The sequence below is a fragment of the Pinus tabuliformis genome, chromosome X (genome assembly GCF_031772625.1).
Source record: "Pinus tabuliformis cultivar Carrire ecotype Pingquan chromosome X, CPIR1, whole genome shotgun sequence".
NCBI classification, from domain to species: Eukaryota; Viridiplantae; Streptophyta; class Pinopsida; order Pinales; family Pinaceae; genus Pinus; species Pinus tabuliformis.
In genome coordinates, this window is record NC_142308.1 from 914,756,746 (window position 1) to 914,828,834 (window position 72,089).

The window sequence follows — 72,089 nt, forward strand, 5'->3', positions numbered from 1 at the left end:
CATTCTTTGTTTCTGAACCTCATCTTTCACAACAAGATACTTCAGTTCCATATGTTTGGCACCTTTAGAGTACTTGTTGTTCTTTGAGAAAAATACTGCTGCAGAGTTATCACAATAAATTTTCAGCGGCTTGCTAATGGTGTCGACAACCGCAAGTCCTGAAATAAAGTTCCGCAACCATAATGCATGAATTGTGGCTTCAAAATATGCCACAAATTCTGCCTCCATAGTGGATGAAGCAACGATAGTCTGTTTCGCACTTTTCCATGATATGGCACCTTGAGCAAACATAAACAGGTAACCAAAAGTCGATTTTCTAGTATCGATGCATCCAGCAAAATCTGAATCGCTATATCCAATCACTTCCGATTCATTGGATGAGCATGTAATCTTTCGTTGAGAGAAATTCCTTAGTCTCATGCAATATACTTAAATTATTTGCAGCAAGCAAGACGTCATCAACATAAAGGACCAGATAAATAAACTTGCTCCCACTGATCTTTCGGTATATACAGTGATCAACCGTATTTTCCTTAAAACCAAAAGATGTAATAATGGTATTGAACTGAATATACCACTGCCAGGATGCTTGTTTAAGTCCATACATTGACTTCTTAAGTTTACACACCAATTGTTCTTTACTTTCTACAGAAAAACCCTCAGGTTGATCCATATAAACATCCTCATCAAGATCTCCATTTAGAAAAGCTGTTTTCACATCCATTTGATGCAACTCCAAATCATAATGAGCTACTAATGTCATTATTATTCTTAGTGAGTCCTTTTTCGAAACAGGAGAAAATGTCTCCTTGTAATCAACACCATCTTTCTGAGTGTAACCCTTAGCAACAAGTCTAGCTTTATACCGTTTGATATTACCACTAGAGTCGTGTTTGGTTTTAAAAACCCATTTGCATCCGACTCTTTTACAGCCATGTGGTAACTCAACGAGATCCCAAACTTCATTCTGTTGCATGGATTTCAGTTCTTCTTTCATGGCATTAATCCATTCCTTTGACTCTTTACTTTCTACAGCATGTGAAAACGAAACTGGATCCTTATTGATTCCAATATCATAATCTGATTCTTGCATATAAACCACATAATCATTAGAAATAGCTGACCTACGATTTCTTTGAGGTCTTCTTAATGCTACTTGTTGTGGTTCATGCATATCAGCATTATGTAAGTCATTTCCTTCAGGAAGTACTTCTTCATTTATATGTTGTTCATTATCATCATGCTGTTATACAACAGCTGGAACAACATTTGGAGTAATAGTAGATGGAGGAACTATTCTAGGTAATGTAACATTTACCCTTGTTTCCTTTATTTCTACTATTTCTCTTCTAGTACTCCCACTGACTTCACCATTCTCAATGAATCTTGCATTACCAGTTTCTAATTGCCTCTCAACTTCATTTACAAACGTCTCAAGGACATTCACAAATATCAGTGTGTATTAGTTCAAGAAGCTGGCTGCTTCTAGTGGCTCCTTTCTTATTATGTTATTATGTTTGGTTTGTTTACCTTTAATACAATCCACACATAATTCTAGATCACTAAAGTCCAAATTTGACAAAATTTCATTACTTACTAATCTCATCATTCTTTCTTTGGATATATGACCTAGTCGTTTATGCCACAAGAAAGCAGAATTTTCATTCAACATGCTACGTTTTCATCCAACATTATTTACTACATTCAACAAGGAATTCGCATAAGTGTCATTCAGTTTCAATTTATATAAACCATCAATTAGAATACCAGAACCAACATTATCAACATTCTTATATAAATCGAAACAACCAGATCCAATCATACATCTAAAACCAGAAATATCCAATTTACTTGCGGAAATAAGGTTTCTAGATAATGAAGGTACATAAAGGGTACTGTATAAGTTTAATACATATCCACTTTCTAGAATTAGACGATAAGTCTCTTTTTATAGATACGACATTGAACACTCTTTAGTTCCTTCTTTTCCTCATCCTGCCCATTCTTAGCAGGTGCCTTTTTCTTCTTGAAATGACTTGATTTTTCTTTCTTTTCTTTACCAGCTTTATTACTCACAAAACTTACTGAGTGATTCACTTGATTTTTCAAACGTCCTTCTTCCTGAACAAGACTACTGGCCAATTCATTAACATTCCACTTATCCTTTATAGTGTTATAGTTAATCTGAAAAGGTCCATATTCAGAAGGTAGCGAGTTCAGAATGAACTGGACAAGAAAAGAATCCTCTACTGTAAGTCCCAGGGAGTTTAACCTTGCTGCAATATTAGTCATCTCTATAATGTGCTCTTGCATAGTTCGCGACCCATCAAACTTCATGGTCGTGAGTTCTGCCATAAGAGTACCAGCGAGTGACTTATCAGCTGAACGAAAACGCTCTTCCACAGACTGCATATATTCCTTAGCACTTTCTGTTTGTGGAATTGTTGACTTGATGTTGTTAGCAACAGTCATCTTAATAAACATAAGGCTCAATCTGTTACTGCGTTCCCATGCTTTATGGTGTGATTTTTCTACCTCAGTACTATCTCTTGTAAGAGCAGCAGGCTTATCCACAAGGAGTGCCAAGTCAAGATCCTGAATACCTAAATGGAAATTGACTTGTTCTTTCCATTCAGAAAAATTAACACCAGTGAACAATGTAACAGATGAAGCATGTGTATTCATGGTAACTCCTGCAAATTAAAATTGAAATCACTATAATCTCATAACTAACGCGATTCAGATGTAGACATAATAGTATAATATAGCACTCCTTTGGGTAGATACTATCTTATACTTAACATAATTAAATACCAAAACATAAGCAGGTAATAAATATATTCAATCAAATAGAACTGACATCTTTGGATGATCAATATTTATTTAATCAAAATATCTATTAAACCTCATCATGTCAACTAGTTATAGAACAAGACTTTCCTTTGGGTAAGTTCTCAGGTTCTATCATTAGTGACGCCAGCTTTAATTTGTATTTTTTATAACTGGCAATTTCTATCAATAATCGTTATGTCAATTATGCACTAAATGATTATTCTGATTTTGACCACTTTGGTGATTAACAAAATCATAAATCTCATGTGCATAAATGATTTATAACACATACTTGATGCGAAACAACATTCTGATTTTGACCACTTTGGTGATCATAAATCTCATGTGCATAAATAATTTATAGCACATACCTTATGCAAAACAATCAGTCATAGAGCAATTACTTTTATGCCCAAATTTCAAATTCAATCGAAACTGTAACTTTCCTACAGGAGTTCTACTCAACTCTGTACAAAAATGATTGCTTTGTTAGTCTTCTTACAGTGCACAAATTTGACTATCTACCAGGATTCAATAACTTATATTCACCGCATATTCATTCCAACATACACAGCGAACACACAATGATGCGGCAATTTTCTAGGTGACCTGGATCCATCATTATATGGCATCTCGAAAATACAAAGAGCATCGAAACCCAAGGACCACTGCGGAGCATAATTCAGAGTTCTAGTCCAAGCAAGAATTTGTGCAATGTATGGAAGCTAAAGGCTCCAACGTTATGGTTATGTGACATGCAATAGGGTTGTGACAACCGAACAATGATACAGTTCCAAGGATGAGTTTTCCTTCGAGGCGATGATTGTCGAATTAAATTGAGCATGCTCCGGGCTATCAAACGAATTACAATGGAGAAGCTCAAGGCAACGACCACCTTAGTGACATGATAAGAGACAGTAACACGCGCATTGATCTATTCAACAGAGCACGGTGTATGGCGACCTCTGTAGCGAACAAATGACTGGCGCAACGGCTGTTCTCAAGCTAATCCTTATTGAACTCGGATGGGAGCTCATAAACAAATACTGCAAGGACTATCCTCATCGAATGGTCATACACGCACTCGTATGCAGAAGATAACTACAAAAATTCAAGTCATTTCCTTGATGGGTGAATGTCGAAACATACATTAGCGATACGCTGATGTTACTAGGCAAGACTCTTTGGGATCGACTTTAGCCGTTACTATGAATGGGAGAATACCGGGTGGACACAAGAAGGCGTGAATTCTCAAAGCCATTTGGAAAACAGAAATGAGGAAGCAACTAGTTGATGAGAAATCCTTTCCTCAAACATGAAAATTCATAGTGTTAAAATCAAACGAAGGAAACCCATTGTTGGGAACAATCAAAAAGCCGTTTAGGGTTTGGCGTGCTCTGGTACATACAGAACAACATTGATACCATTCATGAAACCCCACAATTTCCCGAAGGCTCAATCACATGAGTAAAGCACAAAACAGTTCAATTGCAATCATAGGAAATATTCAGTTATTGATTTGCTCTGATACCAAATGTAAAAGTCTTAACTTACAACCCAAAGATCATCAATACCGAATATTTCACAATCGGAACTTTATATGAGATGACATACCTTGATCAACAGCGGAAGATGTAATGGCTGCCATCTACTTTGATCTAACTCCTGACTGTTCCTCTTCTTCAGAATTCGTTTTCTCTCCTCTTGCCCTCGCTTTCTTTATGTGCTTCTTGATGGAGAAGAATGCAACTCTTGTGTATGGGAGAGAGAGGACCCAATCCTTTATATATTATTTAACTCTAATCTGGTACGTCCATCATATACCAATTCAACGCTTAAGATCTAATGCTTTAGATTAGAAACTGCTTTAGGATAAAATCTAAATGCTTTAAGATTAGATCGGGTCACATTAAGATTAGAAACTGCTTTAACGTTAAAAAGCAATGAGCCTTTTGCTGTTTCTAATAGCAGTTTCTAACATGGACACATCGCTGGCTCTCATTCGCTGCGAGATTGATCCTAATCAAAGTACTATTACAAAGTATCTTGGTGTTCCGGATGCATTTATATATGCTTCCAAAAGAGATCATTCATAAAATTGATTCCCTCAGTGCCACATTCCTATGGGAAAGTTCCACCCAACTAAGGAAGTTTCATCTGGTATGCTTCTCTACATTAGCATGTTCGATCGAGGCAGGAGGGTGGGGCATCTTGGATATAGAAAGATTTAATAGGGAACTGTTGATTAAGAATTTGTGGAGGGCGTTGGTTGGAAATGGTATATGGCAAAATATCCTCAATGGGAATATCTATATTACAAGAATTTGGATCAAAGAAGGTGCGACAGAAAAAAAAAAATGTTCATCTTTCATTTGGTAGAGTACATTGGCTTCTCAGGATTCTAAGGTGGGAAGTTGGTTCCAATTCTCGGATTGAGGTTGGTCTGGACGATATTAAGGGCTTTGCTAGTAATCACTCATTAACAAAGCCACTTCTTCAACTCCCACATGAATGCAGTATTTTCTTTCTTAATCAAATCTCTATTCCTCATTCATGGCTCAAGGAGCATGAGCTGTGTTTTACAGGTCTCTTGGTAGCTGAATGGGAGAATTAAATTTTACAGTTAGTCTAGTGAGAATTTCTCTTTCAAAATAGGATAAAAATCTGACATGGGATGGACAACTTATTGTAGGAAAGGCGAAGGAGACAAAGCATGAATTCACACATAAATCACGAGTTGTTGCTCTTCTATTGATCACTCAAAACATGGTACTTACCATGAACCCAGTGAAGGGTATTTATCCTTTTCCAACTAGCTACTTGCCTAAAATATCTTGACATGCAAGTACATGCAACCACACACTAAAAGTCATTTATCACTTGACTTGACTCAACACTCAAACACTCAACTCTCAATCACTTAGTACTGACTCTCTATGTTTAGCTAACTCCACATGCGAGAGTCATTACAATTTCTAACATTGTCCTTTAATTACGACTGTATGACTCCTGAGTTTACATTGACTCAAGAATTTTACAATTTTTCATTTTCTTTTTCTCTGCTTGGAGATTCGATATCCTCGAAATTGCTTCATTCTGTGTTGAACTTTCTTACTACTGGCTTTATTCACTCACTGCTGCTACAATTTTTCTTTGACTTGTTTTGAACTTGTTTTGAAAAATAGTTGGATCTTGTCTTGTATATGTTCCTCTTCAAATATTCGTTCAACTATGGACTGTTGCCAAAACATTGCATCTTAAAACTGTCTTCTTTTCTTTTCTTCTTGTGCTTTATATTCATGAGCTTGAATCGCTTCAATTTGTCCTATTGGTTTTTGAATCCATTCTGTAATGAGCTTCAAATCTGCATGAAACTTATTAACAACCTTGCTTTCAACTTCTTTTCCCATGCTATTCTGAACACTTGCATATTAAAAAACAATGCTAAAAACATCTTTAATATGACTCTCTTCAGTGAGCATCTTCCTTCTTTTCAATTGCATGGAGGTTGTCTTCCACTGTTATGATGTTAGTGGATATTCTCCTAAAAAACACTTCAATCACTTTATCCTGTTCTTGATCATGAGCTGCTGCTAGATGATCTATTTCATAATTAGTTCCAACTGCTTCATATCTTGCTGCTTCAGTGGCAGCTTCACCCTTCAATGTTTCATCAAACATTGCGCTTACCATATTACCACAATCAATATTTGTTTCAAAAGAGAAACCACTTATATTAAAAGTGACAAAAAATCTTATATTTTCACTTTTGAGGGTAAGAAAGATGTACAATTCATTACTTTACTAATATTTCAAGACAACACTTAAATAGACTATTTAAATAAGACCCATATTAAGTAAAATATTTCAATGTCAACTATGTGTTATGTTATGGAACGTTAAAAGAAAAGTATGTATATATTATATAAAACAATTGAAAACAATAAGTTTTTATGGTTAAAACATTTCAAGTAGTTTCATTATTGTACACTTTGCCATTTTTCAGGGATGGTTTCGTTTTAGGTCATCTAAAATGTAGAAAATATTTTTTGCAATTGTAAGTTTAAGTTGTGTAGTATACATAATCCAAGTGTGTAGGGGGTTTTCTGAAAGTGATAAATCCATTTATAAATTCTAAAATGCAATGTAAAAAATGAAAAATTACAAGAGAGAGAGAGAGAGAGAGAGAGAGAGAGATCCATCTTAACCATTGATCTATGAAGGAGTGAGAGGGATCAAATCTCTCAATGTGTAAATAATTTTTTAGTCAATTATGAGTTGTGTCACTTATGTATCTTTTGTAGTCCTTAGTAGTGGATGAACCTCACCAATCTATAGGCATGGAATAGTGTTGAAGTATGGATGTCCATTTCCCCTCTCGTGTTTTGAATGATTATTGAGGGATTGAGTAGGGAATTTATGGAGGTTAAGAGCTCTTAGTAATTCAAAATAATTAAGATACGGAGGAATTCCTTTCTATCTCATCTCCTTCTTATAGATTATAATTTTTTTTATGTTGAATCAAGAGGAGGTATCATGAAATTCAAGGAGATATTAGACATATATTGTATTTCAATATACATGGAGGTAAATTTGGGTAAGACCATTGTCTCTTTTATGGGGTGAATGATGATGATGTCATATTCTCTTCTAAGATTTTTCTATTTCAACAAAATGACCTAAAGTATGGATTGAAGTACCTAAGATTTTTTTCTTGAACAAAATGATTATGAGATAAAATATTGAAAATGGATAAATAGTAAAATGGGTAGGAGATTATATATTTGGTTCAATACATAGTTTTCCAAGTGGGTTTGGGTGCGGGGGAGAAAAAGGATGAGGGAAGATTATATTAGTTAAATCTATGTATAAGCTATTCTTGTTTATTGGATGTATGGTTTCCTATAAAACATAAAAAAATCAATTTTAGGTTCTAGTGATCTATGAAAAATAGGAAAAGAGAGAAGTCGGGTTCCCTTCAAAAAATGGTAGAAAATTTCTATCCCAAAAGATATGTGTGGATGGGGATTAAAAAAAATTCATTTATCTGGTAAACCTTTGGCTACAAATTGTGTATATAGATTGATTACATGTCATAATATTTATTATAGAATGTTGGCTTAGAAATTCTTAAAAGAATTGTAATAATGCATCAACAATATGGAATATTATTGTTATATATTTTCTTTGAATGGTAGATGACTTGTATGGAAAGTTTGGAATCAACCAAGGGTTGAGATAGGTGAAGATCCTTAGGTTTGTTGTGGAGATTTTTTTTATGTTGTTATACATTTTAATTATTGTTCTACATGAAGGAGTGGCTTTACTTAGCCAAGTCACTAATCAAGAAATTTCTATCATCTATAAGAAAGAATGACAACATGTTGATAAGATTGGATTATAGGGGAAGATGAGATGGTGCAAGAAGAATATATTTATAATATATGGTCCAATCATGTAACTATGGAGGATTTAGACGATAAATTGATTTTTTCAAGGAATCTTGTTTGAGTATTACACACTCCCATGGTGAGATACAATGTTTTATGTGAAGATAAGGGTAGGATGAAGTTATTTGGTGGTGGAAATCAATATGGAAGTTCAAGTGTAGCATAATAAAATATTGAATATTTATGTGGATTACTCTTAAGAAAAATGTATTAACTTGGAATATTTGTGTGGCTTACTCTTAAGAATAATGTATTGACTTGGGATATTTGCAAAATAGAAGCTTGCAGGGTCCATCAAAATACCCTTTATACAAGGAAAATGAAGAAATTATGAATCAATTTTAATGCCATATAATTACTTTACATCATTAAGGAAAGTTTCAAAAGTTTCTTTAGAGGTAAGAGATTTGTGCTAGGGGAACAATAATAAGAAAAGTTTGAAAATTTGGTGTGGTAATAGTGCATTGAAAAGTTTTTTTTTTTTTTTTTTTTTTTTTTTTTTTTTTTTTTTTTCTCGTTAAAACTATTCTATTATGTACATGAACAGAAAACAGTTACATCATTTCAAGACAAAAAGAACCAAGTTGCCTATAATGGCAGCTTGGAGCAGCTGAGACTGTAATGTCCGAGGACTTAACCAGACCAAAAATAAACCAGCCCTTGCAGGGGCACCAACAGAACAACAGATTAATCCCGCGCAGGGGAAACAAACACTTCCTAACCATAGAAAAAGATTCCAGAACCCAAGACCCAAACATGGACAGTTTTCCAACCGAACATAAACATGAAAACCAAAACATAATCATAACAGCGATAGAGGCCGAAAGTCCTAACAGAAGTGCCGCAGAGACCTGGAACGAAGGCGCCATTATTCTTCCGGTTCCTCCTCAACCACCCGGCACCACCCGTATTCCTCCACCTCCGCTGCGGTTGGAGCGGTTTCCATGTTGACATCTTCTCTTTTGCTGATCATCACCTCCTGTGCCAGAGGGCATTTTGAGACATTCTCTGGATCAGCAGTGGGCGTCTTCATGACTTTCTCTGAGCCGTCAGCTGGCTGCTTCCCCCGACTGTCTTGAGTATCGCTGCCATCTGGGGATTCTTCGATGAATAGAACCGACACATGGGCGCTGATTTGGGGGCAATTCAAAGAACTGTTGAAATTGAAAATGGCAGAGCCGAAGGCGGGCGAGGAAGCAGAATCAGGAGTGCTTGAATCCAGGAATTGACTTGACTGAAGGGGGTTGGCTTCACGGGCACGATGGCAATGGCAATGGCAGCAATGGGGAGAAGTATCATCTACAGGAGGGCGCGAAGACCCTCCACGAGAGGTGCCTCAACGGCTGAGCATTCGCTGTTGAGGTCTAACTATGATGGCAGGGGCTGAATGGATAATGCGCAGAGCGAAATTGAGAATCAAACCAGTCCCGGGGAGACCACAAACAGAAGGCGAGTTGGCCTCGACAGAAAGACAGCCGCTTGGAGTTTCTTGCAGCTCTAGAGGTTGCATAAACATACCCTGAGGTTGAACCATGAACAGACCATAAACCGGTGCAGTGAAGCCCAACCCACCATTGCATTTAACATAACTACCTTCACCTCGAAACCCGTCCGCCATTACTGCAACCTCCATGCGAGCTGAAGAGCCGGACTCTGGCTTGCGTACAAGGGTGGATAGAGAATTTAAGCTCCTCTGGTAAATATCAAATATACCACTCCCGCGCGGCTGAAAACAGGCCTGCGCCCATGTGTGTTCCTTGCGACTGCGCATGGCTGGCGTGTGGCCGCATTTAAACGCGCATCCCATGCGTTCTATCACCCGCATCCGGGGAATAGTGCATTGAAAATTTATAAAGCTCTTCTTCTAATAATAGCTTGGGGGGGGATATTGATTGCTCAAGCCTCTTTGAAGACACATTTATCCTTCTTATTAGTCCTTTCCCAAAGGTTTGCAGGAACTATAGTAATCGATTGGACCTTTCCTATTAGTCTTGCAAAAAACCCAATGGCCATTTCATTAACATTTCATTTTAAATGAAAATTTTAAATTCACCATCTTATATGGCCTCTTCCTAAGGAAAGAGATTTAAATATCTTAGGATAAAAACATGTTTTTAGTTTAATTGTTTACCAAGTGATGTAATGCTAAGTAATTTTAGCATTACTTCACTAACATGTGATGTTTGTCATGTAGCACATGTAATATAAAGTTCATAGACAGAAAAGTGGAACAAGTGGTTGTATACTCAATTTCAAAGTGGCTACATGCATGTTTCTTCTCATGACCCTTAATCAATAAAATTAGGAGGAAGCTTAATTGAAGCCTCTTGAACCACTCAAAGCACTGGAAGGATACATAAAGGATGGTGTTTTCGTTTGAATGTTTCTTGCCATGGATGTTCTCTTCTCTATGTAACATCCCTGGTCAAAATTCAAGGTAAATAAATTTAATAAAGGAAACATAATAACCAAGGTAATGGGACATGTATTTCAAGTTGAATGTTGGGTAAAACACCCTAGTGTGGGTGTTCATTTGGTTTATTATGGCTAAAGGAAAATAGAAAAGGAAATGGCAAAGGTTTTGGAAAGGCATGAGGCATTAATTAGCATTTTATTTATGAAAATAATGGAAATTAGGAGAAAAGGAATGTAAAATGTCACAGGTTGCACGTGAGGAGGAAAATGAAGGAAAATAATAGAAAATTGAATAAAATAGAGGCCTCGTTAATATAAAGTCTTCTGAGGATCAGTTCACAACCTTTTGTTAGTTCAACTTTGGAGCTCTCTCTATTCTCTCTCTCTCTCACTTAGAGTTTTCTTGGAGAACTCTAGCATTGGATCAAGAAAGCAAAGGAAGGACCAAAAATGAAAAGATAAAGAGAGGAAGAGCAACATCTAACAACTACAACGAGATTATTTACAGGTATCGAATTGCATGTGTGATTTCCTTGCTAGTTTTGGAATACATGGTACATGCATGTGTGTATTTGGTTCTCTCACTATCATTGGCATGGGTTTTACTAGGTGTGGCAATGTTATTCAACATTGCCTTACCATTTTTGGATAGCCATGGTGTGTTGGGTTATCATTTATCTGGTTAAGCTGGATTGTCAGATGGTTTCGAAACTAAGTGAGGTGGTCTCTGAAAGAAAGAAGACAAGGTCTAGGAATCCCCAAACTGGATTGGGATTGTGGTAAAACTGGATTTTGTGTGCCTCAGTGGGTCTAGGAATCCTTGACCAGTGAATGGCGGGATATATTATAAATCCTAGAGTTGTGTGCCATTGATCAGGCCCAGGAAACCTTGATTGATGAATGGCAGGATATACGGTAAATCCTGGAGGGTGGAATCTTGATCAGGGTTATGAATCCTTGACCATTGTATGATCAGGTATATGGTAAAGCCTATAGACTGGGAGATAGAAAAATTTCTCATGGTATAGGTGGAGAAATATGGTGGGATCCATGCTTGGTTAGGGCCTGGTGGTCCGGTTGGGATTACAGTAAATCTTGAGGAAACCTGGTTTGGTTTAGTTTTGAGTCCCACATTCATGTTTGGAATATGGCACGAGGGTGATTGGATGAAATAAATATTTGTTTAGCTAATCTATGGCTGGGTGGTTTGTGGAAGTCCCATACCTAGTTGGATTTTGTATTCATTAATAATAGTTTATTCTCCTTGGTATTTCATGTGTAAATTTACTAGCTCATATGTGGATTTTATGATTGTTATATGATTGTTATTTTTTTTGGTTATATGTTGGTTATGAGTATGTTTCATGGGAGACTTGATGTATGGCTCTCATCATGTTTTCATTTGTAAATGAATGTACAATGAATACATAAACTAATAAATGACAATGAAACTATTATGATATGGAAACAATATTTCTTTATGAATCTCAGATAAGTATGAGACCCCTATGCTCAGATCTATTGTTAATACCTGTAGATTGCATATTTGTGACATGTTTGACGAAATTCTTGTCATGGATAGTAGGGGTTTATTCAAGTCCTTACTAAAGTGTTTGCATTAATACCTTTTCTTCAGTGTCATTTATAATTTCTGAAGGTTTCATGAAGTTTTGGGTAGTGGCTTGAGTCCTAGCTCGAAAACAGTGGCACAAAATCCGAGGTCACTGGCTCAAAACTGTTTGGAAAAGTCCACAGTCACTGGCATGCTCTTGTTGTGGGAGCGACTAGAAGGCTTTGGTCACATGCATTCCTTGTCATGGGAGTGATTGAGGCTCTAGGACAATGAAAAGTTAAGTTGTCTCAGGGGTTAAGCACCTGGGAGGGTTGGTTACCTCCTAAAGGGTCTCTAGCTTCTAGGAAAGGTCAGTTTGGTTGCGTTTGTCAGTTCCACTTCCTTAAATGTACTTGGGGAGTTGAGTCACATCATAGTAGCCTCTCGTCACATGTTTACCCTAGTGGAATGGTTATTTTTGGTAAACATGGGAGGAGGGTGTTACAAAGGGGTATCAGAGCATGGTCCACCCCTTGCACTAGATGAGATTTTTGTTAGTCATGAATTCATGTCGATTGCATATATGTGTTCTCCATGCTTGTGGTCTATGTACTTGTTGTGTATGCATGGTGGTGGTCATGGCTGCAGCGGTGCCGCCATGTGAAAGTGGATGATGTGTTGTTGGATGTGGTCGTCATGAGTGTATGTCAGTTATGCATTGATTACGCATGTTCATGCTTATATATTGTTATGCATACATTGATATGGATGTGATTGTCATGCATGAGGTCATGGTATAGGGTGAGCCTTGGTATTGCACCAAGAGTGGTGCAACTCCTAAGGGATCATAAACTATACTTATCAACTTGGGGTTTTGTTGTGCTCTACAACAACCCCCCATTTCATACAAATTTTATTTTCATAGCTATAATATGAAATGGGTCCCTTTCAGAATTAAATTGGTATCAACCTAGTATTTTTCAAAAAGTCCAAAAATAAACAAAACATTATAAACCTTTTGATAAATCACATCAGTGGTCTTATAATAAAAAATGAATAATGCTTTATTATTGCGATAAAGCGATCGCAAGATCACATATCGCAATAAAAAAGGATACATAACAAAAGGTCCATTAAGTTTTCCCCAATGCGACAATACATGAATGGTTATCAGATATCGGCAATGGCAAGCTATCATAACAAAAGCCCCTTTTCACTCCGATGTGATGCGATATCACTATCGGCGATCAGAGATGTACCATGCATGCATTTCAAAGCCCTCATTTAAAACTCCCGATGCGACTTGGCGATATCGCTATCGGCAATCGGGGATTTCGAAAGGAACCAATATAACAACTTAAGCTTTCCCCCGATCGCCGATTGTGATAAAGCTAAAAGTGCAGATTTCAAAAAGGATTGGTAAAGTCGGGATGTTTTATGGTTATTTAGTATTAATGGCCTTTGTTTTCCTGATAGCGATTCACTTGCACTCAACCGCCAAAACATCAAAGCCACACTTAAGTGAATCATTTGGCCAATAAACGACATAATGAGCATTTAAAGGATTGACAGGTTTAAATGGCCATTTAATGAAACAGTAACTCTAAAATCTCTTCAGAGATTGCACTCGTGGCCACCTTAATTTAAATCCTCCATTATTAATTGATTGATGTATCTCGTTCTTCTTTGGTTTGTGCTATCAATTCTCCGCATTACGTTCATTTTCACTCCTGTGCAGAGCTCTTCCGAAGCAGTAAATTCAAGCAGAATGGGGAAGAAATCTAAGAAAACCGCAACAGCTTCTGCTTCGCCAGCTACAGGGCAACCCACTACCGATCTAGGAACAAACAGAAAGGGACTGATATCCGACACTACATGTCTAGGACTCGGCAAAACTACTTGGCTAAGCACCTATAATTTGATTGAGGCCGAAGAACCTGAGGTAACAACAGTGCAAGCCACAACAGACACGACTCGGAAATCTGATGCTACTCTAAAGGATTTAGCCGACTCTTTCCTTCATCGGATAGCAGCCTGGGAACAAATTCTCCCATATACAGATGTGGTGAAGTGGGCAATTGAAGAAATCCCAATCACAAACAGAACATTTTGCACCATGGACGGGAGAGTCTTCGGTTCATTTCAACCTGATGATTTGAGGCAAATGTACCATTTTCCTGTACCGGAGAAGAAGTACAGCAAGGCCTTCTTGGAGAAATTTAGAAATGAGAACAAAATTGAATCTGAACCCATTCGGGATTGGAGGCAAAACCCAGCAAAACACAAGCATGAGTCTTCGGGTAAGTACTTTTTCGATTCTTTGTGTTCTCCTTATTGTTATGCCGGGATAATGATGTGTAGATTGTGGGGTTTACATAATTCTGCAAATTTCACTATAGAGATGGTTCCTTTGATGGAAGCAGCATGTAATAGTGAAATAATGGATTGGGCAACTATACTGTCTGATAAGCTAGCAACCGCAGTCCTTGAATTTAGGAACAAATCCCGCATTACTGAAAGGGTCATTCCCCCATTCTACTATAGTGCCTATATCTTGGACACCCTGTGTTTTAATTCTGAATTTCCTGTGCTTGGATGGATATGGACTCCACAAGATCCCATGCCCATTCATATATACCATCAGAAGTTATGGAAAGCCCACTATAAGCACCATTTATATCAAGTTTGCAATGGTTTTATGTTACCCATTCACTATTCCATTTTTGATAAACCCGCTCCTAAGATTTCCTACCAAGTGGAGGTTGACTTGACATCCGTAGGAAGATGGTTTGGAGAAGAAAAATTCACCTATGTAAGAGTTTTCGATAGCCAAGCCAAGCCTCATGTCCTCCCTTTATACATACCAGATAAACTGTTAGCTCGGGAGGTAGCCTATCAGATTACATCCGAAGGAGTTACATAGACTCTAAAGAGCAAAAAGAAGCAGGTTTGGCCTCCTTTTCCTCTAAGATGCGGTGTCTACGGTCTACATGACTTTAAACATGCAGAGAAAGAGGCTGATAAAATCAAGGCACTAAATCTAGCCACTCTTCCTAATAGGCAATTTGATCCAAAGAAAGTCGCCTAGAATGCACTTGAACAGGCAAAATTAACTAAATTTGACCATAAAGAAGATATGTTTGATGACCTGTTCTCCTCAGCCGAGTCAATATTCTAGGTTAAATCACTGGCCAGAATGAAGTATCAGGATGACGACTTAGTTGAATTTAACAGACTTAGAGAACAGAGGTTGCAAACTATGCCTTTAGATCTGTTAGCAATGACCCCAATGATAGAATCAAGCGAGCCTAAGCAACGACTCACTAAGGACCCTCCTGCTACATCAAAAGAGCAGGAGGAAGTGCAGAGAAGAGAGCAAGAGGAAACCCAGGGAAAAGAGCAGGAGCAGAGTAGCACAGAGGTGAATGTAGATGCCCAGATTGACCCGAAATTGCTCCAGGAATGGCAGCAATTCGACTCAATCATAAGCAATCTTGAGAGCTCAAAGGAAGTCGAAACATCAAAAGCAGCTGACACACAGGAGACAACATCTAAACAAGTTCCTAGTGGAACCAGCGGCCTACCCAGTTCTATAGGAATAGAGATAATTCCTAAGGATCCTTCTGATCAGATTGTTTTGCAAGTGGAAGAAATACCTCCATTGGATGTCTTTTACAGTCCAAAGCACAAGGTTGTAGTAAAACGACAACGGAAAAGGAGAAGGAATGATCAACCTCTCCTATTCCCTGAACAAACAGTGACGGGCAACGTGGTTTGGAAGGAGGAGTTTGATCCTTCTGATGACCTAAAAAAACTGTCCCAATATGCTGGAGCCTATTCGGCAGCCACCATAGACAAGGCATCAGAAGTTAGTAATCTATTAAAAGGAAAGGACCAGAAAATCACTTTGCTACAAGCGCAACTATCGGAGGCATAGCAGAAGGCAGAACAACTGGAGCAGCAATTGTACACACAGCAACAAATAAACAATTGCAGGAAGAAAAACAAAGAATTGATTCAAGCGTCGTTCAAAAGCAGAAGGAGTTGTCGGAAGCATTGGCAAAATTCAATGCGATGCATGAACAGATGGGGAAATCTAAAGATGAGCAAATTGCTCAATTATCAGCCCAAATAGAGAAGACCAAGAATCTTCCACAGCCAGCCGAGTTCAGAGCCAAAGCATTACAGATTAATAAAGCATTGGTGACACAAATAAGGCTGTTATGTCAACGAATCTTCCAAGTAGAACCCCTATGTGACACAACAACATCAATAAGTGATAAATCAGCTGATGCTAGAACAGATTTGGAGCAGGCCGATGAGACCTTGACTAATTTTCTTGAGTGGCAAGACACTGATGAGGGACAGGCAGCTAATTTGCCAAAAATCCTAGAATCACATAAAGAGATATTATTTATGGAATGGTAGTCCCAGTTAATGAAAGCAGAGAGAGCAGTTTCCAGATGCAAGTTAACCACAAGTAATTTGGTTGAATTGATTAATGATACTCTCTACTTATCTAACATGATCTCTCAATGTACCCCAGGTAAATTGCTATCGGCTAAAACATTGGAGCAGTCATGTTATCAAGAGCTGGAGAAAAATGGGAGATTAATCGTAGGAATTAACAGTTTTACATGGGACACCTATTGGTTGTTCCTAGTCAAACCATACAGCTAGAGAGCCGCCCTGAAGTGCCTCACAGATGCAATCAGGTGTATTATTCCCAATATACAAGATGCCACCTATGCTGCCCAACTCAGTTCTCGTCTCAACCGACCACCAGAAGTGGAACCAATGCTTGCAATATGCCAACTTAGGTCTAAAGGCAAACAGCCTAAGTGATGAATCATGCTGCTGACTGCCAGATTGCCATGAGGAAGATATTCCGAATCAAGTTGTACCAATTAAGTAGGATTTTAGTTTCATAGTTAGTTAGTTTTAATCAAGTATTTATAGACCCTTTCATGTATTTAGAAAGGGTCGTAAGTTTTTGTATATGACTTAAACCTGAAGTTGCACTATTGTACTTCAGGCATATTCTTTTATAAAGACTGGGCCAATTATTCCAATTTTGATAACGAAGCTTTTATGTGAATGTGCACTATTGCCTTTGTTTAAAAGTGTTTCTGCGTCGGAAGAAGGAATCCAAATAGTGATTGATATTGGGAGTGATTTGCAGCTCATATGGTACTACTATCTATGTCTGAGTTCATTCCGTTTATGTGAATTGTTGTTTGATCGCTCTTGCTATTATCAGATATATGCATGTGTTTTAACAACATTTTTTATACTTTCCACTACTGGATGTTTACAGCATGCTTTTCTTTTAATCATACATGTATCGGTAATATAAAAGGATAGGTGTAACAATGTGTTAATCACTTTGTTCAACTATTTGAACAAAGTAATCATTAAGTAAAGGAATTTCTATGTTTATTGCTTAGAATCATCTATATGCCTATCGATGAACAGAGATCATCAAACGTTGCACTTCAAAGAATAGAAGCCTCCTGGGATAGAATAGTTATTTATATTTTCGCTGATAGATTAAGTCATCCATTCATTATCATTTTATTAGAAATCAATCACTCATCCAACCCCTTTTATTCATTATTAGGAAACTGGTCCCATTATATCCAGTTGGAGCCACCATTCCAAACAGAAAAGGAGCTGTATTAAGGTCTGGACCGGGTGGTTATCCCCCAATGTTGATACAACGATTCTGCGCAATCCTCAACATTTTTGGCCCTAGAAGGAGGGCATGAACTATGAATGGCGAGCAAACCTAAATCTATAGACCATTCTGAGAGTAAATCTCCCTCCACATCACCTCGTACTTCCCAATTGCATGCTGGTTCTCCAATATCCAAGCAAGAAGAAGAGGAATCAACTACCACTGCTCAAACCCACCATACTCCAGAACGATTAAGTCTTGAGTCCCCTAAAGTTCAGTTACTCATCCAGAAACTTCAAGGCTTCTCGATAACACCACAGAAATCTGAAGTATCTCAAATCAGTGAGACTTCGTAGTTCAATTTACCTCATCCCCTCACTAGAATTCAGAGCGGAAAGCTCGGTATTGAACCTACTGAGTTCCCTTTACCTAAAAGGAAAAGGGCCAAGAAGAACACTGAAGGATCTGACAGTGAAGCACTTTCATCCACATCCTCCATCTCATCTTCCCCTGTGGGAATTCAACCATCCACTCCCTCATTACATATTGTTGTTCATCAGGGATTAGGAACTTCAACATCCCAACCTGCGCAATCCTCAATATCAACTCCTTCACAAACATCTAGAATTTCAACAGTAGTATCATCCACTACTAGTGTTACAATGGCAGATCCATGGACCAGGCTTGGTGTGGTCAATATGCCTGCACCATTACATGCATTACCTGATGCTCCTGAAAAATGGCTACCCAAGTTTAACCCAGATGATGGAACACAAGCTGAGGAACATATTAATAACTTCATGTTATCAGTTAATCTCAAAGGAGTAACTGAGGAAGATGTTGTAGTTAGGCTTTTCCCTTATACTTTGCAAGTATCAGTAGGATCCTGGTATTTTTCCTTGCCATCTGGTTCCATTACTAGTTGGACCACTTGCCAAGAACAGTTTCTCACTAAGTATGGCGATGATAGATCTTTAGGCACATTAATAAATGATCTCTCTAATCTTAGGATAGAGCATAGGGAACCGATTAAAGAATTCAATGCGCGATTTAATAAACTCTTGAATAAAATCCCAACGGCCTCCAAACCAAGTGAACAAATCAGAAGTGAATGATATATAACTGCCCTACCTGCCAATATAGCTATTTTTGTAGACAGGGCTGGAAAACGAACTTTAGCTGAAAACATGAAAGAAACACTTGCTGTGGAGAAACGTATTAATGCTCTAGAAAAGAAAGCTGCTCTTGAAGATAGAAAAACCAAAAAAGTTTCTTTTAAAGATGATTCAAAGAAGAAAACCCCAAAAGATCCATACGACATGGAGGGTCTACAAAATGTCCTTAAGACTTTGTCAAATGAAATGGTTGAAATCAAAAAGAAAGTAGCAAAAACCTCAACTAAAAGGCCCTTTAGAAATTTCAAGAAAACTGAATCAAAACCACCAAATGTTATATCTAATGTAGATTCAGATCCTGAAGAAGAAGAAGAGGAAACAATCTCACCAACTGATGATGAAGAGGAAGTTGTTGAATGCCATGGAATGTGGGATTTCATACTGCCTAACTCCGATACAGAAAATGAAGAAGAAGCTTTCCATGTCACCACTAGGAGTAAAGGTGCCCTTGAACCCGTCCAGGGAACTTCAAAGAAAATAAGTGCAGGTGCCACAACAACAAAGGAAAATGTATCCACAAGGAAGCCAGCTGCAACGGTTCCCCAAAACCAACCTTCAACCTCAAATATGCCTTCAACATCTAAAACATTAGTAGTATCCAATTCAATGGATTACAATATCATTGATGATATGAAGAAAACTAAGGCAAACATTACTATGTTTGAACTTAGTAAACTAAAATATCAACAGAAATTGCTTCTCAAAGAATTGAATGCTGTTCCTTCCTCACCTCTTCCCAGTGCTAAAGCTACAAATGATTTAGGACAACCACCTTCTAGTAGGATTGAAGCTACTGATACGATTCTGATCGGAGACAGATCCAATTCCCATACTCCTCCTTTCCTATTAACCTATGAGATTTATAATCATAATCTGCACAATTGTTTGATTGATTCAGGGGCATCCTCAAGTATAATGCCAGCTTCGGTTTGTTCCAAACTGAACATTGAACCCCAGAAATCTGTAATTCACATTGTGTAGTTAGATATAACCAAGGTATAGGTTGTAGGAGAAATCAACTCTGTAACTATCAGGTTATCAGCCGATCCACGAGTAGTTCAAAGAATTGATATCTTAATCGCCGATATACCTGAATTTTATGGTTTAATCTTAAGTAGGGATTGGTCCGAGAAGCTCCATGGGTATATTTCTACCAATTGGTCCCACATGTGGCTACCCTACAATAGAAAGCCAAATCAAATAAAAATCAATCGGGAAAAGCACATGACCCACACTGTCACAGAGTTCGAACAGGAAAATCAACCCATAGCATTTAATAACAATATCTTAGGGAATTATTCATCAGAATCATTCTTTGGAAACTTCACAGCCCAACCATCTCCTTTCTCAATAAACAACTTTACATCTCAGATCGAAAATTATTCACAAACAGATAGGTCAAGATGTTTTAATGATACTGAGAAAACTGTAAATAAAATTTTTGATAATTCTTTATTTTGGTCTTTATATTTTGATGGCTCTAAATCTAACGAAGGCTCGGGAGCAGGATGTATCTTGGTTAGCCCGCAAGGAGAAAAAACATTGCTGTCCTGTAGGTTAGAGTTTGAATGCACAAATAACACAGCCGAGTATGAGGCCTTAGTCCAAGGACTGTACAAAGCGATTGGCCTTAAGGTGCAATATTTGAAAGTGTTCGACGATTCTAAAATTATTATCAAATAGGTGAGAAATACGATTCATTGTCTTTCAAATCACCTTAAGCATTATCAATCGCTGGTGCAAGAACTCACCTCGCACTTTTCAGCATTCAATATCTCTTCCATCCCTAGGTCTCAAAATTCGGCAGCCGACTTGCTAGCCAATGTTGCTTCCAAACTCCTACCTTCCGAAGATTATAGCCCAGATAGATTTTCAGTAGAATTTCTTTTTAGGCCTTCAATTCCTGACAATGTCACTAATTGGAGAGTTTTCAATCACGATGAAGACATTTTACAATTTTTGACTTCCGAAAAGTCCTATGATGATCAGATTATAGAGGAAAGTGATCATGATCTTCAGATGAGAGAAAAGCATGAGGAAAACTCAATACCGAAGCCTGTGGTGAAGCTGGAGGATCTTTATGATATTAAAGACAGATTTAAACCTGTGATCAATACAAAGCTCCACAGTTCCACCTTGAGGTTTGAGTTGATTAATCTTGGCATTGAACAAAATCCTCAAAACATTAATCTAGGATTAGGAATTTCTCTGGAAGAAAAAACGACATCCATTAGACTATTAAGAAAGAATAAACATGTCTTCGCTTGGAAGTATGATGATTTAAAGACATATGATACATCTATCATCCAGCATACCATTCCAATGCTTGCAGAACAAAAACCAGTTCAACAAAAGCTCATGAAAATACATCCAAACCTAGAGAGTCAAATTAAATCTGAACTTAATAAACTCTTAAAGGCCAAGATTATTTTTCCCATTCGACACTCAAACTGGGTCTCCAATATGGTGCCTGTTAGGAAGAAAAATGGCGATATCAGGATTTGTATAGATTTCAGAAAGATGAATAAGGCAAGCCTAAAAGACAATTTCCCATTACCTACTATGGAGCAGATACTCCATTTAGTAGCAAGCTCTGAATTGATGTCCTTTTAGGATGGTTTTTCAGGATACAACCAAGTTTTGGTCCATCCTGATGACAGACTTAAAACTACATTCAGAACAAAGTGGAGAACTTATGCTTATCAGAAGATGCCTTTTGGATTGATTAATGCAGGAGCCATGTTCCAAAGAGCGATGGATATAGCTTTCAAAGGATTGATCAATAAAACAGTAGATTTTCTAAAAAGAGATCCAATCATTTGCATGATTTAAACCAAATCTTTCAACGCTGCAGAAGGTACGGTATTTCACTCAATCCTAAAAAATCCTTCTTTGCTCTTGATCAAGGAAAGCTCTTGGGCTTTATTGTGTCCAAAGATGGCATTTATATTGATCTGAGTAGGATTAAAGAGATCTCTGAAATCCCTTTTCCTCATAATAAAAAATCCATGCAGTCATTTTTAGGCCAAATCAATTTTGTCAAAAGATTTGTTCCAGACTTTTCTCACATTATTTTGCCACTACAAACTATGATTAAGAAAAATTCAGTGTTTAGATGGGGATCAGCAGAAAAGGAAGCATTTGATTTAATCAAACAATCAATAATCAATGCCCCCACTTTAAATAGTCCTAATTTTTCTAATCATTTCACATTGTATACTATCGCATCCGATTTGTCTTATGCAGCAGTACTCACTCAGATTAATGATCACAATTTGGAAGCACCCATTTCATTTTATAGTTCAAACTTGCAGGGTGCTCAACTGAATTACTCTAAAATAGAAAAACAAGCCTTTGCTGTATATAAAGCTGTCAAACATTACAGACCCTTCCATTTAAAAGCCCATACAAAAGTCATAGTTCCCTTTTTCTGCAGTAAGGCAACTATTAATCCAAAGGGAATTAGGTGAAAAAAGGGCAAACTGGGTTATAGCACTTCAAGAATATGACTTGGAAATCAAGCCAGCAAAGATTGTTAGAGGCCAAGGTTTTTGCAGGTTATTGGCAGGAGCATCCAACATTCAACAACCAGGCGATACAGAACATATCGAAGAAATCAATCAGATAAGTATTACTGATTATGAATCACAATATGCAGACTTGATCTTTTATTTGAAAAATGGATATGCACCTCTTAACCTGTCTTATAAAAGCAAGAGGGCCATTAGATTGAAAGCAAGCAATTTCACAATTGTTGATGATGTACTTTTTAGGCAAAATTATGATTCAATCTTATTAAGATGCCTAGAAAAACCTGAAGCACAAAAGGTTTTGCAGGAATTACATGATGGACCAGCAGGAGGACATTTTGGAGCTGACACAACAGCGCAAAAAATCATTCATGCTGGATATTATTGGCCCACCCTGTTTAGAGATGCTCATGAATACGTAAGGAAATGCCAAAGTTGTCAAACTTCTAGTGGAAGACAAAGAAAACCAGCTTTCCCTTTGCAACCAGTCAACATTGAACAACCATTTGAGGAATGGGGATTGGACATCATCGAAGAAATCACTCCACATTCTTCAAAATAGCATAAGTATATCCTTACTGCCACGGATTATTTTACTAAGTGGGTTGAAGCGATTCCTTTAAAGACAACAAATTTTGAGGCAATTATAGAATTCATAGATCAATTCATCATTACCAGGTTTGGTGTCCCAAATGCTCTTGTTTTTGATAATGCATCTTACTTCTCTGGCAATGCTATGTTTGATTTCGCTATTAAAAGAGGATTTAAATTGAAATATTCTGCTAATTACTATCCCCAAGGTAACGGTTTAGCAGAATCTACCAATAAAAATCTAATTAAGATTATTAAGCGAACTATCGAACAAAATCATAAAAACTGGCGTAAATCTTTAATATTCACACTATGGGCTGATAGGATAACACAAAAAGCTTCCATAGGTTCTTCTCCATTCAATCTTGTGTATGGAAAAGAAGCAGTGCTACCAACAAATCTTGTCCTTCCTTCTCTAGCCCTAGTTCAGTTTATTGAAGAAAGCCCTTCTTCTTCTATTCAACTTAGACATGATGAAATCCTAAAATTAGAAGAGGAAAGAGAAAAAGCCAAAGTTACTCATGGAAAACATCAGCAAATGATCAAGTCATCCTTTGATTCAACCTCATTTGGTTCAAAACAGTTTCAAGTCGGTGATTTAGTTCTGAAATGGGACAAAGCCCATGAGGATAAAGGAAAACACACAAAGTTCCAGAAAATGTGGCTAGGGTCATTTCAGATCTGCGAGAAGATAGGCCATTCGACCTTCATATTACAAGATTTGTCAGGTTTGAGAGATTATCTCCCTGTTAATGGCCTTATCTTAAATAAATTCTTCAATTGAGGAGGTAACCCCTTCTCCTTTTTTAGTTTAGTAAAATTTGTAGTTTGTAGGACCATCAGGAAATAAAGTTGTAAGGTATCTTCCATTGACCTTTGCTGTATTTAAAAGTTGCTCAAAGAAGTAGTGTTGATATTTGCTTTTAAAATAATAGAAGCCTTAGACAAAAGGGACAATTTCTAGGAAACTAGGTATAATTGCATTCTGAAACCACATTTCAATTTTTGTGAACTCTTCTCAAGATTTAGAAGTATTGTAAATCATTTTATGTTTTCAAATTGGTCACAAAAAAGGTTATCAATATCAAAACAGAAACTAATCCAATTTCAGCATCTTCAACTCTTATCCTGTCATCCATTCTCTCTTAAGGAGAAAATTGTCCATCCCATTCATCAAAGTTTATAATTACTCAAAGTGTAATTCTAAAATATTTGATATAAAATATAAGGGGTCTTATTACAAGCCTACTTACCATGATCATCGGGAAATAGTTTAACCGACATTACCAACACTGCATACCAAAACAGGGTAATGGCTTAAAATTATAAGACAAGGGGTCTCATCACGAGCCAGCTTGTTCGGTTAAATTACTACCAGTGAATGGCATTGTCACTCAGCTGGCCACCAAACCAGGACAATGACTTTTTATCTTACAAAATAACAGAAAAGTAAAAGAGATACAAAATATGAAAGCATGTTTTGAATTCATTCTGTTAATCATACTCTGAAGTGGATGGGATAATGGACAATAATGTGGTTAAAAGGTATCCCTATCGAAACTATGAACGTTTTCTGGCAGCAGAGGCTCTACCTATGACAGACGAGTCAATTCTAAAAGCTGATTTGGAAAGGTTTTCTATTTTATCATTATCAACCAATAGAGGCCAATTTAAAACTTAGAATGTATCTAAGTTTAAACAAGAGAGGAAATTAGCAAAGATAGTTTTATTTTATTTTGGAATGCATATATACCTAGTTATATTAGAATTTTCCTTTTTGATGAGATTCCTATTTAGAGAAAGTTTAAGTATTTCAGTATTTTTCAGAGATAACTGTTTCTTCCAGCGAATCGCCAATTGTTGTGCTCTACAACAACCCCCCATTTCATACAAATTTTATTTTCATAACTATAATATGAAATGGGTCCCTTTTAGAATTAAATTGGTATCAAGCTAGTATTTTTCAAAAAGTCCAAAAATAAACAAAACATTATAAACCTTTTGATAAATCACATAAGCAGTCTTATAATAAAAAATGAATAATCCTTTATTATTGCGATAAAGTGATCGCAAGATCGCATATCGCAATAACAAAGGATACATAACAAAAGGCCCATTAAGTTTTCCCCGATGCGACAATACATGAATGGTTATCAGATATCGGCAATGGCAAGCTATCATAACAAAAGCCCCTTTTCGCTCCGATGCGATGCGATATCGCTATCGGCAATCAGGGATTCCAAAAGGAACCAATATAACAACTTAATCTTTCCCCGGATCGCCGAAGCTAAAAGCGCAGATTTCAAAAAGGATTGGTAAAGTCGGGATATTTTATGGTTATTTAGTATTAATGGCCTTTCTTTTCCTGATAGCGATTCACTTGCACTCAACCGCCAAGACATCAAAGCCACGCTTAAGTGAATCATTTGGCCAATAAACGACATAATGAGCATTTAAAAGATTGATAGGTTTAAATGGCCATTTAATGAAACAGTAAGTCTAAAATCTCTTCAGAGATTGCATTCGTGGCCACCTTAATTTAAATCCTCCATTATTCATTAATTGATGTATCTCGTTCTTCTTTGGTTTGTGCTATCAATTCTCCACATTACGTTCATTTTCACTCCTATGCAGAGCTCTTCTGAGCAGTAAATTCAAGCAGAATGGGGAAGAAATCTAAGAAAACTACAACAGCTTCCGCTTCACCAGCTACAGGGAAACCCACTGCCGATCCAGGAACAAGCAGAAAGGGACTGATATCCGACACTACATGTCTAGGACTCGGCAAAACTACTTGGCTAAGCACCTATAATTTGATTGAGGCCAAAGAACCTGAGGTAACAACAGTGCAAGCCACAACAGACATGACTCGGAAATCTGATGCTACTCTAAAGGATTTAGTCGACTCTTTCCTTCATCGGATAACAGCCCGAGAACAAATTATCCCATATACAGATGTGATGAAGTGGGCAATTGAAGAAATCCCAATCACAAACAGAACATTTTGCACCATGGACGGGAGAGTCTTCGGTTCATTTCAACCTGATGATTTGAGGCAAATGTACCATTTGCCTATACTGGAGAAGAAGTACAACAAGGCCTTCTTGGAGAAATTCAGAAATGAGATTGAAATTGAATCTGAACCCATTTGGGATTGGAGGCAAAACCCAGAAAATCACAAGCATGAGTCTTCGGGTAAGTACTCTGTCGATTCTTTGTGTTCTCCTTATTGTTATGCCGGGATAATGATGTGTAGATTGTGGGGGTTACATAATTCCACAAATTTCACTATAGAGATGGTTCCTTTGATGGAAGCAGCATGTAATAGTGAAATAATGGATTGGGCAACTATACTGTCTGATAAGCTAGCAACCGCAGTCCTTGAATTTAGGAACAAATCCCGCGTTACTGAAAGGGTCATTCCCCCATTCTACTATAGTGCCTATATCTTGGACACCCTGTGTTTTAATTCTGAATTTCCTGTGCTTGGGTGGAGATGTACTCCACAAGACCCCATGCCCATTCGTATAAACCATCAGAAGTTATGGAAAGCCCACTATAAGCACCATTTATATCAAGTTTGCAATGGTTTTATGTTACCCATTCACTATTCCATTTTTGATAAACCTGCTCCTAAGATTTCCTACCAAGCGGAGGTTGACTTGACATCCGTAGGAAGATGGTTCGGAGAAGAAAAATTCACCTATGTAAGAGTTTTTGGCAGCCAAGCCAAGCCTCATGTCCTCCCTTTGTACATACCCGATAAACTGTTAGCCCGGGAGGTAGCCTATCAGATTACATCCGAAGGAGTTACACAGACTCTAAAGAGCAAAAAGAAGCAGGTTTGGCCTCCTTTTCCTCTAAGATGTAGTGTCTATGCTCTACATGACTTTAAACATGCAGAGAAAGAGGCTGATAAAATCAAGGCACTAAATCTAGCCACTCTTCCTAATAGGCGATTTGATCCAAACAAAGTCGCCTACAATGCACTTGAACAGGCAAAATTAACTAAATTTGACCATAAAGAAGATATGTTTGATGACCTATTCTCCTCAGCCGAGTCAATATTCCAGGTTAAATCGCTGGCCAGAATGAAGTATCAGGATGACAGGTTAGTTGAATTTAACAGACTTAGAGAACAGAGGTTGCAAACTCTGCCTCTAGATCTGTTAGCAACGACCCCAATGACAGAATCAAGCGAGCCTGAGCAGCGACTCACTAAGGAACCTCCTGCTACATCAAAAGAGCAGGAGGAAGTGCAGAGAAGAGAGCAAGAGGAAACCCAGGGAAAAGAGCAGGAGCAGAGCAGCATAGAGGTGAATGTAGATGCCTAGATTGACCTGAAATTGCTCCAGGAATGGCAGCAATTCGACTCAATCATAAGAAATCTTGAGAGCTCAAAGGAAGTCGAAACATCAAAAGAAGCTGACACACAGGAGACAACATCTAAACAGGTTCCAAGTGGAACCAGCGGCCTACCCAGTTCTATAGGAATAGAGATAATTCCTAAGGATCCTTCCGATCAGATTGTTTTGCAAGTGGAAGAAATACCTCCATTGGACGTCTTTTACAGTCCAAGGCACAAGGCTGTAGTAAAATGACAACGGAAAAGGAGAAGGACTGATCAACCTTCCCTATTCCCTGAACAAACAGTGACGGGCAACGTGGTTTGGAAGGAGGAGTTTGATCCTTCTGATGACCTAACAAAATTGTCCCAATATGCTGGAGCCTATTCGGCAACCACCATAGACAAGGCATCAGAAGTTAGTAATCAATTAAAAGGAAAGGACCAGAAAATCACTTTGCTACAAGTGCAACTATCGGAGGCACAACAGAAGGCAGAACAACTGGAGCAGCAATTGTACACACAACAACAAATAAACAATCAATTGAATAAACAATTGCAGGAAGAAAAACAAAGAATTGATTCAAGCGCCGTTCAAAAGCAGAAGGAGCTGTCGGAAGTGCTGGCAAAATTGAAAGAGATGCATGAACAGATGGGGAAATCTAAATATGAGAAAATTTCTCAATTATTAGCCCAAATAGAGAAGACCAAGAATCTTCCACAGCCAACCGAGTTCAGAGCTGAAGCATTACAGATTAATAAAGCATTGGTGACACAAATAAGGATGTTATGTCAACAAATCGCCCAAGTAGAACCCCTATGTGACACAACAGCATCAATAAGTGATAAATCGGCTGATGCTAGAATAGATTTGGAGTAGGCCGATGAGACCTTGACTAATTTTCTTGAGTGGCAAGACACTGACGAGTGACAGGCAGCTAATTTGCCAAAATCCTAGAATCACATAAAGAGATATTATTTATGGAATGGCAGTCCCAGTTAATGAAAGCAGAGAGAGCAATTTCCATATGCAAGTTAACCACAAGTAATTTGGTTGAATTGATTAATGATACTCTCTACTTATCTAACATCATCTCTCAATGTACCCCAGGTAAATTGCTATCGGCTAAAATATTGGAGCAGTCATGTTATCAAGAGCTGGAGAAAAATGGGAGATTAATCGTAGGAATTAACAGTTTGACATGGGACACCTATTGGTTGTTCCTAGTCAAACCATACAGCCAGAGAGCCGCCCTCAAGTGCCTCACAGATACAATCGGGTGTATTATTCCCGATATACAAGATGCCACCTATGCTGCCCAACTCAGTTCTCGTCTCAACCGACCACCAGAAGTGGAACCAATGCTTGCAATATGCCAGCTTAGGTCTAAAGGAAAACAGCTTAAGTGATGAATCATGCTGCTGACTGCCAGATTGCCGTGATGAAGATATTCCGAATCAAGTTGTACCAATTAAGTAGGATTTTAGTTTCATAGTTAGTTAGTTTTAATCAAGTATTTATAGACCCTTTCATGTATTTGGAAAGGGTCGTAAGTTTTTGTATATGACTTAAACCTGAAGTTGCACTACTGTACTTCAGGCATATTATTTTATAATGACTGGGCCAATTATTCCAATTTTGATAACGAAGCTTTTATGTGAATGTGCACTACTGCCTTTAAAAGTGTTTCTGCGTCGGAAGAAGGAATCCAAATAGCGATTGATATTGGGAGTGATTTGAAGCTCATATGGTACTACTATCTATGTCTGATTTCATTCCGTTTATGTGAATTGTTGTTTGATCACTCTTGTATTATCAGATATATGCATGTGTTTTAACAACATTCTTTATACTTTCCACTACTAGATGTTTACAACATGCTTTTCTTTTAATCGTACATGTATCGGTAATATAAAAGGATAGGTGTAACAATGTGTTAATCACTTTGTTCAACTATTTGAACAAAGTAATCATTAAGTAAAGGAATGTCTATGTTTATTGTTTAGAGTCGTCTATATGCCTATCGATGAACAGAGATCATCAAACGTTGCACTTCAAAGAATAGAAGCCTCCCGGGATAGAATAGTTATTTATATTTTCGCTGATAGATTAAGTCATCCATTCATTATCATTTATTAGAAATCAATCACTCATCCATCCCCTTTTATTCATTATTGGGAAACTGGTCCCATTATATCCAGTCGGAGCCACCATTCCAAACGGAAAAGGAGCTGTATTAAGGTCCGGACCGGGTGGTTATTCCCCAATGTTGATACAACGATTTTTGGGGCATCAACAGGTTCATACAAACTTCAAGGTGACAATGCTATATGCACAGTAGATGTGATTCTACTCATGTCACCCTCAACTAGGACATCTGATAAATAGTGCTCCAAGACCATTCCTCCTACTGAATTAGAATGAAAGCTGGCTAATGAAGGTGCAATTCAGAAGGTACGTCTAACTAACAAGAAAAATTCTATTGACTTCAACTTGTAAATGCAATTGAAACCATTCATGAAAAGAAAAGAGCTAAAATACTTGTAAGGAAACTACATTATCTTGCAACATTCATAAAGCTATCATATATACTTTCAGAAAGGAAGCTAACCTCTCTTGCATAACCTACCAAACTATAATTCAAGATTCTATTTACCATCTAACTAGCTCACACTTGTATGTAAATCAATATTCTATTTGTGCCAAATCCGTGATAAAAAAACTAACACTATTCTATTCTTGCAGTGAGGGAAAAGGAGGGTTTGGAGTGTCCTAGGAGTTTCCCTTAAACATGAAATCATAGCTAGGGGTAAACATCCTTCTAAAATAAGTCAAATTTGTAGTAAGGATCAAAACTGGTGGAAGAAAGGGATCCTACAAGTGTGCTATAGGAGGCTGCTACAAGAGCCATGTCTTGTTGTAGGACGGCATGTAATGCTACAAGAGGGCTATCGAGAAGGTTTGATAGGGGAAAATGATGGTTTAAGGGTATGGAAAGGTGCATGGAGGTTGAGGTAGATGAGTGAAGGGTGGATGAATCCCCTAGCCAAGCTGAGAGCATATTGAAATCTTGTCTTTCACTAGGAGGGATGCTCTCGGTGACCCTAGGAAAATTATCTTAAGAAACAAAACTTTTTGACAAAACTTGGGGTTCAAAAGAAAATTTGAGGGAGTTGAAGATGGATGTGGAAAAGGTGAACTTCCCTGCATATCCAAACAACCCTGCAATCATCACATGGATACACCCATTTATCATTGACAAAAATGCAACAACTAGTAGTGGAAAGTATGAGTTGAATTTAAATGTTATCTAATCTATGCCAGAAATCTGATCTAATCAATAAAACAAATCCTAATCTACAACAAGCACATGAAAAATAATATGAATAACACAAATATTCTTCTAAGAAATCATAAAAATAATTATTTTGGGTTGTGGTTGTGAATCCTTCTATTCATGCTCCCATAAGAGAAGTGAGGTAGAGGTCGCAATCACAGATTTTGATGGATTATTCTCTACTAAAATGAAAGAAACTAAGAAGTAACCTGAAACTAAAAGAGAGAAGAAAACACAAGAGATACCCAAGCCTCTAGGTTGGGCCCAAACCTAAGACCCTAAAACCTCTAGAACTAACTTAGTGATGAATCAACAAGAAACTTCTCATTATCATTGAATCAAAGTCTAATACATCAAATAACAGTGAAAATAACAATGCCAAGTTCTTGAGCTCAAGAGCTACCTAACTGGAAAAAAAAAAAAAAAAAAAAAAACATCGAATCCTAATGAGCTATTCTACTTGTCTATTTATACAAGAAGGTAGCTACCAGAATATCCTTAGAACATCGGAATATTTGTCGCTACAACTCGAGAATGATGGATCTCGTTCCTCATTGCTTTCACTTGGTTGCAAATGACCTCGAGCTGATGAGAGAGAGTGTTGTGATCTTGGGTTGATTGAGTGAGTTAAAGAGGTGGACAACCCCCTAGATTGTCTCCTTGTTGTGTACTCCGAGCCCCTGCATAGAAGTCATCCAAAAAATTGATCCATTTCCTGCAATTAAACCATATTAGGCCACATGACATGAAAAACATCTTTTATCCTTCTCACTAAGAATAATATAACAAAAAATGTAAATAAATGTAGGAAAGAGATAGTTATAAAGCTAGAGGATGAAATCATGACCCTTATAATGTACCTATTGATGAGCCTTATCATCACCCCCCAAAAATTCGTGAGGCCTCGTATTACACTAAGAGTGTTGCAACTCCCAAGGGCTCCTCAACTTTATTTATAAACCCAGGGTTCATACAAACTTCAAGGTGAAAGTGCCATATGCACAGTAGATGGGATTTTTCTCATGCCACCCTCAACTAGGACATCTGATCAATAGTGCCCCAAGACCATTCCTCCTACTGAATTAGAATGAAAGCTAAATAATGAAGGTGCAATTCAGAGGCTACCTCTAACTATGATAAGAAACATTCTATTGAATTCAACTTGTAAATTCTATTGAAACCATTCATGAAAATACAAGAGCTAAACTACTTGCAGAAAGGAAACTACATTATCTTGAAACATTCATCAATATATCAGATCTACTTGCAGAAAGGAAGCTAATCTCTCTTACAAAACCTACCAAACTGTAATTAAATATTCTATGTACCATCTAATGAGCTCACACTTGCATGTAAATCATTATTCTATTTATGCCAAATCTATGATAAGGAAACTAATAGTATATTGTTTTTGAAGTGAGGGAAAAGTAGTGTTTGGAGTGGCTTAGGAGTTTCCCTTGATCATGAAATCATAGCTGGGGGTCAGCATACTTCTAAACTAAGTCAAAGTTGAGGTAAGGATCAAAACTAGTGGAAGAAAGGGGTCCTACAGGTGTGCTACAAGAGGCTTCTACAAGAGCCCTGTATTGCTACAAGAGGGGCTATAATGCTACATGAGAGCTTCCGAGAAGGTTTGATAGGGGAAAATGATGGTCTAAGGGTGTGGAAAGGTGCACGGAGGTTGAGGTAGATTAGTGAAGGGTGGATGAATACCCAAGTCAAACTGAAAGCCTCTTGAAGACCTGTTTTTCACTAGGAGGGATGCTCTCAGTGACCCTGGGAAGATGATCTTAAGAAAGATATATCTATATATATATATATATATATATATATATATATATTCTTTTATAGAATTTGGGGTTCACAAGAAAAGGTGAGGGAGTCCAAGATTGATTTCGAGAAGGTGCCCTTGCCTACAGATCCAAACATCCCTGCAATCATCACATGCATACACCCATTTACCATTGATAAGAAAGAAACAACTAATAGTGAAAAAGATGAGTTAAATATAAATGCTATCTAATTGATGCAGTGGATAAAAAATATGTTGTCAGAATGGATTAAAACTAGAATGAATGGATAGAGCTCGTCATTATGAATCCAGCGCAACTCGTTTCACCTAAAATAGATGTTGTATTCTCCCAGAAATGAGTTCTCATCAATTTGGCAAATAGGGAAAATTGTGTGCAAGGCTACTTAGTCAGCAGTCCGTACTATTGACGTGGCATGCTGACTAGGCTCACCGATTTAAAAAAATGACTAGGTTCAAAGGGCCAATGACATCATGGCATATGTCAGGTTCCTATTGGTGCTGAGTTGACGATTTCATAGTGGTCAATGTGGTGTTGGGTAGGTGGACCAGCCGGAGGTTGCCACGTTGGCCAGCTAGAGGCTGCCACGTGGCACCTTGGTTGCCCCTAAAATTTCATGGGCAGTGCGGATTGCACTCTGTTGGATTCAAACTTGAGACCTTCGTTATTCCAACCTCACCATACACCAATACACCACTGTTGATCCTTGTTTAAGGTTGGCGGACATATTATATTTAAAGGTTTGAATATGGTGCTTTTGGGGGAGGGCTAAGCTAGGGCCTAGCCGCTAGCCACCCTAGCACCATAGAACCACAGGTGGGGGGGACAAGGGCTAGGCCCTAACCCAACCCATGTGACATAGGTGTTAAACATAACCACGCATCCAAAGACCGTGATTGCAGCCCTGACCACGAAATCTGCCAATGTAACTGGTTCAGAAACCACCGCAGCTAATTGCCCTTGTGAAGGTGCCATAGACTAGGTCTAACCGTTAACCATAACCACGACCCCTAACCACCGCAGCTAACTTGCCATGTGACAGGCCATGATCGCTGAGGAAAGACTGCCAGTTGAAAAGGGTTAAGGCGCCAACCCCAGGTCCTATGGAGGACTCACATGACCGAAAACAATGTAAAATTTGAAACGAGAACTGATACGATTACCCATTTCGTTGAGGTAGCAAAAAAATCAACCAATTTTGGAAAGTGATGACACAGAATACATATATATGTTTTTTTAGCATAGCTTTTGACACTTTTAATTTTTTTATGTACATTAGTTTTTAGAATGTTAGTGATTTGAATGTTGATTTTAAAATGTGTTGATTTTGCATCAGGCCCTTCTTAAAAGACTTATTTTTTTTATTTAAATTATCTAATCTATTAAATGTGAATAATTATTTTCTAAATTTAACAATATTTGAAGTGATCTTCTTCTTCATATTTTTTTGTTTTTCTTTTAATTTCATTTTTTGTAGTGAGGTCTTTATATTTTTGCATAGTTAAAGAAGAAGGTCGATATTTTAAAGTTTCAACATTCTACATATTTATATATCATAAATTAACTTTCAATGCACATCAAATAGTTTTCTCTAAAAAAACAATAATTTTTAATGGACATAAAAATAAACATTTTGATAGTTTTTTGCTAGAAATGACATGTCAAAATCACAAATTTTATAGAAAAATTTAACCAAAAATGGTTAAATAATAGTTTTTTTTTTTAATGAATTTCATGTCAAAAAATAATAATTACAATTTTTTTCAAAAAATAATGATTCACATAAAAATTAAAATGAAAATCACATAATACAAATATTGAACATATAACAACATTAACTGAATACTTATTGTTCTCATAAAATGTCAAAGTCAAAACATTACAAGTGTAACTAATTAATAGTTACAAAAAATGAGCTTGATTTCCAAGCATAGCTTAAATTTAATCAACAGTATCACGTAATCCAAACTATTCATCCTCTAGAGCTTCATCATTGTTTTCTTCCACAATATTTTTTGCTTAATTTTGTTCATTTTCCTCTTGTGATGGATCTTTGATGTCTACGAATCTCCCAATGTGTGCCTTTCCGATCATTCCATCTAACGGTGTTTGGGGTTCCTTTTCCCTTTTTGCCACACATGATTCATTAAAATCCCCTTTCATCAACCCAATTTCTTGCATTGCATCTAGAAGAAATTGAAGAGCATTAATTCTTTGCTGAAAAGATTTGCACTGTACTAGATCTTTTTCAATGGAAATGCAATTTCTTCCTTTTTGTAGGAAACATGCTAGTGTTGTACCTAATTATCAAGAACAAAATAAATAATGAAGTAAATTACTATAATGGCATATAAATTAAGAAATAAGATATGAAATTAACTTTTATATAATAAAACTTTCCTGAGCCTGAAAATAAATCCAAAACCCAATCTCCTTCAGTTGAACATGAGTCTATAATATAGTTAATCAATGATTATGGTTTTTGGTAAATGTTAATTGTCTCTCCTTTTGCTTCTTTATCTTCATATGTTAGTTTTTTCACAACAGTATCATAAACTAGTACTTGGCTATGACTCTTTCGATCTACCCGATTAAGAAGCATAGACTTATAGCTATCATATTTTGTCCAACTACGAATATGGATGAACTCACAATCATTTATAATTGGTTGATCTTTACGGTTAAGAAGATTTGACTTTTTCCTGTAACATGAAATAGTAAAAGTTCAATTAACTTGCACATAAATTATTTTTTTAACATTAATCAAACATATATTTCAATGTCTTACCATGTGAGCTGCATGCTTGAGTTTGTTTTCCCTTTGAAGCTTGTCAATAACATTGCCAATTGTGTGTCTGAATAAACTGTCACAAATCTCCATAATGGTGATGATGTGACTTCTACAAATCCCGCAAAAACTTTAGTAAGAGCTTGATAAGTATAAGGGTCACTATCATAGTCAATGTTTGGGATATTGCAACCATACTAGGGAATAATCCATTTTAGGTAGGAGTTTAGCAATCTCTTCACAGTCACTTTGTATTACTTGATATTAAATAGTGTCAAGACCATTCCAAATGAGATGAGTAAGAGTTGGATCAAGTTCAACATTTCTAAGATGCTACTTTCTCAGTCTTTCAATCTTAATTTTTTCAATAAATCATTTGAAACTATCTGGTGCTCCATTTGCATCCTTCTTCATCTTTAATAAAATAAACAAATATATGTATAAGCTATAAAATAAAAATAGTATACAGATGCATAAAAATGAATGTAGAAATCAACATACCTTTTTAAATGCAAGATCAAAATATTTTAATGTTGATGTAGAACTTGAATCTAGGTAGTTGCGTACAACATCATCCCAACTATCCTCATTCAACAATTTAACCATTTGTTCTTGTATTTTCATGTAAACTTTGTGACTGAATAGATAAAGTAAAATAAGTTTATATAATGATATGTATAACAAATACTATCAAGAACAATATGTTATATTTAAGAGAAAATTATAATCTAAAAATAAGTAAAAATAATTCAACAAACCTACTTTTTAAATTCCTCACACATTTCGTCTAATGATAATTCCACTAACTTCACATGAGATAATATTGCTTTGAGAAGTTTTTCATCCTTTAGTCCTTGCAATGCTCTATAGGGTGTGATAGTGATATCTTATGGAAGCTGCTTCATTTCATGACCTGATTTACTGCTGCTACATGTTAATGGTTTAGACTTTTTGGCCTTCTTGTTTTTAATGCCAATGTTCTCCCACATGCTAAAAATATCATTAGTCAATTCCTATATCTCTCCAGTTATAAATGCCAACTAGAAAATGTTATCAATACTTCTAAATATATTGGAATTTAATTTACCGCATTTTGTATTGATTTTCTCCTCAATTTGATAACAATTTTCCATACAACATTCCTTTAGAAATCCTAGAGTAACATTTATTTTATCCCCACTGCATTTTTCTTCAAATTCATTATGAATAAATCTAACCCTTTAGATGAAAATCATAGAAATTCTATGTTCATTATCTATATTATGATCACATTCCAATAAATTTGTTTCTATGTCTGATAAACCAACATAAATGATACATTTCATTGTTTGAAAACGTGGGTTATTAGGATATTCCTCCATCAATTGCCTTTGAGCTTCTACGGAATGGTTCCACCCAAGCACATAATAATTGTATTCAAAACATTTTGAATTATCAAATGCTTCTTTGTTGGGAAGTTGAACTCGATCAACAAGAAGCACATAATTAACCACATGAACATATGGATTGTACCTCATCAATGTCTTCAAGTTGTGAACATGCAGGTGGTGTGGATTTCTGATTTGATATTTAAATTGTCATTCACTTGGCTTATAGATTTGTCTCACATTAAGCTGAAATGTATGACCACCCTCGATTAAGTTTGCATTTGTCAAGTTATGTCAAATGGCATTTTGTTTTGTTTTAATAATTCCATCCTCTAAATCAACTTCTGGTGTAATGATTTCCCTGCTTTCTTTTGAATTTTCACTAGGATCTTCACTGTTGGCTTTGACTATTTGAGAATGATCAACTTTCATTTTCTTCCTCCTCTTTTCTTCTAGATAAGTAACATTCTCATCATTAACTAGAACAGAGACATTCCCGGGCATTTTTAATTTTGGTCTTTTATGGCTCTTCTCCTTTCTAACACCAGTTCTATTTAGCGTCAGTTTCAACTTCCTCATCTTCAAAAGTAACATGTCTACCTTTGCTAGATTTATCCACTATAGACATTCTTTGTTGATCCCTTGGATGTAGTTTTGTAGCATCATGAATTACTATTTTTTGCTTGTTTTCCATATCTTCTTCTGATCATGAGTAGAAACTGCTGACAACATTCATAATATCTTGCTCTATGAAATGAATGCCTCCCAACATAATTGAAATATTTTCAATAAAATTCTGTCAAACAAAATATCATATGTCAATAAAAACTAAGTTATAAAAATATAATGATACAGTTACAATAACACAAAACACATAAATATAAATAACAATACTTACCATATCTTGTGCAATGTCATTTATGATTTGTTTACACATCTTTGTAGATTCCTCTGTCGTGTCATACATTGATAATGATAACTGATATTTAATTTTGCCATGTGACTTGGGCAGTTTTGTAAGTACATAAAAAAATTTTGTGTCTGATATCAAACATATGTCTTTGAATTTTCCTAGCACCTCATAAAGTCCACTATTGTTAGGTATATCAACATATAGATATATCTACAGATGTTGTTAACCTTCTCTATCTTTCACACACCATACATTTTCTCTAAGCTTCTCTACTTTTGATTTCTTCTAGTATGAAATTGTCTTCTTATATTTTGAGGCACCTATTAGCTCATGTTTGGCTCGTTCAATAGTGATTTTTGAGGATCCACCTTTAATTTTAACAGTCTTTGGTCCAAAAATTTATGATATAGCATAAATTACGGAATTGTTTGACTGCATGATGAATGTGGGATTAGTTTGTGTTTATAAAAACTTTAACATATAACTCTTGTTATGTAGATATTGTAAATTATGATAAAACGAACATTGCATAATTATTTTACCGCATGGTGAATGTGGTATTAATTTAATTTTTTTTTTTATAAAAACTTAACATATAAATACTGTTATGGCGATATAATAATTTATTTTAAGTGTGTGATAGAAGATATAAAAAAAATTTAAAAGAAACATTCAATTGTCTAGTAAATGTTATATAGTTTAAGCAAAAAAATTAATTTAGGTAAAATATTTAGTTTACAATTTTAATTTAAGGATTTAGTTTAAAAGATTAATTTCATAAGAAAATTATAGTTTTTTTTTTTTCAATAAACTGTAGAAGAAAATTGTGGAGGAAAATACATGAAACAATTTTTTTGGAGGGAAAATCTTTGGCAAAAAATTTAGAGGGAAACTTTGGAGGGAAATGTTAGGATATTCCGACACATGGGAAATAATTAAGTATAACTCAGTCTAGTGTATAGTTTGGTAAAGTGTGTTTCTTTAGTATGTACTTTTTTAAAGTTACGATCTGATGGTCATGATGCGTTCTAGACATGAAGTGATATGATGATTCATTTCCTTCTTGGTATTACCGACATTTAATCTATGGCTTAACATCCAATTGGTCCATGATCTCTATTTAAAGAGCTTGGAGGGTCATTTTTTAGGTGACTGCTCATGAGAGAAACATATGTAAATTTTCTTTCTTTTACATTAATAAATTTCCTGAAGTGGCCAAGTTGGCTCAGGCCGTGGACTGTTTCCCTCTTTGAGAGTTTTAACCATGCCAAGAATGTTGGTGTACTGATCTGTGATCTGTTTTTGAGTGGCTTCCTTTGGTTTTCTATCTAAGGAACTTTCATGTAAATTCCTACAAGGTATCTTAGTAATCCAAATCTGAAGCCGACACAACTACATCCAATTTTGAATTCCTAGATCTATTTTTTTGAATGCTTTCAGTCTGAGAGGAGTGCTCTATTGTGTTAGGAGCATATGTTTTAGTGAGGAACCCCTTTCGTTTCATGCAAAAACGTTTCCAATAGCCCTAGCTGCGTTATTTTTAATATTTGGAGATATACAGTCTTTATTTGCAGTTATAGTTATTTATCTCTCTATTTATTTTGGTTTATAGTCATCTATAATTTTTTATATTATTGGATATATACCTTTCATTTCTATGTATGTTCTTTACCCCGCGACTATGTGTGATCTGGGCAAACTAGAAATAGAAAGAAAATATTTTCCTCATGCGTATGCTCTTTTCTACTGTGCCTTAGTATGAACTCGGAAAATCAGAAACATTGAAGAAAATTTTTAGTTTCCGGCCATATCTAACTTTAAGCCATAAGGCTTGGATACTTTTTCTTGTTCATTTGGTTTGTGTGATTTTTTTATTTATTTTTAGGCAAAAAGGAGTTTTTCAAGTAAGCATGCACTCCAAAGTTTCAATTGGTCTAAAGTTACTATATGAGAATAGAGGTCTTGGGTTCAAGTCTTTCTTTTTGTTGATTTATTTTTTCAAAAAACACATGTATCTTATGTTTTAAAGTTACTTTATGTAAAAGTGTTATCACCCATTATAAAAAGTAAGTCACTTATAATTCTAAAGTCACTTTATCTTTTATTTAAGTTACAATTTAGTGGATAGTTCATAAAGTATCATTGTAAAAGTGACTTTCACTTATTTATAAAAGTGGTCACATAAAGTAATATTTTTTCTTAAATGAGATAATTAGATTAAGTTTGGAAATGGACAGATTTTTTTTTTTAAATATAACATTATCATTCACTTCCCAACATTCATGTGGTTCGTCGACATCTTCAACAAATTTTCTTAAAAAGACCATAACTTCTTCATCCGGATGCTGTTTTCAAAGTTGTTTTTGAATCGGCCTAATTTTTCAAGATACTTCCATTAGAACACATAGTTTCAACATCTACAACTTCAGTTTCTTTTAAAATGGAAATTCCATGCCTAGTTATTCTTGACGGCACCAACTACCTCCGATGGCTATCCTACATTGTGGATTTAATTAGAAGTAAAGGTCTTTATAGAATAGAATCAAGCCAAGAGTCTAAGCTTAAAGATGAAGATAAGTAAGCCAAATGGGAAAATAAGCAAGATCAAGCACATGGGTTGATAGGGATGTCTATTTCTCTAGAACTTAGATTCCATATCGTAGAAATTGATATCCCCGAGGAGCAATGAAACAACTCAAGAAAGTTTTTGGAATTAAAAATGAAATTAGAGCCCATCAAAATGAGTTTCTTACATTGGACCCAATAATATTTCTTCTATTGAAGATTTTTTGTCCAATTTCAAGACCCTTAGAATTCTCTTGGAAGGTGTTAAGTTTAAGAAAGAAGATGGTAGCCTTATATATTCCTTTCTTACTAAGTTAGGACCAGTCTACTCTGTGTTTGTTTCCACCTTCCATTCTACTAGAGAAGCCTTTATTTATCAATGACAAGCCTACAAGTCACCCTCTTTGGATGCCTTTTGTGATTATTTAATAAGAGAACAAGAAAAACTCTTACATCTTGGTCTTTTTAATACTGGAAAATCTTCTAAGAAGCCTTAGCAACCCAAAATTAACCAAGTTCAAAGAATCCTAAGAAGCAACATCCTAAAAATAATGGTCCTAAACCAAACAAGGGTCATAAGCAAGTTCAGTATCAAAATGAAAAATTAACTCAATAAAATGATAAGGCAACTAGAAACAAAGGGAAGAAGACTAATAAACATTGCAACTTTTGTAATTGTGATGGCCACTAAGAATCCAAATGCTTTAAGAAGATGGAAGCCTTGGAAGCAACCATTAAGAAGCATACTATCCATTTGGAGCACTCTTCAACTTCAACTTCATCTTCATGAATAACAGTTTCTGTATGTGGTTGTCAAACATCTCAGTCTGGTTATGCACTAAATGTATCTTCTTCTACACATTATCATGAGTGGCTCATTGATTCTCGAGCTTATTATCACATGACCAAAAACAATTCCATGTTTTCTTTTTTAAATTATTGTAACATCGAAAATATATATGTTGGTGAGGATAGATCTCTTAGTGGTGTAGGGACTGGAACTATTCATCTAGACAATGGTCAATTTAATGATGTATTATGTGTTCCTACCTTATCCTGCAACCTTTTATTTCTGTATTAGATAACTCATTTAGGTGAAGGTAAAACTATTGAATTTTCACCTCATGATGTTGTAATTAAGGATCTAAGAGATCCTAGATAGATTTTGGCCATTGGAATTGTTGATGATTCTACAAGGTTGTATAAGTTTAACAACTTTGGGTCATCAACTCTTCTCTCGGTAGTTTTTGTTCATAATGATGAAGTGAGCAAATTATGGCATGAGCGATTTGGTCACTTAAACTATCACTCCCTTCAAATCTATGTAAAGAAAATATGGTGATAGGTCTTCCTATGGTATATTGTAGAGATGGTGTTTTTTATGGAAGTGTACTTAGAAAATATCATTATGATATTTTTGAAAAATGTGCATCTTGACATGCCTCAACCCCTTTACAACTTGTGCATAGTGATTTATGTGGTCCACTTCCAGTTGTTTCATTCTCTAGCTACAAGTATTTCTTAACTTTCATTGATGATTTCTCCATACGCACTTGGGTATACTTCTTAAAACTCAAGAGTGAAGTCTTTAACATGTTCTTGGCCTTTAAGGCCTTTGTTGAGAAATAATTTGGACATCAAAATCTTAAGCTAAGATTTGATGATGGCAGAGAATATGTTAACAACAAATTTATCAACTTTTTCATTGAGCATGGAATTCAATTGCAACATACTTTTCCATATACTCCACAACAAAATGGTGTAGCTAAAAGGAAGAATCACACCTTAAAGGAAATGGCTAATTGTATGCTTCAATCTAAAGGACTTAGTCTTAACTTTTGGGCATAAGCAATTAACTCTGCAAATTACATAGTAAATCACACTCCTACTAAGGTTTTAAACAATATCACTCCAGAAGAAACATAGAGCTCAATTAAACGAGATGTAAGTCACTTTCGTGTTTTTGAAAGTGAAGCATGGGCCCATATTCCAGATGAGAAACATAAAGCCTTAGAACCTAAGAGTGAAAAATGTATTTTTGTTGGATATTCTGAAGATGTCAAAGGATATGGACTTCTTTAACCTAAATTCCAAAATGTTATCATTACAAGAGATGTAAAGTTTTCTGAAAATATATCGACTTATGAGCCTAGTTCAGCAGATGTGCCACCTCTCTCTACCCCTTTTTCTTCTGAAAATACTACTTCTTCAAATGATGACACTGAGGATGAAAATCCTCCCCCACCTTCTCGGGATCCTCCTTTAGCTCCTCAACTTCAAAAATGGGTCCGCACTACTCAGGATGTAGCAGGTGCTCTTGTAGGTGATCATACAGCTCAACGTGGTACATGTTCTCAGCTCGATAGAGCCTCTTCTATATTGGCTCAAGCTTCAGCGAATTATGATCTTGACACCTTTGCAAAAGCTTCAAGCCATCCAGATTGGGATGCAACTATGAATGAAGAATATCTTTAATTTTTGGCAAATGATACATGGGACCTTGTTCCTCTTCCAAAGGGAGGAAGACTTGTTAGATGCAAATAGGTTTACATAACCAAGTTTGGACGAGATGGAAAATTTGATAAACATAAAGCTCATCTTGTTGCTAAGGTTTTTTCACAAGTTGAAGTTATTCAATATACTGAAATTTTCTCCCTTGTTTCCAAAATGAACTCTATGTTCCTTTTTCTTTCCCTTACTACCTCTTTCAAATGGGAAGTCCATCATATGGATGTTAAATCTGAAGTCCGTCAGATGCATGAATAAATCTATATGGAACAACCTTGTGGATTTATACAAACAGACTCTAGACTTGTATGTCGGCTTAAGAAATCCCTTTATGGTCTCAAGGAAGCTCCTCGAGCTTGGTATGCCAAAATGGATAGATTTATTTTAGATAATGGCTTTTCTAGGTGTCATTTTGACAATATTGTCTACACCAAGAAAGTGGGTAAGTCTCTTATCATTCTTGTTCTTTATGTTGATGATCCTATCCTTACTGGTAGTGATCCCAACCTTACAAACCATGTGAAGTCCAACCTTAAAAAGCATCTTGAAATGACCAACTTAGGACACTTAAATTATTTTCTTGGTCTTCAAGTCTTGCAATCCAAAGAAGGTATTTCCATTTCCTAGTCCAAGTATGCCTGTGATTTTCTACGCCACTTTCACATGGAAGATTGTAAGCCATCCCCTTCTCCCTTTTATTCTGGAGCCAAACTTTCAGTCACTTGTACTTCCCTTGAAGTTGATGCTACCTTATACCATCAACTTGTTGGAAAGCTTTTGTATCTGACCCATACTCGTCCTGACCTTTCCTTTGTTGTTGGCCATGTTTCTTGGTTAATGAAAAACCCACATGAAAGTCATTGGAAGGAAGCTAAAAGAATAATTCATTATGTTCAAGGTACAATTCAATTTTGGATTCATTACCGTGCATAAGCATCTCCTCTATTCATTGGTTTCACTGATTCTGATTGCGTTGGTAACCCTGATGATCAGAAGTCTACTGCGGGTTATGTCTTCAGTCTTGGTTCTAGACATATTATATGGGCTTACAAGAAACAAACTACCATTTCCCTTTCTTCAATAGAAGTAGATTATCATGGCTTCATTGATGCTAGTAAGGAAGCCATGTGGCTTCATCAGATTCTATCAGAGTTTGGTTTTCAACAGCAACATCCGACTGCACTTTGGTGTGATAATCAAAGTGTCATTCAACTATGCAAAGATCCAGTCCAACATCAGTGCAACAAACACATTGAAATACACATGCACTTCATGAGAAATCTCATTCATGAACATGTTCTTAAAGTGCAATATTTTTCAATTGATGATCAAGTTGTAGACATCGTTACAAAAGCTCTCACAAAGGCGAATTTTACTAAACTTTGATTTATGGTTGGAATTCAAGAAGTTGTCACTGAGGGGGGATAGGCTCTAATGCCTCCTTCCTACTCCTATTGTGTCATCTCTGTACATCCTTTAGTCCTATCCCAATTTTTTCTTAAGGGGAGATGTTAGGATATTCTGACACATAAGAAATAATTAGGTATAACTTGGTCTAGTGTATAGTTAGGTAAAGTGTGTTTCTTTAGTATGTAATTTTTGTAACGTACAATCTGATGTTCACGATATGTTCTATACATGAAGTGATCTGACGGTTCATTCTCTCCTCGGTATTACTGACACTTGATCCATGTCTTAACACCCGATTGATCAATGATCTCTATTTAAAGAGCATGTAGGGTCATTTGTTAAGTGACCATTCATGAGAGAAGCTTATGTAAATTTTCTTTCTTTTACATTAATAAATTCTGTAAAGTGGTCACGTTTGATCAGGCTATGGACTGCTTCCCTCTTTTAGGGTTTTAACCATGTCAAGAATACTGGTGTACTGATCTATGATCTATTTATGAGCAGTGTCCTTTGGTGTTTTATCTAAGGACTTACCCTATAAATTCCTACCTGAAATTTCATTCTTTAAGCTATATATTATCATTAGGAGAGAGTGATTTGTATCATTCAACCTCTTCTGTTTGAAAGGAATGGTTTCTTCTAACAGTGAAGTTTCCCTTTGTGAAGCATCAACATCTTCATTGTGTAACAACTTTATTCATATTGATGAATATAATGGAAATTCTTCCACTATGAATAGAGAGTCAAATCTTCTACTTTACCCTAATCCTAAGGACTATGAGAGCAACACTGATGAAGGAAAAGATGAAGAATTTCAAATAAATAAAGAGTTGCAGTTTCCACTTAGTCCTAATCCTATGGACTATGAGAGCAACAATGATAGAGAACATGATGAAGATTTTCAAATAAATAAATAGTCACAGTTTCCACTTAGTACTAATCCTATGGAGTATTAGAGTAGCAGTGATGAAGAATTTCAAATGAATAGAGAGTCACGGTGTCCACTTAGTCCTAATCCTATGGACTATGAGAGTAGCAGTGATGAAGAGCATGATGAAGAATTTCAAATGAATAGAGAGTCATGATGTCCACTTAGTTCTAATCCTATGGACTATGAGAGCAGTAGTGAGGAAGAGCATGATGAAGAATTTCAAACAAATAAAGAGTCGCAATTTCCACTTAGTCCTAATCTTATGGACTATGAGAGCAACAATGATGAAAATTATGATGAAGAATTTCGAATGAATAGAGAGTCACGATTTCCACTTAGTCCTAATCCTATGGACTATGAGAGTAGCAATGATGAAGGCTAATATGAAGAATTTCCAATAAATCGAGAGTAACATTTTCCACCTAGGGCCTAATCCTAAGGACTATGAGAGTAGTAGTGATGAAGGGCACGATGAAGCACTTAGTCCTAATCCTAAGGACTATGAGAGCAGCAATGATGAAGGGTAGCATGAAGCACTTAGTCCTAATCCTAAGAAATATGAGAGCAACAATGGAGAAGGGTAGGATGAATAATTTCTAGTAGTTAAAGAGTCACATTTTCCACATAGTTCTAATCCTATGGACTATGCAAGCAACATTAACAATTCACACGATGAATAATATCCAATAAACATCGAGTCAAATTTTCCATGTAGTCTTAATTCTAAGAACTATGAGGGAGCAATGGAGAAGGGAAATATGAATAATATCCTCCAAGTCAATATTTCATAAGCACAAATGATCATAGTGAGGATAATATTGCTCAAAATGATGATGAAAATGCTTATACAGATGATGATCCAATGATGGAGATGTTGCGAGAAAATATTCTATCTAGGAGTAGGAGTAGACCTTTTCGTATTAATCCACGATGTTCTAGTTATACAAGGGGTAGAGAAGAATATCTGATGAGAAGAAATTCTATCAGTGCTCTCATTTCAAGTGAATTTTATGAAAAAGATAGCTTGAAGCATATGGATTTCAAGTTTGCATTGGAGAAAAGGAAGATATATTTGTCAATGAATAGAAGCATGAAAAATTCATATTTAGTGGGGTGCATGCAATATACATTGTCAAGTTATGATTATCGTATTGGGTATTTATTTATCTGTAGAAAGGATTTCAAAATGTTTCATTCAATGGGTAATTTTCGTGTGTCAAGAATACAAGAAAATTTGGAAAAGGATCCCACATTTTATTCAGAAGTACGTCATAAACGACAGTTTGGGCCATTATCAAATATTGCAATGTCGTGGATGAAGGAATTCTTTTCGAATCACGGAGAGTGTATGCCAAATAGATAGACAATACATATTCCAGATAATTTCTCAAGACAAGAAATCTACAGCTAATACAAAGAATATGCAGAAGGTGCTGAAGGAAATGGTTGATTTATTACATATCAATATTTTGTGAAGATATGGGAGAAATAATTCAACAATGTCTGTATTCCTAAGAAGACAAGCATGGGGATATATAGTACATGTGCTTCTCTTAAATAAAAAAGGGATAAATTTGAAGGGGTAGAAAGAGGTAACCATTCATAACATTCATTTTTAAAACTGTATAGTCATCAACTATGAAAACATATTTATTAATGACTTTCTATCATGTTGTATAGAATCCATTGTCAAAGCACTTCAACAGCATCGTGAACAATAAGCAAGTGAAAGGAAAAAGTTGTACAAGCATCGAAAGAAGTGTTACGATAATCCAAATAAATATTTGGATTTGATAATTGATGGTATGGACCAGAAGAAAACACTTATACCACATTTTGTTCGCACAACCAAAAATTTGTAGGAGGACACTTTTATTCAACACTTGGTCAGATATGGTCTTCAATGGGAAAATGTTGCCAAGGGTATACTTCGCAATTCCAAATATTCATAATGATGCAAATCTGACAATAATCATAATTCATGATGTGCTTTGTCATTGCTTTGGTAATCTTCCTGAAGTTTTGCATCTACAATTGGACAACACTTGTCGTAAAAAAAAAAATTAGATTGTTTTTGGATCATTCTTGTTGAATTGAGAATTTTTCAGAATGTAAAGGTTGGTTTCCTTCTTTTTGGGCACACTCATGACCATATTGATAAGATGTTCAATCGTTTTTCAGTCACATTAAGGAGGAAGGAAGTTAGGATCTTGCCATCATTAATTGAATGTATTAAGAAATCATACATGCCAAAGCCTAATTTTGATGTGTTGGAAGAAACTATTGACATGCAAAGGTTTATTCTGGGATCGCATGGTGAGGAGAAATGCATTGAAAAACTTAATGAAATTAGATTCCAACATCAATTTTGTATCAAAAAAATTGTTGGGAAAACACTAATATGGGGTGATAAGTATTCAGCTACTGCATAATGGATGTCATCATTAGGTTTGGCATTTTTGAAGTTCATTCAAAATCATCCAATATTTGTGTCAAATATATTGTTATTACAGTCAGTTGTTGAAGTTCATAATGCTCGCAGTTAGAATAGAGATATAAATTATTATGATTGCCATGAAGAAATTAAAAAATGTATTAGATATACATATGAGTACTTTGATATTGCTGATTCGGTTGGTGGGAGTCTTTTTTCAATAATCAAACTGATATCATTTCAAGAAAAAAAAATGAAGATATACCTTTGAAAACTCTATTTATTTGGCCACAAAATGTGTTAAATAAACATGATGAAAGAAACATTGTTGAACAAAAACAATCTCAAGGTATTATTAATTCTTCACGGGTAGAGGAAAGAGAAAGGTATATTGTTTCAATAATATCTCGTGCACAACGTGAAGCCATGCAAGATCTTTATAGGGGTTTAGTACAGGATATTAAGGAGGGTTGCATCATCACAATGCTAGCAAATGGAGATCCCAATGGCTATCCATTCTAGGTTGCTAATGTTATAAAGGTAATTACATAAAATTAAGATGTTGTAGGTGTTGAAGTACATTAGTATGCCACAAATACACACCCATTCAATGGTGTGTACAAGACAAAGATGGTAGTTGATAAAAAAATTGGCGGAAAGAGAAAAAGAAAGGGTAAAATTATAAATTGTCGCCACAAAGACCTCTTAAAATTGGAGGATGTTGACATACTTATTTATGCCTTCAATTTAACAAAGAGAGGAACTCTTTGCTTCAAGATGATAAAGATACAGAAGAGGTTGTTACCATAAGAAATAATGTTTAGATGGGAGTTTGATGAAACCAGTCGTAGATCCAAAAGAATTTTGAAACCTAAAATGGTGGGCATGCATGTGGGCTCACATGGGGCACTAGTTGATGAAAGAGAAGAATATGGAACATCTTCTTCTACATCCAGTCATTCATCTGAAGATGTGAATTCTGATGGTGTGCAAGAAAATATGAGTGATTTTGAATAATTGTCTAAGATAATTTATATAATTGATGTTTGCATTGTATCTTGAAATACAAATTTTGGATTTCCATATGGTGTTAAATGAAGTTATGATTCATTTTTATGATTGTTGGATTATATGTTTTGATTATATTTTATTGTTTATAATATATACAATGCAACAACAACTTAGAATAATTTATGTTTCATTCAATCTACAAGTATTGACATTTTGATTAATTTAGTCATGTAATTTGTTTATAATGTCATGGTTTAATGTGTTGAAAACTTAGAGTTTTTTAATCCTATGGTTGAAAATTTTCCATTTGTTTTTATTTTATTTATTTTTTATGTTATGGTTGAAAACAATTATAATTTTAGCGATTTTTAGTGTCATGTTATTATATGTTTAACAACATGGATGAAAATTGATGGTATTTTAATGTGTTTCGGATCCCATTATTTTATCTTTATCATCATTAGTAAAAAATGTTGAAACTGTACCTGGAAAAGAAAAATGTTATTCTAGCAAAAACATTAGTGTGTTTTTTTCCTCCAAAACATTTTTTTTGCATAAGAAAAATGGTTTTACTGCCATTTTTTAAATATCTTGAAAATTAACCCTAAAAAAAGCATCGGTCCAGTATACACACTTTTCGTTTTTAGCATTGTTTTTCATGTTTTTTTGGGGTTTTTTGGCTAGAGATCCCATTTTGAGTTTATAGTTCCAGATTCAAAGTTTACATTGTTCTAAGGGCGCACGCGTACAGGGGTTAGATGGAGCCCCTAAAATTCGACACCCAACGTGGTTACATGGCCACCATGTGACTATATTTTTCAGGACTGAGGGCTTAATGGCGCCCTTAATAGTCCCACAATTTCTCCCATTGAGTGGGAATCATGCCAGGTTTAATGGTTTTTTCTGCATTTGGGGTGCTCGAGCCATGTTTTGGCCGAATTGTAGGATGGTTAGCTGCAAAACTTGGGAAAAGGAGGAAAGAGACATAAATCTCTTAGTTTTTGGTCTTTTTGGGAGCACAGAGAGGCTAGACAGGGGTTTTTGATAGCTATGAAGCCAATGAAGCTGTTATTGAATCCATTTGAGTAATTTAACTTGATGTAATCACTATTTTTATGAGAATAATGATATAGGCCCAAGCATTGGAAGCTAGACCATGAGACGTAGCCTAGGAGGGGTGAACTCCTTCATCACTTGTTATTTTGTGTTTACTATTATGGTGGTATTGTCTACATTATTATGCAATTTTTGAAGTTTATATTCATTTTTGTTTGTTTATGAATTTAACATAAATTCCTAAGAACTCCAATTTAATCACTTGCAATTTACATAAACCTCAAGCAGTTTCATATATATATCAATTTTGGTACCAGAGCTTAGGTTTTCTTTGCTGCTGTGAGGATTTAATTATTTACAAGTGTTTCTAATGCTTACAAGGTTGAAGCTCAAGAGAGGAGAAGGAAATCTTGTGGGTGCGGGTTTTCAATTTGGGACAAGGACAAGGAGAGCACATTTTCCAGAATTGCCACCACAATTTTCACCTCAAGTTTTTCCTAAAGCTTCAGTAAGAATGTCTCATGAAGGAGGAGATGATACTATGTCAAAGGATGAGAAGGCTTTTAGAAAAGCACTCTTTGACATGACCCACATGGTGAAAGTTCTCTATGAAGAGAGAAATTCAAGATTGTAAGGTGAGAGCTTCAAGCCTTTAAAATGAGAGGGTTATTTTGGAGGAAAAGGAGGAGATGATGACAAACCTTCAAAATGGAATGGTGACAAACCACCATCTTCTCCACCATCATCTTCACCTCCATCCTCATCCTCTTCCTCAATAACCCTTACACAAGAGGCTAGTGCAAAAATCCCCTCCGAGAAGGAAGATGGCCAAGACTGCACCTTTTGTCAGCATGATGATGAGGATGAGGTTCTATCAGCGCCAAATTCCAAGGAGCTAAAAGAAGAAAGAATAAGAGTCCAAGAAGAGACCTTAAGAATTAGGAAAGAGTTTAAGAGCATCTTTGTCCATCAGTCGAAAGATGAGGAAAATGGTAAGTATTTACATGCAATTTACTTACATCAAAATGTTGATTTAAGCTCTTTTGCAACCTTTGAGAAGCATAGCAAAGGCATAGGAACAAATCTCTTATATAAGATGGGTTACAAGGGAGGAGGCCTTGGAGTGAATAATTAGGCATTATCCATCCAATTGAGGCAAAGGAGAGACCTCAATATGAAGGTTTGGACTATGTTGAAAAGGGAGAATGGTCTTCCAGTGATAGCTCTTGGGTATCATGTTCTTTTTGTCATAAGAGAGGACATGACAAGGAAAATTGTTGGGATTTGCATCCAAAATTGGTACCAGCTTGGTTTCTAAAGAAAAAGGAGGACATGAAATGCAAGACCTCTCCAAAGAGAGATGAGAAAGTTGAATAAGAGACTAAGAAAATTTCTCCTCACCATCTAAGCTCCTCATGAGAAGCATGATTCAAAGGATAACAAAGGAAGGTATAAACCTCACTCAAATATTTTATTTGATTTTGAGCTGCATGATTAATTGAATATACTTTTATGGAATATAGTTCCATGCACTTTCTGTCATTCACCTAACCATAGTATGAAGAAGTGTTAGCAAAGGAAAGAGTTGCTTGAATGTGGGAATGAAACAGGGAAGAAAGACTCTCTTCTAAGTTCGAAGACAATGTCATGAAGTAGCAAGCATAAAAATTTCTGCACCCATTATAGTATTAGTGGGCATTAGATCAAGAAGTGACGGAAATTGCATCCAAAACTTCCTCCTAAGAAGTACAAGGCAAGACAAGCTAAACATCGTCATGTCGACAGTGTTCGAGGTGAGAAGAATTCAAAGTTGTTTAAGTTTCCTTTGATTGACGACCAAGGAGGGAATATGTTTGTTTCTTCAAGGATAGTTTGTTGTTCTGCAAATTATGGGAAATTGTAGCAAGATGTTATCTACAATAGCAATACAGGGTCTCAAGAATCAAGGAAAAAGATCGGTTTTCATGAAAAGCTCAAATTGTTGAACTCATACAAATTATAGTGGATTGAGAATAGAAGGGTGAGGGGGTTGTACCCTCATCCAAATGTTCAGTAATAAAAGAGCTTTTGGGGTGAGAAAGTTTACAGTGGGGAGGAGTGATCCAGTGGATAAAAAATATGCTCAAAAATTAAAGTTGTCAGAATGGCTCGAAAATGGAACAACTGGATAGAGCTCATCATTCTGAATCTGGCGCAACTCGTCTGTGGAAAATGGACGTCATATGCTCTTGGAAATGAGTTCTGATCAATTTAGCAAACATGGAAAATTTTGTGCAGGGCTGCTCAGTTAGCATTCCATACTACTGACGTGGCATGCTCACCGGGCCTACTGATTTGGAAAAATAACTAGGTTCAAATGGCTAATGAGATCGCGCCACTTGTAAGGTTCCTGTTGGTTCTAAGTTGGCGATCTCATATTCATCAATTTTGTGTTGGTTAGGTGGACCAACCAAAGACCACCACTTGGCCCAGCCAGAGGCCACTAAAATGTTCACGGGCAGTCTGGATTGCACTCTGCCGAATTCAAACTTGAGACCTCCGTTATTCCAACCATGCCATATACCAATACAACACCGTTGATCCTTGTTTAAGGTTGGCGAACATATTATATTTAAAGGTTTGAATATGGCACATTTGGGGGAGGGTAGGGATACGCCCTAGCCCCTAGCCACCGTAGCACCATAGAACCACGGATAGGCCCTAGCCCAACCCACGTAGCATATGTGTTAAACATAACCACCATAACCAAAGTCCATGACCGCAACCCTACCCATAAAACTTACCAATGTAACCGGTTCATAAATTGCCACAGCTAACCAACCTTGTGGCATCACCATAGATCGGGTCTAACCGTTAAGCATAACCATGACCCCTAACCGCCATAGCTAAACCACCATGTGACATGTCATGACAGCTGAGGGAAGACCGCTAGTGGAGCCCCAGGTCCTATGGAGGACTCAAATGACTAAAGGGCAAGGGCAGAAAGGGGTTAGATAGAGCCCCCAAACTTCGGAACACAATGCAATTACATGGCCATCATGTGGCCATATTTTTCAGGACTGGGGGCTTAATGGTGCCCTTAACGGTGCTACAATTTTCCTTGCTGAGTGAGAATCGTGCCATATTTAATGGGCAGTTTTCGCATTTTGAGTGATCGAGCTAGGTTTTGGCTGAATTGTAGGATGGTTAGCTACATAACTTGGGAAAAGGAGGAAAGATGCATAACTTTCTCAGTTTCTAGTCTATTTGGGAGTAGAAAGAGGTAGGATAGGAGTTTTTGATATCCCTGAAGCCATTGGAGTTGTTATTGAAGACATTTGAGCACTTTAACTTAATGTAATAACTATTTTTATGAGCATAATGATATAGGCCGAAGCATTGGAAGCTGGAACATGAGATAGTAGCCCATGGGGGGTGAAATCCTTCATCACTTGTTGTTTTGTGTTCACTGTTATGGTGGTATTTTCTATAGTATTCTACAATTTATAAAGTTTAAATTCATGTTTATGTTTTTATGAATTTAACATAATTGACTCAAAAATAAAATTTAATCACTTGCAATTTACATAAACCTCACGCAGTTTCGTATACAGATCAAGTCTAATTTATGCCAGAACTGTTATCTAATCAATAAACCAAATCCTAAGCTACAACAAGCACATGCAAACTAAGATGGCTAGCATAGATATTCTTCCAAGAAACCATACAAATAGCGCTTTTTGGTTGTGGTTGTGAATCCTTCTATTCATGCTCCAATAAGAGAGGTGAGATAGAGGCTACAATCACAAATTTTGATGGATTATTCTCTATTAAAATGCAATAAACTAAGAATTAATTTGATAATAAAATAGATACAAATACACAATAGAGACCTAAGCCATTGGGTTGGGACGAAACCCAAGAACCTCAACCTTCTAGAACTAACTTAGTGATGAATCAATAAGAAACTTCTCATTATCATTGAATCAAGTTCTAATACATCATAACAGTCAAAATAGCATTGCCAAGTTCTTGAGTACAATATCTACCTAGATGAAAACTAAACTCGAATCCAAATGAGGTCTTTTACTTGCTTATTTTTATAAGAGGGTAGCTACTAGCACCTTCCTAGAAAAAAGGAATATTTATCTCCTACAACTCAAGAATGATGGATCTTGTTCCTCATTACTTTCACTTGCTTGGTTTCCAATGACCTTGAGATGATGAGAGAGAGAGAGTCTTGTGATCTTGGGATGATTGAGGGAGTGAAAGAGGTGGACAACCCCTTAGATTCTATCCTTGTTGTCTACTCTGATTCCCTTCATAGAAATCATCTCAAAAATTGCTCCATTTCCTACAATTAAACCATATTAGGCCACATGACATGAAAAACATATTTTATGCTTCTAACTAAGCATAATATAACAAAAAATGTAAATAAATGTGAGAAAGAGATAGTTATAAAGTTGGAGGATGGCATCATGAGCCTTATAATGTACCTATTGATGAGCCTCATCAATATGTGACTGGTATGGACATGCATTGATAACTAGATAGTGGTTAAACTGGTGATTATATGTTGATGTGATTATGATTATACATGTATCGTGCTAATCTAGTTGATCGCGTAGATGAGATATCCTCCTGTGAAATATGCTGAGGTATGTTGATGTTATGTTTTGGTTTTAGCTAACACGGTATACTTGCAGGAAAGAGATCAAAGATGACTAGCAAGATGGTAAACTACAGTTCACAAGACACTCCCTATGGATCATATGAGAAACGTTGTGTTGGGCATCCTTCTGACTTAGAATACACATTGAGAAGCTTGAAAGAAGAAATAAGGAGTAGCAAGGTAGATAATGATAGGAGAAACAAGTAGAAGTCAATTCAGTAATCCTTCAAAGTTTGTTAGAATTACAGAGACAGGGACCATTCCAGATCAGCCATGGGCAGGAGGAAAAAGCTAATGGGGCATATGGAAGTAGGTCTCATGGTGGGCACAGGGTAGATAAAGAGGATATGATTAGAGATGGGAGGCTCTTGGATACTATGGATAGGAGAGGTGATGGACGCAGGTTCTATTCTAGCTATGGTTTTGAAAGGTACTACGACCATCATTGTTATCATCCTTACATGAGGCGTGATAGGTTATATTTTCTAGATGAGTTCAAGAAAGAAAAGCCACCTACCTTTGATGGATATTTGACTAAATCAGAGGATGTAGAAGCATGGCTACTTGAGATGAATATATTATTTGAGTTGCATGAATACAAAAATAATATGAGGTCCATAACATTTATCTTCGGCCTCAAAGGGAAAGCAAACATTTGGTGGGAAGATGTGAAGCAGGTTAGAGACATCAGGATAGAGGAGTTGAGTTGGCATGAATTGAAGATACTGTTCAGGAAGAAGTATTTGCCAAAGCGGTACTACGACAACAAAGCCGAGGAATTCTATGAGATAAATATGGGATTGATGATAGATGAGGAGTGCATGACTAAGTTTCTAGAGTTATTGAGGTAGGTACCATATCTTAAGGACAAGAAGGCCAAATTCCAGAGATTTTCCAGTGGATTACCATTAGCATTTAGAGATTGGATTGATTATGATGAGCCTCGGTCACTTGAGAAAGTTATTGGGAAATTGAAGCACTATTATGAGCAGTCAAATCACAAGACAAATCTTAGCAAGGTTGGAAAGGGAAGGACAAAGCTAAAAGTAAAAGGCAGTAAAAAAGAACAAGGCCTCATGATGCAGGTGAGAAAGAAAATGTTGCACCTTACAAGAAGTTTAATGAGTTACAACATGGAGGGAAACACAATAAAGGTGATGGTATAGGATGGTTGCAGTGTTGGACATGTGGTGAGGAACATATTAAGAAGGATTGTTCATAGAATTAGGGTGGTATGCCTCAGATTTATAGTCCATAGGAAGCATAGATAAATGGGCATGTTGGGCAGAGAATTCCACGTATTTATGCAACGTTGGATAGCAAGCAGGTAGATCTACAAAAAACTATTATCGATATGGAAATTAAGCTTTGTGATCAAGTTTTTTCCATTTTAATTGACCTTGGATCTAATTATAGTTAGGTTAGTCTTGACCTGGTGGATAAGTGTGGTTTTAATAAAGAAGTGTATGCAAAATCATAGTTAGTGGCTTTGCAAATAGGTACAAAGAAGAGAGTATATCATTGGGTAAGACCTTGTGCATCCGAGTTGAATGGTATTCCTAGCTCAACACATTTCAATGTATTGCTATTGGGATCATATAATATGAGTTTTGGTATGGACTAGTTGTATCTTCATAGGACCAAAGTGGATTTTATGATAAGGCCATTAAGTGTTTAGATGACAGTGGAGAATAGAGGATCTTGCAGGGTAAGAAGAAGGAAACATCAATTAAAATGGTGATATCTATGCAGGCCAACCACATTCGCAGGAAATGGGTGTTCGCTATTTGCAGTGCATATTTCTAGTGATAAAGGTAAGGATGTTGAGCATGTAGAGTTATTGAACAGGTATCCTGATCTTGCAACAGTTTCAGGATGTATTTCTCACAAATATTTTAGAGTTTTTGCCTCACAAAGAAGTGAAATTTTCCATTGAGTTGGTACTAGGGGAAGCACCAACATCGAAGGCACCATATATGATGAGAACACCATAGTTAGTAGAGTTGAAGTTACAATTGAATGAAATTCTTGAAAATGGATACATTAGGCCAAGTGTATCACATTGGGGTGCACCGATGTTGTTTGTGAATAAGAAGGATGGTACTATGAGGTTATGCATGGATTACAAGCAGTTGAACAAGGTGACCATCAAGAAAAAGTATTTGTTGCCAAGGATTGATGACTTGTTCGATCAGTTGAAGCGAGAAGCAGTGTTCTCAAAGATTGATCTGAGATCTGGTTATCATCAGGTACGCAACAAGGAAGAGGACATTTATAAGAGAACTTTCTGAACCAGCTATGGGAATTATTAGTTTTTTTTAGTTCCATTTGCTTTGACTAATGCTCCAACTATGTTTTTATGCTTGATGAATAGTGTATTGTGTCCTTATCTAGAAAAGTTTGTTACTGTATTCATTGATGCCATCTTCGTATAGTATTAAAATGAGGACGAGCATGTCAATTACTTAGAAGTAGCGTTGATATTTTTGAGAAAGCATCCGTTGTATTCCAAGCTTAGAAAATGTAATTTATTCCAAACACAAGTACATTACTTGGGTCATGTTGTTTCCAAGGAAGGCATAGCAGTGGATTGAGGGAGATAAGGGCTATCATGGAGTGCGAAGCTCCTAGAAATGTGGATTAGGTAAGATCATTCATGGGGCTAGTAGGTTAATATAGGAGGTTCATCATAAATGTTTCTCACATTGCATATCCAATTATGTCATTGTAGAGGCGAGGTAAGAAATTTGAATGGAAAGAGGAATGTTCAGTAAGTTTTGAATAGTTGAAGTAGTTGTTGATGAATGCTACAATGTTAAATATTGTAGATATGATCAAAGAGTTTGTGGTGTGTACAGATTCTTGCAAGAGGTGACTTGGTGTAATCGTTATGCATGAAGGACATTTAGTATGTTATGAGTCACAAAAACTGTATGACGACGAGAAGAATTATCCAACACATGATCTACATTTTTCAATGATCATCCATGCTTTGAAGATGTGGAGACACTATCTTCTTGGTGGATGATTCATCTTGATAAGTGGTCATAGTGGATTGAGGTATCTATTTGACCAATATAATCTAAATGCCAGACAATATAGATGGTTAGCCATGATTAGTGAGTTTGACTTTGAGATCATGTACATCAAGGGTAAGGAGAATAGGGTTACATACACTCCTAGTAGGAAAGTACATGTGAATCACATAGAAAGTATTAATTATTATGGGATATACTTACAAGATTGAATCTTACATGCAAGACAACGGAATGGTAGGTACATGGAGCTTATGCACAAGTTACAACATGGTATAGGTGGTCAGGATGTTGACTATCATCTTACAACAGATGTATTGATTAGATTTAGGGACAAGATATATGTGCGAGCCAACAATTAGCTCATGTAGATTATCTTCTGAGAGTTTCATGCAAAACCATATTCTGGTCACCTAGAATACAAGAAGACATTTCCAACAGTGAAGAAGTTTTATCATTAGTTGAATCTGAAGAAGGATATGGTAGAGTTTGTGGCTAGATGTTTTGATTGTCATCGGGTAAAAGTAGAGTGTAAGCATCCAGGTGGCCTACTACAACCAATTTCAATTCCAGAGTGAAAATGTGAGGTCATTTCCATGGACTTCATTATAGGTTTTCTGAGCACATCTAGACAACAATATTCCACCATGGTTGTGGTGGACAGGTTGACAAAGGTAGCACACTTCATTCTAGTGAAGTCTACTTATTTAGCTAGTGATGTGGCACAGGTATTCATTAGAGATATAGTGAGGATGGATGGTGTATCGAAGAAAATTGTGTCAGATAGGGGTGCCAAGTTCACTTCTAGATGATGGAAAGATCTATTTGAAGGTATGGGGAAAGAGTTTGCCTTCAACACAGCTTACCATCCGTGGACATATGGATAGACAGAGAGGGTAAACAATATTTTGGAGGATATGTTGAGGATGCATGTGATGCATCATGGGAGGAGTACCTTCTGTTGGTTGAGTTCACTTATAATAATGTGTACCAAGAATCTCAGAGAATGATTTCATTCAAGGCACTCTATGGGTGGTGTTATAGCTCCAAATGTCACCCTTGATATTTGTGATGCTGCATTTATGGCCTAGGGAAACCCCTCCCTCTAGGCATGGTTCAAATACTTAAAAAATAGTGTTTTATTCCCTGTACGCGACATTTCCCTGAGCTAAACGCGTGTGTACGCAGGTCAGTGTATACCCAACCCGCGTATATGTCTTAAAGCACTTAACAAAATTAAATCTCCTTAATTTTGGGTAGAGATCATGGGTTTTACCTGTTGATTACCTATTAGTGCCCATGGCCCAATTGTTCCCAACGAATTCCCAACTAAAAAACTACTTTGGGAGAAGTATAAAAAGGCTTCAATGGGAAGGCCTAGAGGAGAGAATAGAGAGAAAAGAGAGAATTACCCTACTAAGATTATCCCTGATCAGGTCTGAAGATCCTTATGCTTCCAGCACTTCCCCCACTCCAGGAAACCCTTGTTTCTTTGAGTTATGATGTCATTTCACTAGTTGAGATATCTTTGTGTAAGTCATGGAAGGAGCCTTTTGAAGACTTGGGATTGGATGGACCTGGAGGGCGGTTCCTCCTGGAGCCAGCAAGAGGAAGATTTAGGTGATATCATTCCTTGCTTTGTTTTAGTTATCTGCAATAAAGAAACATTTGTCTTGTTCCCGAAATCAATCTTCTTTATGCATATGAAATTATTGTTATGGTTTACATATGAATAATTGTTTCAATTGTATAACTAACCACCTTTCAATTGTATAACTAACCACCTTGGTCCATAAATTGCTATGCTTCTTTGACTTGGTTGTTTTGGAGGTTCAAGGATTGAGAGGAACTCCAAGAGGGTTTGAACCCTGGCTGGATCTACTCGAATGAAGGACCCTCAGGTGCACCTCTCTTCGTGTAGTTTTCTTGTTTAAGTATCATGGCTATTTGGAATGCTTGTTTTTTTACTATAGATAACCCCCGCTCTGCTAGGGTGTTGACCCAGAACCCTAGGGGACTTTGTCCCTCAACAGAATTGGCGACTTCATTGGGGAAAACAGTATTGTTGTTCCTATTTTGGGTTAACTTAAGCCAATTAGGGCTCAACCATTCGTGTTCTTGCTGTAAATGGTTTGTTGTTCCTATAGGAACTCAGACTTCAAGTCTGAGTAGTTTCTTTAGACCTCTTTTTTTATTTTTCTTGTGAACTATTATATATGCAATTTTGTCAGGTTACAGTAGCGTATGTATGCAAGTTTCCCCATATGAACCCGCGTATACACAGGTTTCTTTGGGCTGAATCACATATACACGCAATTGTGTTGACACAGTCACGTATACCATAATTTTCAAAGATTTTTTCAAGTCTTTTTGTTTCAGAAGATTTGTTTGCTGGTCTAAGTATTTCTTGAGCACTCAATTTTTTTTGTCACTCTTTGGTTTTGTAGCAAGTTTACGATTTCAAACTCTCTCCTGTTGTGGAAAGTTTTGGTTTTGTTGCAAGTGTCATAATTTGTGTTTGAGCACACAAGATTTTTTTTCTGTGAATCTTGGCTGTTCTGGCCTTCCAGAGAAGAAAGATTGGTTTCAATCTTTGTGATCTTCTTACTTTGTGTCAAAACTGCATCTTGTGACCATTTGCTGTTCTCACTTTTTGAAAGTTGTTGAGTGACGATTTTGGAAAGTTGTCTTTCTTGATCTTTTGATCATTATCACCAAGCTCTTTTTGTTGCTTTTTGGTCATTTAGGGCATCTTTAAACACCTATTTTGTTGAGTTTTCGCCCATATTGAGTTGATAACTTGCAAAGTGTTTTTGTTGCCTATCTTTTGGTCTTAAAGTCTTCAATAGTATTTGGAGCGCTTTTGAAAAATTGTGTTTTTGCTTTTGTGAAAAAGAAAACTTCTTGAAAACTTTTTTTTTGCTTTCTTTTGCCTTATTTTGATTTGGCTTCTTTTTGCGAGTGAGAGTGCATTTTGTTTGTCTTAAGATTTGCTTTTAGTGTTTGGATGAAAATTAGCATTAGGAAATTATATTCTATCTGAACATCTAAGGTGGCTAATTAGAAGTGATAAACAATTTGCTTTCATTCTTTGCTTTAGAGTAATCTTAAGTTTATTGCATCTTCATTACACCTTGCATTAGGATAATTTTTCATTGTTAAAGCATTTTAGTTTTTGTGCGTGTGAAGTGTGTTGCAAGAAAAGAAAAGAAAAAGTTTTGCTTTATCAAAGTTTCGTAGAACCGAAGTAGAAGTTGCTTTTCATCGAAAGAAAAATGATTGCATTCATGTAGTTATTTTTTCTTTGGTTTTGGTTAAGTCATACACACATCATTAGTTTCACTCCCATACCCTTGACTTAAAAGAACAACCTTTAAAATCAAGCGCTAAATAAAATATACTAGAACTTTTTTATATTGTCAATTTAGACACACCAACAAGTTTTAGGATATTTAGGGCCTTGGATTAGGTGAGTGGAGAGAAAACTCACCACTTTAAACTATCAAACATAGAAGTCTGAATAAAGAGTGAAAATCCAATAGCGTTAGGGAGACCAGGAAAGCTCCAGATCTGGGAGTTAAGCATGAGGTTTTTTGAAGATAAGGAAGAGAGATACCCCCTCTGCTACTTGTCGGATCTTACCTCAAGACTGTTCCACCTGGATTCTGACAAGAATTGGTAACCTTAGTTGCTTATCCTAGGGATCTACACAGGTGGCTATGCAGGGGAATCCCATGGCACTTGAGGTTGATGTTGTATCACTCTTAGCAGTACTTCTGGAGGTCACCCTTGCTAAGCTCGGGGCTTGCACCGACACAGGCTGTTGTTTGGAGGTCAGCGTAACTTCCTCTAATACCTTCGCTGGTAGGCCTAGGCCGTCATTATCACAGACTATTTTTGGAAGGCCCCTACTTCACTTTCTTGTATTTTGGTGTCCGGTCCTCATCACCTGGAGCGGAAATACTTGAAAAATGTTTGACTGGCTGACTTCTTTTAGGGACTTTATAGTTGAGTGCTCTTTGCTCCTCGTATATAGTTGGATTTAGGTATTTTTGTCTAGTCATTTTTTTGACTTTGTGTTATGAGTGATTGACTTACCACTCCGTCGATCTTGAAAGGCTTTTGATCGTTCTTTTAGAAGTTGTGGAGTTGCCTCCTCAAGGGCAAAGGTTTTGATTGTGAGCCTATCTTCCTTGAAAAGTCATTTGTACATTCCCAGAAGGGAAGGGTCTGTGAATCAGTTAGATATGGCCAATATTCCTATAGAAACCAACCAAGGTACCCTCCCAAAAGGGGATCCTTGTGCTTTTCCTTTCTTTGGAAATGTTGGTACTCCCTTGATGGCCACCTTGAATATTCCTGGATTGAATGTTGGACTACCAGTTTGGCTGTGGTCCACTCCGAATATTCCAAATGCTTTTGAAGCTTCTCAGTTGAATGCTTTATTTCAGGGGCATCACATGGATGTTAATTGTTCATCTTCTTTCAAAGAGAAATCTAGGATTCCTCTTTCTGCTCATTCTTGTAATAAGAAATATAAAAAGAGGAGAAAGAGGAAGATGAAGGAGAAGAATAATTCTATCCATTCATCATCAACCTCTGCTAGTCATGTTGAAGATGAGCCTTCAGCCACTGCAAGTCATGCTAGGGGCATAAGTCTAGTCACTGCAAGTCATACTATCAATTCATCATCAACCTCTACTAGTCATGTTGGATATTAGCCTTCAGCCACTGCAAGTCATGCTAGGGGCATAAGTCTACTCACTACAAGTCATACTAGCAATTCATCATCAACCTGTGCTAGTCATGTTGGAGATCAGCATTCAGCTGCCGCAAGTCATGCTAGGGGCATAAGTGTAGTCACTGCAAGTCATACTAGCAAAAAATCATCGACCTTTGCAAGTCATGTTCAGGACTCTACGCAAACCACTACTAGTCATGTCGGTGGAATGTATGTCGATAAGAAACATGGACGTAGAAGTTTTAAAACTAATTTCCCTTGTAAGATATGCAAGGGATACCATCTTACTCATTTATGCCTTGGTATCCCAGAGGTACAAAGGATATGGTATGAGTCTGAAAGTTCTTCTACTCCTGCATCTGATATGGTTTCTCGTCAATCCCATCAACCATTGGTTGATAATGTGGTAGAGCCAGTGCAATCTCTGGTTGATTACACTCCTCTTTTAGGGGGTGAAGTGCCTAACAAAAGAGTTTGTCTGATCTCTAGTACAGAGTCTTCTAGTATAGGGGGAATTCCGATTTCTTCAAATGTTCCCCCTCCAAGTTCTAGAAGTGTTTCCTTTGATTGGGATAGCCTTGTCGAGCCTCGTCTTCCTTCCGCTGCACCTTTCCAAATAAAGGTCAGAGTTAATTCCACAAGCATTTATCGATGTATGGTGGATGAAGGATCCTATGCAAGTATTATATCCTCTTTGACATGGAAAGCTTTGGGTTCCCCAAAGTTGTTGACAGCTTAGAGTTAGTTGTTAGCCTATGATAGAGGACCCGGTGAATCTATGGGTATTCTTCCTCAATTTCCTAATACTTTAGGTGGGAAGACTGTCTTAATCGATATGATGGTGGTTGATAGCCCTTTAGACTTTAATATGCTACTTGGGCGTGATTATGTCTATGCTATGAATGTTGTGGTGTCTTCACTCTTTTGAGTGATGTGATTTCTTGATAAAGGGAATATTGTCACTATTGATTAGCTTGCATCTAATAATTACCACCCTAATTCAAATTTACTACAAAATACCCCTTGTTTTGTTCCAAGTGTTCAAGTAGACTCTGTCCCGCCACGGGTGAATTATGTGGCATCGAATCCTCAATGTTCAATCACTTTTGAGAAGGATCCTTTGACCTATTATTCTCCTTCTTGGGACTTGGTCCCGTCAGTTGACCAAGAGATTCTTCCTATAGGGACATGGGACCCCTTAATTCCCTCTTTCGATCCTTGTAGTTCTCATGATTTCTCAGGACTTGATTTACCTTCACAGGAGGAGCTCTTTGAAGCCATGAGTTTTGACTACTAAAGGAGTCCTTGGCCTGAGCCCTGCAAAGCATTTGTCTAGAAGAAATTTTATGCATAAGACGCAAGGTTGCGTGGTTCCCTGTACCATATTGTATATATAAGGTACACATTTTCAAGTTTTGTATTCTATAACACAAGATTTTATAGGAAGTTTATATATGGGATGCATTAACTTCTTGTCCAGTGTTCCTATTTATTTCTACAAAACTTGGAAGATTTCTCCTTTGGAAATTGTTATGGTTTATCCGTTGAGACAGGTATTGGTTTTTGAAACTGGCATATAGGTTAGGTTTTCACCTGGATTGTGCACTTATCAGTTTCCTTTCCCATTTTGGCCTTAGGATTGACCCCACCAAGTTATGGTGCAGAGCCTTCTCATTGCTTATAAGTATCATGACTTGTGTGGTAGAGCCTACCTTATCATGGGTGCCCTAGATAGTACCTTGTTGTCACTTGGCACCCATGCTAAATTTTTATTCCTAGGATTGGGAGTCCTCTTTAGTCCCGCCATGACTTATGCGCTAAAGACTCATTCCTCTTTGCTTGTTCACTTTGTTCTGGCCTTATGCCCTAGAAGCTCCGTTGTATTGAGTTATACTACTGCATTGCATATTGACTATTTGCACCTTTTGGCATTTGGCCGGCTTCACTTGGACTCATGTTTAAGCCAACTTTTGACTAAGTCATCTGCAAAATCAAACTTGCAATCCCTTAAGTTCTGCAACTTCACACAATATGACCCGTGGAAGGAACATACCTTTGAGTGTCTTTGACCAGTTTTCGCCTCCCTGCATTGAGCATAGGATTGTTCCAATCCCATAGACTAGATCATCTGCTTCACCGACACTTATTCTTTTATAACATTCTTTATTCTTTTTCAAGCTTAATGAAAAAGACAAAAAAATTATATATTCCAAAAAAGAGTGGGAACGGGACAATATTTCCATTTATTGTTGGCAGCTAGAGTTAGTCGTGTCGCCTTTGAACAAAGCACTCAAAATAAAGTCTCTCCTCCATTTGGGCGGGATTTAGTTTGACTTAGGTACACTTTAACATTGTTATTGAGTCAGTTCTCCTCCGATTGGTTATCTCTTCCAATCATATGGAGAGCTCGTTTGTGCCTCCTGCATGATGAACTTATACAGAGTCATCATATGCTTCCACAAAGTCATCATTTGAGTCGTGATTTTGTTCAAGGGAAGTAAGCCTGAGTCAGCCTTTTTGCGGTGTATCTTGACTCATTTTTGAGTCGGCCATCCCTGGTTGTCAGTGTCTTGTCTATCATCACATTAGCTATATTGGTCCTTTACTCATGCCGGTTTGAGAAGGTCTCCATTGACTTCTTACTAGCTGGTCTTGTCCTTATCGATGACGACATTTTTATCTGAGGACAGGCCTAGAGCCACACCCTGGCCCTATTTTCATTATTGATAGGTTACCTTGTGCTCAGCATCGATAAGTATCATGGGTCTTTGACTGAGTGGTTTTCCTTGTGTTCGACATTAGCTTACATTATCAAACATTGGGATTCATGTAGTAGCTTGGTTTCCATTTGACCCTATTGGTGGATACCCCACCTCTGTTTCAGCTTTCATTATTGGTTGGTTCAAAGGGTTTCTGTCGTGCACTAGCAACATCTTGTGTACACCGGAAATGTTCTTCGGTTGGGTTCCTACATATTTTTCATCTGATTCCTTCCACATTATTGGCTTGCGGGTTACACTTGTGATAGATTGATGAAGGATGCCTTAATGCCTTCCTTCTAGCGGATCTTTCCCCATCGACTACGACTCATTGCTCTGGGAAAAGGTCTAGAGTCCTTTTGGCAGTACCTTGGGGTTTGCAGTCATTAGTGGTAGATCCTTCGCTATCGACAGTGGGAAACCATCATTGTCTCCTGATCGATAGATTCTTCCAGGTGTTCAACTTCAGATCATTTATTCAAACTTGTTAGATTGTATTTGGGTACCTTGACTCTCATTATCATCATTGGTGAGTAGTCTCGCATTTGTTAATGGTATACATCAATGACTGGTAATCAAACAATTTCTCACATGGTCAACTTTAGCTCATTCATTCCCATTGTTTAGAAATGTACCACGGTAGTCAATGAAGACCTCGGGTTGCATCAACATTCATTGGTTCACTTGATAGCTGCTCCTGCTGCTACTAGTTGATACCATTCCACCTTATATGTTGCAGTCATTAATGGCGACATTCTATATGCTGGCACCCGAGTATGCAGTGTAGTACCATCTTATTTGATCATGTTCATTTGGTACTATTGGGATCAATCTTTGATATTAGTGATCAACTTCATCCTTCAGCATCATTGACATTCTTATATGTGATATTCAAACATGTACTTGTTCGATCATGATCAGATGCTCCATTATGTATTTCCAGTCTTCTATACTTGTATACTTAGTGGATCCGCTTGTACTTGATATGCGGACATGCTTTACTTTCTCTAAGGATGGGTATGCCCGCCTGAGGCAGTGTTTCTTTCTGATCTCCTTTTGTGGCTTGGTAGGCTGAAATGTGGTGAAGTCCTTCTTAGTTTTTGACAGGTTTCCTTTCCATGTACTTAATACATTTCGACCATCATGTACCCCTTCTGACCTCATATATTAGGGGGCATCTGTTATAGCTCCAAATATCACCCTTGATATTTTGATGTTGCATTTATGGCCTAGGGAAACCCCTCCTTCCAGACCTAGTCCAAATACTTAAAAAACAATGTTTTATTCCCTGTAAATGACATTTACCTGAGCTAAACGCGTGTGTACGTGGGTCAGTGTATACCCAACCTGCGTATATGTCTTAAAACAGTTAAAAAAATTAAATCTCCTTAATTTCATGCGGAGATCACGGGTTTTACCTGTTGATTACCTATTAGTGCCCATGGCCCAACTGTTCCCAATGAATTCCCAACTAAAAAACTACTTTGGGAGAAGTATAAAAAGGCTTCAATGGGAAGGCCTAGAGGAGATAATAGAGAGAAAAGAGAGAATTACTCTGCTAAGATTATCCCTGATTAGGTCTGAAAATCCTTGTGCTTCCAACACTTCCCCCACTATAGGAAACCCTTATTTCCTTGAGTTATGATGTCATTTCACTAGTTGAGATATCTTTGTGTGAGTCATGGAAGGAGCCTTTTGAAGACTTGGGATTGGACGGACCTAGAGGACGGTTCTGCTTGGAGCTAGCAAGAGGAAGATTCAGGTGATATCATTCCTTGCTTTGTTTTAGTTATCTGCAATAAAGAAACATTTGTCCTGTTCCCAAATCAATCTTCTTTATGCATATGATGTTATTGTTATGGTTTACATATGAATAATTATTTCAATTGTATAACTAACCACCTTTCAATATGTTATGAAGTTTATTTCTATATGATACTTGGTCCATATATTACTATGCTTCTTTGAATTGGTTGTTTTGCAGGTTCAAGGATCGAGAGGAACTCCAAGAGGGTTTGAACCCTAGCTAGATCTACTTGAACGAAGGACCCCTAGGTGCACCTATCTTCATGTAGTTTTCTTTTTTAAGTATCATGGATGTGTGGAATGCTTGTTTCTTACTGTAGATAACCCCCGCTCTGCTAGGGTTTTGACCCAAAACCCTAGGGGACTTTGTCCTTCAACAGGTGGAGTTGTAATACTCCCATCATTTGGAGTGATCTAGTGAATAGGGTATTGATAGGACTAGACATGTTGGAAGATATGGAACAATAAATGCAAGTGATCAAGAAGAATCTAAAGGCATCATAAGATAGATAGAAAAATTATGTAGATCAGAATAGGTTGTTTAAGGCATTTCAGGTTGGGGAACAGATGTATTTGCACATGAAGATGAAGAAGAGATCCTTTTGGATTGGATCATGTGCCAAGCTGGCACCTCAGTTTTTTGGACCTTTCAAGATGCTTGAAAGGATTGGACTAGTAGCCTATCGAATTGCACTGCCTCTGACAATGAAAGTCTGTAATGTTTTCCATGTGTAATTGCTTAAGAAGTATGTTAAACATGTTTATCATCTGATTAACTGCTCTCTATTGTAGGTGGATCTAGATGGATAATTGAAAACAGAAACTTAGTGTATATTGCAGGGTAAAGTGTAATGGAAGCACTTTGGGCCTGATGAAGCTACATGACAGATGGCGGATTAGATGCAAGCTATGTATCCTTCTCTATTCACTAGTTAACATAATGTTTTTGGCATATGTCTTGGTGTGATGTTTTTGGTATATGTACATAGGTATATGGATGTAAATACCACCATGAGTTGTGTTATAAATATCCAAATTTAAGCGGTATGGGTGTCATGTTGGTTTTCTTTTGAGCAGGTTGATCTTTGTAAATGCTCCATAGAGCTAAGTTATAAGGTTCCATGGTAAATATGTTTTTCTTCTTAGGAGTCTTATTAGTTGTAGGTGTCATTGAACTCCAGGGATGGTTTTCCCCCAAGGGCGAGGGTTCTCTAACAACCTTGGTCAAAATTTCATGTAAATAAAGTTAATAAATGAAAAATGATAACCAAGGTCATGGGAAATGTATTCCAAATTGAATTTTGGGAAAAACATCCTAGTGTTGGTGTTCATTTGGTTTATTATGGCTAAAGGAAATTGGCAAATACAATGGAAAATGATTTGGAAAGGTGTGAGACATTAATTGGAATTTTATTTATGAAAATAATGGAAATTAGGAGAACAGGAAGGTGAAAAGTCACAAGTTTCATGTGAGGAGGAAAATGAAGGAAAATAATTGAAAATTGAAGAAAATAGAGGCCTCATTAATAAAAAGGCTTATGAGGATAACTTCCCAACCTTTTTTCAGTTCAAATTTGGAGCTCTTTCTCTATTCTCTCCCTCTCACACTCTTGGACACTTAGAGTGTTTATTGGAACATTATAGCATTGGATCAAGAAAGCAAAGGAAGGACCAAGAAGGCAAAGATAAAGAAAGGAATAACAACATATCAAAACTACAATGGGATTATTTACATGTATCAAATTTCATATGTGATTTCCATGTTAGTTTTGGTATGCATAATACATGCATGGGTGTATTTGGTTCTCTTGCTATCATTGACATAGGGTTTTCTAGGTGTGACAATGTTCTTCAACATTGCCTTGACATTTCTGGATAACCATGGTGTGATGGGTTCTCTTTTATTTGGTTAAGAAGGATTGTCGTATTGTTTCGAAACTAAGTGAGGTGGTATTTGAAAGAAAGAACACAAGGCCTAGGAATCCCTGAACCAAAATGATATTGTGGTAAAACTTGATTTTTGTGTGCCTTGGTGGGCCTATGAATCCTCAATTGATGAATGGTGGGATATATGGTAAAGCCTAGAAGTGTGTGCTCTCAACAAGGCCTAGGAATCCTTGTCCAGCGAATGGTGAGATATACAGTAAAGCCTGGAGGGTGGAATTTTTATTAGGCCTAGGAATCCTCTACCATTGTATAGTGGGATATATTGTACAACCTAGAAACTAGGAGACACGAAAATTCCTCACAGTGGAGAAATCCATTGGCATCCATGCTTCTTTAGGGCCTAGTGATCCGGTGGGGATTATTTTGAAGCCTGAGGAAACCTGGTTTGGTTTGGTTTTTAATCCCACATTCATGAAAGGAATATGGAATGGGGGTGATTGGTTGAAAGAAATATTGGTTCAACCAATTTATGGTTAGGTGGTTCGTGGAAGTCCCATACCTAGTCAGATTTTTCATTCATTAATAATAGTTTCTTCACCTTGGTATTTCATGTGTAAATGTACTGGCTTATATGTGGATTTTATGGTTGTATATCCTTGTTATTTATGTTGGTTATCAGTATGTTTTATGAGATATTTGATGTATGACTCTCATCATGTTTTGGTTTTTCATGTACAATGAATATATGACCTAATATATGGTAATGCAACTATTCTGATATGACAATAATGTTTCTTTATGAATCAGATCAGATAAGTATGAGACCCCTATGCTCATATATGTTGTTAAGATGTATAGATTGCATATTTATGACATGTTTGATGAAATGCCTGTTAGGCTAGTAGGGGTCTGGTTAATTACTTACTCAAGCGTTTACATTATTAGCTTTGTTTGAGTGTAATTTATCATTTCTGAAGGTTTTATGAAGTTATAGGCAATGGGTTGAGTCTTGGCCCTGAAAAGGTTTGCCAAAATCCAAGGTCGATGGCTCAAAAATGTCTAGAAATGTCCATAGTCGCTAGCATGCCCTTATTATGGGAATGACTTGAAGGCTTTGGTCACATGCATGGCTTGTCATGGGAGCAATTGAGGCTCTAGGATACTAAAAAGCTAAGTTGTCTCAAGGGTTAAGCACCTGGGAAGGTTGGCTGCATGCTAAAGGGTCTGTAGCTCCTGGGAAAGGTCAGTTTGGTTGTGTTTGTTGGTTCCTTTTCCTTAACTGTACTCAGGGATTTGAATCACATAATAGTAGCCTCTTATCACATGTTTACCCCAGTGGATTGGTTATATTGGGTAATTGTGGGAGGAGGGTGTTACACTCCATACCACTTTGCACACAAAACACCTTCCATGTTTATTGTGTCAATATATGTGGAGGATAGGAGGATTTCCCATTTTCCCTTGGTTTTTATTTTGATCCTGTTAGAGTCGGTCTTTTCATCCCTCTGTCAGAGATCAAAATATCGTTTATTGCATTTCATCTTAGGTGTCTCATTCAGTCCTGTCAGCTGCATTCCGCTAGGAGCATCAATCATCTGACGGAGGAGGCTTTTCACTCATGTTCCTCATGTCTTGTACCTGCTGGTCTAATTTAGTTCATCAAAATCATTTTCAAATCAGTTGCAGTCATGCTTGGTTTTCTGTTCGCCAAAGAGTCATTTTAAGGTTTTAGGGTTCATTAGGTCTAGGGTGTCGCTTAATTCAGTCTGCAAAATGTCTAATAATGCCAACAGGCACATGAGGGAGTTTCAAATAAGATTTCATTGTAAAAATTTCATCGTGATAATGCTCGATCATGACTTTTCTTCAAAACTCTGTTTTGAAGAAAAATCGTCAATTTCGTCTTTTGTAATAAATGCCATGTAATTTCAAAAAACATTCAGCTGTCAAATTCTTCAGGCGTAGCCCTGGTCACCTTTTCCAAATTCCATGTCAGCTATCCCTGCAAAAAATAGACAATAATTTCGTCATTCAGCTCAAAAAATCAAGTGGAAACAAAATCAGAGTTTGTATTAAAAGTAAAAGTGCCAAAGTTCTACAAACATTACAAAGTGGGTTATTTGAAATTAAAAATAAAAGTCATTGGGCATATAAGATATCTTTGGTGTTGGAAAAATCCATTAGTATGCCAAATACATCATTAAGCTGAGTCAAATCATGGAGGAATAAAAACATGGTTTTGAAGAACCGATTGTGGGTGAAGTTCAATTGCGGCGCACAGGAAGAAGGTCGCGACGCATTGGCAAGTCACGGTGCATAGAGCCACACATCACTGTGTTAATTACAACGTGCGCGGTGCACATACTGGTCGCGGTGCACTGGGTTGTGCGCACGGCGCACAGAGCCAACAAGCTGGTTTCGTCGTTGCTTCAAAGAAATTTCAAATCTTTCGCTCCCATTTGTCCCGAGTAAGTCCGACTGATCTTGCAACTGTTATTGAAAAGTGTTTGGTGTGGTTTCAAAGTTTGAATTGGAGAATTTGAATGTTGAAATTTAAACCCTATCCTCTTATGAAAACTGCTCTTAGGGTTTGAATTTGAGTATTAGAATTTGACTTTGGTGCCAAAATAATCATAACCCCTAGTTTCCTTTCCCATCATTGTAATCATATCATCATTTTAAATCCCCTATTCCCTTATAATCCCAAGTCACTCATTCCCATTTATCCCTATCCATAAACCCTACAATTTCCCATCACTAGAACTTTTCCAATCGTTTGCAAAAAATCTGAAACCCCAAATTCCTAAATACAGTCAAGTGACTGTTATTACATTTGACTGTAATTACATTTTAAATCTCACTTGACAAATCTCCACTACACCTACTGTCCATATTTCCCATAGTCCTTTCCTATTTGGCACACATTTGGCAATTGGAAACAAAGCACCAAATTCTCATTTTCAACAAGTCAAACATTCACTTGGCATAGACTTGCAACACCATGACAGACATTGAGTCATCATATGAACAAGATACTGATTCTACCACAGAGCTTCATGCACCGAGGAGGCCTCATAAGGGTGGCAAACATGTCAGAGAAGAGCCCACCTCATTGACTCAATTGCAGGCCTGCCCACTTGCTATGGCATGTTTCCAACAATAGTCATGCTTTCAGTATTGTGAAATGATTGCTCAGATTCAGCATCATCAGGAGTTGGCTCGGTTGTTTGTTTTACATTTGCATGATGGTCAGGTAACTCTTGTTGGTGTAAATTTCACCTTGACACCAGAGACCATTTCTCAAGCAACAGGAATACCAAATGTAGGTGAGGAGTGGAACAAAAGACAGCAGGTAGAAAGAGTACATTATGAACCATACATTAGGCCCAGCTATGTGAGACAGCTCAGCAGGGTGTTCCCATTTCGGTTTTTGAAAGAATCCTATGCGTCGTTGATGAGACTCATTACTAGATACTTCAGTTATGAGGGCCGCTTCTCACGCCTCTAT